We start from the raw sequence: 65,676 nt of genomic DNA on the forward strand, positions 1-65,676 counted from the left end.
TTTTAGAGGGTAGAATTTTTTTTAGAAAGCCACAATATGAGGAAGAAAACTTTATTTAAAGTTTTAGCAGCAATTGGAATTTATAAGAAACTATTTCAGGGATTTCAAATCCGATATACATTTAATTAAATATTTAAAACAGTTGCAATCCCTAATGGAATTTCCCATTTGCTAATTATTCGCTAATCCAAACATATACATGTTTTATCTAATCTTTTCTCAACTATGCTAGCTAATGAAACCAGCATACATTTATAAATCAAGCTTAGATGTTCTGTTACGAAATCCCCATAAGCACTTACGACATTTACTCTAATAAAAGGAAATTTAAATACGTTTTAAATATTTAGTCTTTAATTCCTTTTAAATATTTATAAATTGTCCTGCTGGCCGCGTAAATCTCACTTGTTCATTTGTAATTAATGAAATTGAGCAACTTGATTACATTTTGTAATCTTTTACAAACCAGCTTCTTTTTAGTAGTGCTACGATTAGTGATTTTAATTGATTATAAATATTCTTTCTTCTAGATATTAGTTTCTACCGAAAGAATTATAACTCACTAATAAAACATTTAATTGTTCAATGATCTGTCTATGTCTAATGATTCTCTAATCCAAACATGTGTATTTTTCATCTAATCTCTTCTCGACTATGCTAATTCATGAAGCCAGAATTCATTTATAAACCAAACTTACATCTTCTGTAACGACATCCCCATATGCACTTACAACATTTAGTGTAATAAAAGGAAATTTAAATTAGTTTTAAATATTTAGTCTTTAAAATTTCTTTTAAATATTTATAAAATGTTTTGCTGTCATCCATAAATCTCACTTGTTTAATAGCAATTAACGAAATTGAGCAACTTGATTAAGTTTTGTAGTCTCTTACAAATCAGCTTCGTATTAGTAGTACTACGATTAGTGATTATTCATTAATTATAACTAACTCGTCCTTGTAGATATTAGTTTCTATTGAAAGAATTCTAACTCACCAATTGTATTTTGTAATATTTGTAGTATTGAACCACTCAAATAGTTGTAATATATCATACAATTTAAATTCTTTGAACTATTTTAACAATTGTCTTATATAATACTTTATGTAACATTTTGTTCCTTAAGCATATATCACAAATCTTATTTTTTATAATATTTTGAAACAATTTTAACTGTTCTCCGATTCAATATTTTTCGTAACATTTTGAACCATATTAACTGTCGTTAAAAGTTTTTTTTTTATTAATTTGAACTTTCACTGTTCGAACTATTTCGATCATTTACGTTTTTTAGACTTTACTTCTTACCAAATATAATTTCTAAAATTATTTATTAGCTCAATATTGTTTCAAAGCAGAGTACTAATTACGGTTTTCTTTTTAGTAATCTAATCTTTGAAATTCCAACAACTCAATAAAAAATATTAAAGTAAGATCCAGCAAAATTTAACATTAGCAGTTTCTAAAAAATGAAGTAAAAAGTTTCTTAAGTTTCTTCTTTATGTTTTAAATCAAATGCAATCCAAAATACATTTTCTAGATTACCAAAATTATTTTAATAATAAAAGCTTTCTTGAAAGAAGTTTTAAAACTATCCCAATTTTCATACATACTGCATCGCTATGAAATAAAAAACTTTAGTTGATTGGAGAAAAAAACTCTCCCTTGTCTGTTCACAATTTAATAATAACTAAACAAATCTTACTTAATTTTGTGTTATTTGGTTAGAAACCCTAATACTGGCTACAAAGATTCAAATATATTTTTCCTAATTTTTTATTAACTGAAATTGAATTATTACCAAATAATTTAAATTTCATTTAAATGATTAACTTCTACGACCTAAACCAAATAATTTTTAACAATTTGTTGAAAACAAGTATACATTAATGTATAAAGTAAAAAACATGTTATGTAATTGCTTAAGTCATTTAAAATGAATTACGTGATTTATCTTTAGAATACTGTCGACAAACTGTTCGAGAAAACTAATGTATCCATGACTATTGGAACATCATCTTGGAAAGAACAGTTCTTAGACGTTATTACTGTTAGTGCAGGTAATTCATTATTGTAAAACTATTTTCCTTCATTATTGTAAAGCTCATTTTTGATATACAGGTAAATAAATCTTTTGAAAAATACCCGAGAGCGCAATTAAACATAATTTTGACCTATCTTACACTGGCGTAAGAAATAAAGAGAATTTGCTGACTTGGTCGATTATCTCTAGATTTATCTCTAGATTATCTATTTTAATGAAATTTGATCTGTACATACATTTATACAATACAAAACAAATAACAGATCATTAATTGTAATGCACACTCAATATCATGCGTAACACTTGTTGGAGTCGGATGGTATGAAACAGCAGTTGCAGGATATAAAAAGGGGTCAATAGGGGTTATGGCTCTTTCTTGCAGATATACAGGCCTTGCAGCATGATTTAATACTTGAAATAAGACAGTTTATCATTTCCTGTTGCAATTGGCCTGAATTGTCCTGTGGCAATTTCATATCTTCCGACTCCAACGAGAGTTACGCACGACAGGCGTGGGTATTGCAATTGTTGTATGGTTATTTGGTTTCTATTGCATCACTGTATCTACATATCAAATTTCATTAAAATTGGTCCAGTAGTTAAATAGATAATCTACCAAGTCTGCAAATTCTCTTAAATTCATACATCAGTGTATATTGTATTGAAGATAATCTTGAAATTAACAATTTAAGAAAAACATGGAAAACGAATCTCACCTTTTTTATTCATAAAAAAATATTTAACAAGTTTGTACCATATTGCTTCATGGCACCAGTGGGCCAGAAGGCCATGATCTTTGGCCAAAAATTAAATTTTCAACTAAAATACGTGTAGGCAGTTTTAATATCGCCCAAATTAAGTATTCATAATCATTCCAAACATTATAATTTACTTTTTGTACCGACGAGAGTACAATGTAGTTAAAAATATGTTTTTTTTTTAAATGTAGCTTTTAAATTTATATTTCAGAAATATATATAGGAATTTCACCTTACTGTTGCATTTTTATCAGAGTAATTAGTCTGAAATTATAGTACAATTTTTCAATTTGTTGGATTAATTAATACTCTTGACAAACTTATAGTTTGTATCTTATCATTTGACATTTTACAATGTTTAGCTCACTTTGGAAGCTTATCTCCAAAAAGTTTCACGAAGTAATTAGCTAAACTTTTTTTTTTGTTGTCTTCCTTGATGTTTCTTCTCTCGAAAAAATCTGCCCCATTTTGCCCGTATTGCAAGGTGGACTAAACTAAACTCAGTGGCGCGACAGCCCTTGAGGGCCAAGGCCTACTGTACTCATCTCAGTTTTCTTGATCTTGGGCTCTGGGGTGCAGGAGCAGATGTTCCGGTCAGGTGGTCAGCCGAACGCGGAACCTCCAGTGTTTAGTTCCCAAGCATGCTTGGTACTCATTTATCGACCCACTGAAGGGATGAAAGGCTGAGTCAACCTTGCCCGGTCCGAGGATTGAACCAGGGACCAGTGACACGACAGCGCGAAGTGCTACCGCTCAGCCACCGGGCGTCAAGGTGGACTAAATATACCGAAAAACGAAAATTATGTTGTTTTTTTTTCATGTTTTCGCGTTATTTTGTAAGTAATTCGCGCCATTTTGTAATATTATTTCGGAAATATAATTTGCTTTTTATTTTTAATATAAAATTGTGAAAATTATTATATTTTCAATGCTATATTTAAATATTTAAACGTACTATATATACATATTTTTTTTTTTGCTCGCCATATTTTAGCCGCCATTTTGTTTTGTTTTTCGGAATTTTTAGTTATTTCAAAATTTCAACTATGAATTCAATTTACCTGCACATGAAGAGCCCCCAAATTTTGAAACAAATTTCATCGAAATATTAATTTTGGTCACGAAACCTTGGATGCTGGCCCACTGTGCATGACATGAAACAAAATCACTTATCGTTTCTATCCGAAATCTATTTGCAACTAAATTCAAAAAGAAATAATTTTCATTTAGATATGAGACATTTCACCCTGTAAATTAACATTCTTTGTAACAAATTTTAGTTACATGTTCTTGCAATATCTGTTTTTAACACAGATAAAAAAAAGTTGAATTTTTTGTATACTATGGATACATTGAAAGCCAGCATACTAATTATTCAATCTCAATTTCTTTTTTCGTCAGGTTTTTAAAATTTTTTTTTACAGTATGATTATAAAGAAAAGTTTGTTTGACAGTTTCCCCTACCAAAGGGGAAATCTATAAAAGAGTCAGCTTGAAGACAAAGAAAATTTTAAAAAACCTTAAAACGAAGACTCAGTAACTTGAAAAAAACTAATACACTCTATAACAAAAAACTCGACGCACAAAGAAGGAGTTGTCCGATTGAAACGAAAATTGGTGGATAGGAAGACAATGTACAGAATAGTAAATGATTAAAATTTCAGAACAATTGAATTATATATTGCAGAGTTACAGTAACAAGTTCAATAAGGTGTTGACCCGCCTCTAGCCTGGACACAAGTTGCCACACGGGGTGGCATAGACCGATAAAGCTCCCGGATGGTTTCTTGCCGTATTTCCTGCCAAATTCGATCCAATTGTCGAATGAGGTCATCGACATACCGTGCCAAATGCAATCGCCTTCCCATCATATCCCAGACATGCTCGATGGGAGAGAGATCTGGTGATCTGGCAGGATAAGGAAGAGTTTGACAAGCTTGCAGATAGTTCATTGTAGCACGTGCCGCACGCACGTCTGGCATTGTCCTGCTGAAAAACCAGCCCAGGGCGCTGCAAAAGGAACGGTAACAAAACAGGTCTTAGGATGTCGTCGACGTACCGCTGTGCAGTAAGTGTACTTCTAATGACGACCAAAGGGGTACGGCTGTCAAAGGAAATGGCACCCCAGACCATAATGCCTTGTTGAGGGCCGGTGTGGCGTGCAATAGTGAAGGCAGGATCCCCCCTCTGATCTGAGCGTCTCCAAACACGTCTTCGATGATTGTCAGGACACAGTTGGAAGCGGGATTCGTCGCTAAAGACTATACGTCCCCAGTTGGCATCATTCCCGTCATATCTGTTAAAAACATTCATGCATGCGAAATTTCAAGGTAATCGGATGATTGCTTCTTGGTGCGTCGATTTTTTTGTTATAGAGTGTAGATTATTCAATTTACTATTTCAAATTAAATTCGTTTTGAAACTTGTTATTTTCAAATTTGTTATTTTTCATTCTTAAATAAATATTTTACGTTAGTCGCAATTATTATTTGTTCCATTTCTTTAAACATTTAATTATTGCTGTATTGCTTTTAATATCTCTTTTAATTCCTGTGAATCAAACCTTTATTACAGTAGATATTACCTCTCTGGAGTAGGAGAATCTTTTAAAAGCTTTACCAAGTTTATATACACTTTAAAAAATATTAATAAGAAAAAGCAGTTTATAATTTTAGTAAAAACGTTAATTTTAACAATTGACAAACATTATAATGAATCATAATGTTAACTTAAAAATTTTATTACATTGACAAAATAAAATAAAAAATTAAATATATTTTTTTAAAAAGCAGGTAAAACCTCCCACATAAAACTTAAAAATAGATTGTAAAAATAAGATTTTTAATAATATCCTTCATGTGACATATTATTAAATATATTTTTTATTAATTATGATAATGATATTAAATATCATACAACATATTATTAAACATTTTAATCAAATCTTTTTATAGATATTATGATAATATATCCATAACAAAAAATTGTTTAAGTATCTAATTTTTAATTGGAAATTATTTTCATTCTTTAAAATCATTTTGTCTTTAGGAGACGATGATGAAGATGGAGATGAAGAAAAAATGCCATCTTGTTCAGATTATGTGATGCATTTCTTTACGATATTTTGGAAAGTTCTGTTTGCTTTTATCCCTCCCACCGGTATTATAATTTTTATTTCATTTATTTAATTTCACAAAAATGCTTATAAACCATATTGTTTACGTTAAAGACAAATTAGGAAATTCCAATTTAGAAATGTTGCAGTATAGAAAATAATTCTTACTGCTTACATCATTTCTATTGATCGATGTGAATCTGTCTAATACAAGATCACGCAGGACATCATGACGAAGAAACTAATGATAAAAAAACAAATGTTAGTACACCAAATATAGAAACTGATTAGTTTTTCTTCATTAAATTTTAATTCTGCTTATTTTAAAAGTAGTATATTTAATCTTTTTTAAACGGAAATTCGGTCCCTTTACCTTTTGGATAAAATATTGGACTTTTTTCTTAAAGTTTTCATAATTTAGGATACCATTTCAAAATCAAAGTGCTCTTTTTTATCATTTTACCATCTGTAGCAAAATGGTGTTTTCCTATTTAAATGATGATTCTTTAATTACGCTTTGTGCAATAATTAATGTCAAAAGATTTTTACATCATACTAAGACATACATTAAAGATGGATAATCGTTTCACTAATTAAAATTTCTAATTGTTGAATGAATTAAAAAAAATATAAAATGCCAAGAAACTTGTTTTTATAAGTCATTGACAGAAAAGATTAAGATTTAGGATTATTTAAAGATTATTTAAGATTTCCTTATTCAAGTGTTGCATAACAATTTCTTTGAAGATTTTGCGAGCATTATAAATAAAAATGTGATTTACGATAGCTGAAAAAAATCTTAGTAATTTAATTTAGTATGATAAATTTTGAAACGACAGTTTTTACACTTAGATTCTCGTCTTTGAACGTTTGCACTGCAAATGATCCCTTTCTATTTCAACATTTTGCTACCAATAAATAAATGCAAACATGTCTTCAAAGAACATGTCTTTCTCTGATTGACACAAAGCATTTAAAATATACTTTTAGCGGTATTATTCCTATACAGGGTGTCTCAGTTAAGCGTTTCAGAACTCCTAAGAGTGGTAGGGTGCATCCTGACATCTCGAAATCATATAGCAATGCGGGATCGGAAATGCTTTCCCGAAGCGGTAATGTACACAGAAGCACCATAAAGAAAAGAGACGGTCTGTGAAAAATCGCTTTAATAATGCATTGAAATAAGCATAAGGTACATGGGTCAAAGTAAGTGTTCGAAGTTTCTGCCACCGGCTACAATGCACACCTCACATCTCCGGTGCATGGACATTCTGCAATACTCCAGGCATATCTCGAATTTCTCCGGCAGCTACTGCGATTCTTACAACCAGCTCCTCAGCATTGTCAACAGGGGTGCCATAAGCCAGTGTTTTCATATGACCCCAGAAATAAAAAGCAAGACATGATAGGTCGGGTGACCGAGGAGGCCAACGCACTGGAAAGCTCGGAACTTTCGTACAACGCCATCTACCNCCTAAGGGTGAAGGGGTTCAAAAAAATTTGTCTTAAAATTATGAAGTGTTTTCAATATCGTTTGGTGAAAAATGTTTCATGAATGAAATGAATTTTGAGCTACCTTCACGAGCCCGTCTATTTTTTAAACATTATTAAAGAGATTATGCATTTAAAATTTTTAAATATATTTAAAATAAATGTAGTTTTTAAAAAAATTTCAATGTATTATTCGTAATGAAGGGGTTCAAAAAAATTTGTCTTAAAATTATGAAGTGTTTTCAATATCGTTTGGTGAAAAATGTTTCATGAATGAAATGAATTTTGAGCTACCTTCACGAGCCCGTCTATTTCTTAAACATTATTAAAGAGATTATGCATTTAAAATTTTTAAATATATTTAAAATAAATGTAATTCTAAAAAAAAATTTCAATGTATTATTCGTAATGAAGGGGTTCAAAAAAATTTGTCTTAAAATTATGAAGTGTTTTCAATATCGTTTGGTGAAAAATGTTTCATGAATGAAATGAATTTTGAGCTACCTTCACGAGCCAGTTTATTTTTTAAACATTATGAAAGAGATTATGCATTTAAAATTTTTAAATATATTTAAAATAAATGCAATTTTTAAAAAAATTTCAAGAAGTATTTGTTAAAGTAGCGGGATTCGTAAATTTTATTTTGTACTATTGCAAATCACACAACTTTATAACCGGACATTAAGAACTAAATAAAATTTGTGAAAAAAACTCTGATCATTTTGAGGTTTCTTTTAAAAATTCAAAAACTAAAATTTGCTTGAAGCATTCTACATTTTTAAGATATTCAAACAAGACTTTATGAAAAGAAATTTAATTTTTTTTCGTGCATGTGTGCAGTACAAAACAACTACTTTAAATGCTCATATCTAACGTAATTCTTAGTAAACAGCTTTTTTTTTAAAAAATTTGAATTCAATTTAAAAAAATTTGTACAATTTTACTGAATATTTTTAAAGCAGAAAAACGTAGGATAAAAAAATTAAATTCTTATAAAAATATCCATATTTCCATAAATATTTAAGCTAGGCTTGCTAAATTTTATGCAGTTATTGCAAATAAATACCCAAGTAATCGTTCCAAGCTTATTGCTCTACTTTCTGGCATTGAGTGTTTAAAAAAACTTGTTTTCTTTCACAATTTACTGTCGGTCCATCAAACTTCTGAAAGCATTATTGAAAAATCACATGAACTAAACAACTTTAAATTTACAGAATAAAAGCCTCTGAGTTTGTCTATAAAAAGTTTAAAAAAATGTCAAAACTGAAAATGTCTCTTCCATTATTGTAGGACAAGGTATTACAAATGTTGAAACCCATCATCTACTTTACCATTGCGTGAAATATTATCAATATATAAAGAATTTACAAAATAAACGTACTCAGAATAAACGAAAAGTTATTTACAATGTAAATGAAACAAGAAATTTGAGCCATATAAGACATTTCAACTAAGAACTTAAACTACTTAAAGTTTACCCGCCTTCAAAAAAAGAACATCTAATAACATAATCTAAGAACAATGTACAAGCAACCAAACTACTTTTTTAAAAACCAACTTGCAAACATACCGTTAGGAAAAAATTCAAGGTAATATAAATATAAGAATTATGTGACCAAATAGCTTTAAAAATAGAATATTTTTAAAAAAAGGTCAAACAAAAAATATTGGCTGAAAATTGATAAAATTTATAAATTTAAAATGATAAATGCTAAAAGGATGGCCTTTTAATCTTTCTGCTGAAAATTAAAAAGATTTTGCTCCTAACCAAAAGAGGTTTGCTCTTAATTAAAAGAAGTTTTACTCTTAACAAATTCAACAATTCAACTAATAACTAACACTCATTATTTAAAAGAAGTCCTTTAAACCTGGATTTTTTATCATCTTTCTTTCCGTGAAATATCATCGATATGAAAAGAACTTTTAACACATTAAATAAAAAGCTCTTTATAAAGTAAATCAAAGAAGAAAATTGAGCCGTATTACGAGAAAAATCCCAACCTAAAAACTTGATTCCTAAGGGTACACCATATATTATTATTTTTTTTAAAGGATCACCCCAATCTCAAATAAGCCGATTGCTTTTCTAAAACGAACTTATATATAAAGAGTATATTATTTCAGGAAAAGGGAGGAAAAAAAGAGAATTCCCCTTACTCACGTTATCTAATTCTCAATTTTATAGATTTTATTGATGTAGAAATAAGAACCTAATTTTCAAATACATTCAGTATTTGATATCATATAGAGACGCTATATGTTGTATGGACTAAATTAGGAGTTTCCAACCTAATGGTATCGAACCTAAATTTGGATCGTGAGGTTGTCGGAGATGAATCATTACACCATATTGGAAAACAAAGAGTATTAATTTAAAAAAAATAAATAAAATAAACTAATATTTTTTTGTCCTAAGCTAAAAAACATATAATAACTATATCAATCCTATAATTATTTATTTTATAAAGCCTAATATTATGGATTACTTCTAATATTATTCAGAAATATTTATTTTATAGTCCTTTCTAAATATGTCAGAAGCAAAAGTGATTTGAAAAAAAAAATTCATACCATCTTTGTTTCTTGTCTGACAAGTCTTGATTTTTATTCCAATTTAAGGAAAAACGCAACATTCTTTATTAATCAGTTATATATTAGTGTAAGTTTTATCAACTATTTTTGGTAAGATTTAACTTGTGTAAGAATGCTCGATTCGGTATTAACCTGAAATAAAATAATCATTCACGCAATTTTTACTAGTTTTTCTGCACCAAATTTGGATAGGCCACAGTTCTTACAGTGTACCTTGTTCCTCCAAAAATAAACGACGATGTACAACTTCAATAAAAGAAAAACGGTGTAAATTTTTCCAAAATACATATCTAGCCGCAATTTCTCGATTATTTCTAATTAATTGAATTCGACTTCCAATGAGGTGAACCGGGATCGAATCCCAGCGATGACTCGTTGTTACGAATTCCGCATCCTGCTTGCCCCGACCACAGTACAGACTTGAAATATCCTCAGTGGCAGACGGATCATAGGTTAGAGTCTCCTTGCCGTCAGGCTAACCATAGGAGGCTCTCGTGGTGGTTATCCATGTAACGCAAATACGGGTCAGTTCCATCAAAAAAGTCCTCCGAAGGCAAATTTCTCTCAATACTTGATCCAAGAGTTCCCTTGTCTTCTGGATTGGGTTCAAAATTACATGGGTACGGAGTTGAATATTAATAATTGTAAACCCAAAATTGGGTCGGTTGTTCAACGACGGTTATAAAATAAAAAAAAAAATACATATCTGGAAACAATACAAACAAACAATATGGCATATAAAGTTTATATTTGGGAAAATTGTTGTCTATCTCTAAATTACCCCATTCCTTTCAATCCATGGTGATTTCCCATGTAATACTAAGGATACTTGGAATGTGATTCACTGTTTTAACAATCATAAGCTACAATATATTTTTCTTCATAAATACTGCAAAAAGCTAAGCATTGCTGTGATAATTTCTGTGTATCAATTTTAGCTTTTCAAGTAAGCAAACAAAATTGAATTGATATATTTTGTTTCAGACTGTTTCGGAGGTTGGGCTTGTTTCATCATCAGCATTGCCGTTATTGGTCTTTTAACAGCTCTGGTAGGTGATTTAGCCTCACATTTTGGATGTACAGTAGGCCTCAAGGATTCAGTAACAGCTATTTCCTTTGTAGCACTCGGTACTAGTGTACCAGGTTGGTATATTAATAATGCTCTCAATTTATTTTAATTGAAATAAGAAATAAATAGTTTAGAAATTTAATTTATGTTATAAAATGGAAATAGAAAGTTACTATTTATTTCTAATTAATAGAATAATCTAAACACATTTCATGATTAAATTTAAAAAATTGTTGTTAAAGAATTGTTGTAAATTTAATTTTTTTGTGAAAAACGCTAGTTGCAAGAACCTGTTTTACTTATACGTTGGGAAGAAATTGCATAAGAAAATATAGAATATTCAATTTCGGAAATATTTACTTCTACAAAATTTGTACGAGCTTTCTACAGAACATTCATACATTACTTCGAGAAAACTACAAATCTGAGAGGAAAATATAAAATCCAAATGTCTAAGAAGTAATATAATTTCCAACTTTTTTTCGCACATAATGTTCTCTATAGAAGATTTTAAAAGCTTACCGTTTATAATTCTTAAATCATTAGAGATTGCTTCAGAAATCAGAAAGACTGTACTTATCTATTTCGCGGCACAGGTGGTAATGTTGCCAATGAAAACGCAGTAAATTAGATTTTTTTTCTAGTTCTTTATTTGAATTAATAAAAATAAAGAAATTAAAATAAATAAATAAAAAAAGCTAAATTTAACTTACGCCAACAAAATGGAAAAGTATCAGAAAAACTAATTGCACTAAATTTTATGTAATATACTGTAGAAATATATAGGATATTTCAGTAAAATTAAAGCACATGAGGCTATATAATGATTAGACAGATTCTCAATTTTTTCCCAAAAGCGTTTTTGAGAGAATTTTTGGTAAAAAACTACATTATTTCTTTCAAGCAATGGGATCTTTTTCTGTATTGCTCTGTTACCAAGTAGAAATTTCGGATTCTTATGAAAGACTTATTCGAAAATATTACTAGGAAGCTATTTACAGTCTAATTTTATTGGAAAACATATGGCTTGTCAGTGAATTGCAAAACCCCAACCAAAGTTTTTACTGTATCATTAATCAACATTTATAGAACTTTAGGTAATAGAACTTTCAAGATCTCTGTGGTATTGTATTTTATTAATATTGGTATCAATATGTTTCGTACTTTTTATAGATACCTTCGCCAGTAAAGTTGCAGCTCAAAATGACAAGTATGCTGATTCATCAATTGGAAATGTAACCGGAAGCAATGCCGTCAACGTCTTTCTTGGAATCGGCATTGCCTGGTCAATCGCTGCTATTTACCACGCCTCCAAAGGAGAGCCGTTCAGGGTTCAACCTGGAAACTTGGCATTTTCTGTCACATTATTTTGTGTTTGTGCTTTTATCTCTTGCACGGTTCTCATGTTGCGTAGAAGTGCCGTGGTCGGAGGAGAACTCGGGGGTGCCATGCGATACAAGGCCCCTACTGTTATTCTCTTTGTAGGATTGTGGGTATTTTACATCTTCATGTCCAGCCTTGAGGCATACGAGGTTATAAAAGGCTTCTAGAGAGTGGCCTACAGAAATAAATACGAAGTCGATGATGTGGAAGCTGAAGTTGATTTCCTTCCAGAAGTTGTCGTTCTATGTAATGATTCAAAAGTTAAAAAGCTTTTAAGTATGTGCACAGAAGCACTGGATTTCTGAGACCGATTATAAAGCTGCAATATTATGAAAAGAGGTTGAGGAAATGGTAGAGAAGATTCAGTGTATTCTCTTTTCATTTTGCTAAAGCAATTTCTTGAATGTTTGGAAGCACTACTTTAAAGTTTAATTTAACCTATCATCCATACAAAATGTCTGGATTTCATACATTTGACAGACAGACAATAATTTTCTTGTTTCGATCTCATTTTGTCTGCATTAGTGAGCGCTGGATTAGAGCAATTGTTGTTCTGATTCCAAGTTTTCAAATATTGTTTTCCTTTCCAGAGTATTGTTCAAGAGTAGTGGTCATCGTATGGGATACTATAATATACAGTTAGCACAGAACTTGAATCAAGCATTACTGAAGTGCATTATCAAGAACTTTATTAAAATATGGATATATTTGATATTTCGAACTATAGAAAATAGCTTTAAAAATCGTTTGGCTTTAGTAAATGGTAACGATAGGAGCTTTTGAACTCATAGAGAATTTGAATTTCCGAATCTCAGTTAAATATTTAGTTTAGCCCACAACATAAAAGAGCTATCTCTATTTGGAGTATTAAAGAGAACATATTTTTAATTTATCATGTTATTTATTTAACACATTCTGCAATTGATTCCTTATATTTCGTGGAATTTAAAGAGTAAAAGCTATTAGCCTAATTTTGTCGTGCAATAAATTTTCATAATCAGTGCCAAGGTCAACGGTTGAAGAAACCATTTGTGGACATGTGTGTGCCATGTTTTTCATTCCAATTTCTAATTTAAATCTTCTATTTGCATTGAGATGTTTTGCCACTGCATTTTTTCGTGTAAATTTTATCTGATTTCATGGCAGCCGAATCTAGTCACGTGTTATTTCATGGGCAGCCATGTAAAATCATTATATTTCAAAGATCAGACGTCTTCTCTACTTATGAATCGCGCCATTTTTAGCACTCAAGTCATTATTGTGGATCATAATTATAAGGAGTGATACAAAGAGGACTCATTATTACTGTATGCGTCGTCGAGATTTTATTTACTTTGAATGTTTAAAAACTAAAATGTTATTTAATAACTAATGTTTAACTTATTATTAGATATATAATTTTAAACTATTTCTGATTTCTTTTTTGAATTACTTAATTCTTTCACTTTGACAGTGAAGTGTCAACTCACTCAACTATGAATGTTTTGCGAAAGTGATTATGTGTAAATTATTCTTAAAAATACTCTCTGGCGTAAAAAATTCATGTACATGGGTTCTTTAACGTGCAATCTGATTTATTGATACTATAAAAATGTAAAACACTGTCATGAAATCTCCATTGTTGATGTAAATGAAATTAATCTAAAAGAAGAGTTCTGTAAACATCTCTCAATTCATGTACGCCTTCATAAAACCTAAAATAAATTTGGAAAAAATCGCATTTTGCTGATAAGTCGATCGAGAGTTTTGTACATTTCAAAATTTCGAAGTTAATTTTTATTACTTTTTAGTTGAGTTTCATTATTTTTTTAAAACTCGTCTGTTCTTGAAGTTTTATGTTTTTGAAGATCTTATCTCGTATCGCTCTGAATTGGTTAACACTTTTAACACACTATCATACAATTATTGAATATTTATTTTTAATATTAAATTTATAATTAATTTATTGTAAGAAATAAACCTTCTTTTAGACAAAGCTACTTTAGGTTATTACAGCAAAATAGATCAATAAATTCTACCTATAGAAAAATAGATATNCTATCATACAATTATTGAATATTTATTTTTAATATTAAATTTATAATTAATTTATTGTAAGAAATAAACCTTCTTTTAGACAAAGCTACTTTAGGTTATTACAGCAAAATAAATCAATAAATTCTACCTATAGCAAAATAGATATATAAAAGAATTGAAATGCAATCTTTATTTCAAAAGTAAATTTGATTCTGTTGTATGTTTTAAAAAGATAAAGAAGTTGATCGAAAATTTTGCAAGAGACATTATTAAGTACATAATATTTTTTTACATAATTGACTCAAGTTATTAAAGAAATATCAACAATTATCCCTTCTCGAATAATTAAGTTTTAATTTTGCATCAATGATTTATCCCGATTTTAGCCAAACAAATGTATCCGTATCCAATCATTAGCTAAAAGATTGATTGGAGATGTAAAACTCTTTGGATACGTATACTTAAAGTGGTATAAATTTAAAATTATATATTTGATTTCAAAAATTACTATATATTCTAAGATGATTCTCTTACTATAATATTCCAGTAAAGTTTGTTGTAGTTGTCTCATATCATTTATGAAGTTAATATATCAAAGCAACACACTAAATAAAGAAATGTGATATCAGAATAACGTAAGAAATTATTTATTATTTGCAAGTATTCATAATGAGAGGTTAACTATGAAATTGTTTTTTATTTAAAGTTCATTATTCTGTAACTAATGCCTTTTTAAACAAATACATCAGATTCTCATGCTCATGTTGTCTTTATATAAACTTGTTAATAGCGTGAATAGGCTTAAAAATGCTTCTTTCGAAAACTCAAATGATTGATCTGCTAAGTTACACAGATTTTCGAACATATTAATAGATTTGGCAAACTGACAAAATTATGGTAAAAAGTTGGCTTCTATGAAATTATTAAATAAAATGTAACAAATTCTTGTATAATACAATAAACTAAAAATCCTATATGTTTACTTGATTAAAAACTTCATATGCCTTAAAAATATACAAATTAAAATAACAGTAGACATGCTCCAAGCGCTAAAAAATAGGCTCCCTTTTTCAAGACTTGCAAAACGTGAATGAGAGAAAACTAAAGTAATTTGAAATACAAAACGTAAAGCTGCCAACGGAAACTGGAAGAATAAAAGGTAGAAATAAAACTTTAGAAGTCACCGTTGCAGAGAGAGAGAANAGTTCATTATTCTGTAACTAATGCCTTTTTAAACAAATACATCAGATTCTCATGCTCATGTTGTCTTTATATAAACTTGTTAATAGCATGAATAGGCTTAAAAATGCTTTCTTCGAAAACTCAAATGATTGATCTGCTAAGTTACACAGATTTTCGAACATATTAATAGATTTGGCAAACTGACAAAATTATGGTAAAAAGTTGGCTTCTATGAAATTATTAAATAAAATGTAACAAATTCTTGTATAATACAATAAACTAAAAATCCTATATGTTTACTTGATTAAAAACTTCATCCGCTTTAAAAATATACAAATTAAAATAACAGTAGATATGCTCCAAGCGCTAAAAAATAGGCTCCCTTTTTCTAGACTTGCCAAACGTGAATGAGAGAAAACTAAAGTAATTTGAACTACAAAACGTAAAGCTGCCAACGGAAACTGGAGAAATAAAAGGGAGAAACAAAATTCTAGAAGCCACAGTTGCAGAGAGAGAGAAAGATGAAAAACAGAACAAGAAAACCACAGTGGCTTAGAAATAACAAATAAGAATGTCGCTAATAAGAGAACCAGCATCTATATGAATAAAACAAGATTCCAGGGCATCAAGATAAGCTGATGTGACCCGGATGGATATAATTTTGGCATTTTGAAACATTTCGACTGTTTCCAATTTGTATATTTTTTAAGCAAAAGAAGTTTTTAATTTCATACCGCTTCAGTTGCTGGGGATTATTTATTTAATCCTATACGTTAACTAGAAATACAGAAAAAAATTAAAAAGATGTGTCTTCTTATATTAACATATAAAAATATGCGTCTTGTGTAGAATTATAAAGATATGTCAAACATGTTAATATGTTTACTACATGTTTACTATTTTTACAACAGTAACTTAAATTTTAAAAAAAATGGTCAGATAGCAAATACTGAAATTGTATAGGATTAATATCCTATATGACCACAAAAAATACATACTTTTAAAACATACTAAAATCAGCAGGCGCAATTATGCTTATTTAAACTCTCTTACGTTTATACCAACATTTCTATAATGTTTCTTTACATTATTAGCCTCTTCTGGCCTGCTTAGCGATAATAGAATAATAGGTATCTTCTAGGTAACTTTGAGACTTCGTTTATAATAATAACAAAGCATAACTTTATGTTGTATAGAAATTATGAAACCTTTCATTTGGTTTAATCCATGACAAATCCGTTAATTTATTTAATTTAATACTTGTTGCAATGTAATAATTATCAGTATACTGAATATACAATATACTGATTATAGCAGTACACAAAATTTAATTACTAATATGTTGACGTATGCCTGTTTAGGCTGAGGGGGTGCGATTGTTCTTGCTTTTCAGTGGCGCCATCTATGGCCAAGAGTTCGACTTCTGCCACTCCTTACGTCACACCCGTTTACAGGGCGAAATCATTCATACATCCAGTCATTACTAATATAATTATTATAATTGCTTTAATCGTTGCCGAAAACTATTAATATCTTAAAAAGACTAACTGTGAACTATCTTAAAAAGACTAACTAACTTAAAAAGACTGTACTGTGAGTGGGTTACTTTTCTGATGAAATAAGTATACAATTTGCATAATTCCGTCAATCAATATATAAATCTGTTTTTCGACTCGATGAAAATAAAATTAATATTTTTTTTAATATGAAACCCAGTTTACTAGAACGTACATATCTTACATAAATAAAATTTGAAAAAAAAAACTTGATTTTTATTTCTGCCTTTTGAAAAATATTTTCATGTTGCTTTTAAAAATTGCTATTCTAACACATCATTACCCTTGATAGGATGTTGTTTGACCTGTTATATGAACAGACACGGAGGACGAAATAAATGTCAGACAAAATAAAACACACTAGTACTGAACTTTTTGGGCTTCAATGCCACATAAACCTTTTAGTGAAAGAAAGAAGTAAATAACTTAGTGATTAATTTTTCTTCGTAAACTATTATAAAACACTTTACCCACAAAACACTAATAAATGTAAAACCAGTTACAAACAATTCAATAGATCAAAGATGTGTCATTAAATACCAGTATTTAACAGCTGATAAAAATTCAATTAAGTGCATAAATAAAATTAATACCCTTTTAAATTAATAAAATTAATACCCTAAAATTAACCCTTTACAAACAATTCAATAGACAGATATTAATTATTTAATGAATTAATTATTTAATGAAAACCGATTATTTTACAGCTGAATAATTAAACATGAAATAAATTCAAAACTTGTTATGAACAGCTTAATACATCGTTGTGTAACGGAGATCTGAAAAATAATTAATACCCATATACGAACTTTTTACTTATTTCTTGTTTATCTTTAAGTACTTTTTTACACTATGTATTGGGTAAATGCCATGTTAAAAAAAAAAGGGGAAATTTTTTTTTCCAGCTAATGATTAACATAAAAATAATATTTTTACGCTTCGCTTAATGGATAGAAATTGTATTATGATGATCACAAAGTCTTTTACGAGTTAATAAGCAGAAACAATTTCTGTAAAGCAAGTATTTCATGGTCAAAAACGGATGCAACGCAAACAGAGATCTTGTAGCGTACATATGGTGAACATATGGTGATATATGGTGATATAATGGTGAACAGTCTTGTGAATATGAAGATGGATGTTTTACAGCTTAATAGGTAAAAATCATGTTATTTAAAATCAAACAAGTATCATATGATCAAACCAAACATGCATGAGATTCATTAAAAACCTCTGTTGCAAACAGCCCAATTGATTAACTGTCGTTTTGTTATGAGCTCCGCGTATTTTACAGCTACGCGATGAAAATGGAATACTACGTTCAATAGGACATTATATTCTGGATATTTTACTGCGTTAAAGCCACTTTATTAAAAATACCTAGTCTTTTTTTAAAATTTATTTGGCAACAGGAAAGATTTATTTTCAAATTGATTTTGCCAGGAGGATTATACAACAGTCATGCCCATTCACATTTCACCTCTTCATGGTATTTTCGGCTTCCTCCGACAACATTTTTCATTTTAAGAGTTCTAATTTTAAACTGGATATACAATGTATCAGAAATTTAATGTCTGTTCATGTTTTAAAAGCATTAATTATTTTCTATGTGAAAAACTTAGATAGCTTCCTGTATTATGTCTAGCTTAAAATGAAGACTACTTATGGTGTGGTCTTTGCTTATTTTTGTGCAAAATGAATTATATCTAAGGATATGCTTTATGATTTAGAGTAATATAATAATTTTTATAGACACTTTTTCTATAATATTTTAAATAGTAAGTAAACTTAAAAATAAAAACGTCCTGAATTATTAACATTAACTTCCATGAGCAAAGTATATGGTTTAATTTTGAACAATATATCATGAAAATAGTTTCATTCACTGTTTTTAAGTATATTAAATGTAAATGTTATAAAATATACTTCATTTAATTCAAATTATATGTATGCATTTATAGCTATTGACTGCTACTATGTACTTTTTTGTGAATGTTGGGCTACTGCCATATTGCCATAAACACATTTCTACTTATGATCATCTAGTTAACAAAGCTTTCGACATTTTTATTCATTAAAATCTTCTCCACTACCTACGAAATTTGCAGATAATTAATTAGTATTTATATATTAGAACAGCATCCATATTTTTTAATCGCCTTTGTTCCAGCTCGTAAAGGCGTCAATTTTAACTTAAAATGTGATGTCATCATTTAAATTAATGGCAAATGAAATATTTCGTGTAAAAATAAAAATCCTTTGGCGAGGAAAAAAAATATGTTGGCGCTGTTCTGTTATGAAGTCAGTGTAATACTATTTATTATAATAGACTAAAAATAAATGTAAGTTTTCTTCCAAACTTCTTCTGCAGTGGATACATTAATTAATCAGTAATCATATATATTAATTACTTGTCTTTCAAAGTATAAGCCATAAAAAGAATTTGAATGAATGATGTTTTATCCTTAAAATTATAGACTTCATTCTCACATGTAACGATAGTTATTTCAGCAAAGATTGCATCAGAAAAAATTCAAATAAAGCTCTGCTATGATTTCACTTTTCTTGGAACATTATTTTATTTTTATTTTTCTAATTCTGGATCTATTTTTAAAAGTCATATTTCAATATTATTAGTTCATTTTAATATCATTAATTCACAATATTTTTATTATTATTTTTATATTGGAATAATTTTATAAGCATTTGTAATCTTGTCTTGTACTTAGTTTTATTTCAAAATAAGTTTAAAAACATACCCTTACTTGAAATGAATTGTTCTACGTTACTTAATATTTTAGCTCCAAAAATGAGCCTAAAATTTAAGAAAGAATGAGAAATGTTTTTTATTGAATTCATATTTATTGAATATTGAAAAGAAATCATGAACATAGTTCTTTTAAGAAATACCGAAAGGAGTTCATGAAAAATTGAATAACTTGGAGAAGAAATTAATTTATTAAAAAAAAGTCGATCTTTTTTTTAAAGAAAAACCTTTCATGCTTTTTTAAAAATATTTTGTTAAATAAGAGGTCGCATTCTTATTGAAACAACTCATCGACTAATGTGAGAATTTGTCTTTAAATCTCTATAAGTGTTTTCAAATTAGATCATATTTTATAGTCAGAAACTATTAAGAAAAGTTCGTCTAGAATATCAATCAAAGCATAATATAGAGTAAATTGGAATAGTACTTCGCCATTTAACGATATACAATTTTATGACATTTAAACACAGGAAGCAAGCGATTTAATTTAATAGTGATTAAAAGATTGATATTTCAGACTTAACTTGAAGTTGTTTAAATATCTAGAAATCTCTTAAACAACGAAATAAGGTTTTATTAGTAAATTTCCAGTGGAAGAAATGTTCTAAGTATATTTCAGAAATTTTAATACACGCTTTAATCAACAATTTGAAGATACAGCCTTAAAATCAAAACTCAAATTTTTCATCACTAAATAAGACCAGTTGAGGAAACATCGTCACAGCTTTGCTCCAAATCTTTTTCAGATCAGCAAAGCTAAAACAATTAATTTCAGCTCTGCTGATCTGGAAAAAAAAATCTGAAGGTATTTATTTGATTTGGCCTAGCCACTGTGCCCACATGAATCACTGAAACCCCATTTAAAATAATTTGAAGAAAGATTTTTGGCATTGAAGACATTTGGCTTAAGATTGGATTTGAGGACATTTGGCTTAATTTTTCGAAATATCTGAAAGGAAACCAACATAAAATTGTTCCAATTCCTAACATGAGGTGATGGTCAGTCTTGATGGTGCCATCAAAAATTAAGATGGTTTTTGATGGAATGTGAGTTGGAAACCAGCAAAATATGTCGTTCCTGATAGATGTTTTTTGTGGGACAATCAAAAAATATCATCAAGAAATGTTGATTGCGTTCATATAGACCCAACATAAATTGGTCCAATTCAGTCTTGATGGTCAGTCTTGATGATACCATCAGGAAGTAAGATGCTTTTTGATGGAAGCTCATGATGGTTACCATCTTATTTATGTTTGTCCATCATAGAAGAACTATCAAAAATTTCGTCTTGGGTATTTAGCCTACTTGTTAAACTTTTTAATTGTCAACGGTTATTAGTTATCAAGTGATTTAGTTTTGTATGGAAAATTTGTAAAATTCTTCGCAATGAATTCTGAAAATTTAACTCAAAATAAAAAGCTTCAAAAGTAGGCAAAATATATTCAAATTTTCTTCAGAAATTGTTTTCTTTAAAAACCCTAAAGGTAAAGTATTTTCACAACAGCCAATTATAGAACATGAATGAGATCAGTGTTTGATCAGTGTGCAAGCATTGATTGATGAGATCAGTGTGCAAACTTTTAAAAAGCAGTGTTAAGTCTGAAGATATTTTGCTAAAGAAAAAATGAAATTTTCAAAATATCCTACAATTTTTAGAGAGAAATTTCCGCAGTAATAAAAGGCTGTTTAATTTTACTGGAGCTTTGAATTGTATTTTGATGGAAAATTTGAACTTTGATGCTATTATCTGTACAGTGTACTACTCTATTTATAAATTTTGAAACATAGATCTTAGGAGAAACGTCGAAAGAGGTAAGAGTTGTAAACTCTCATATATTTCAAATGTGAATTTTTCAAGGTAAATATGCTTTTAAATGAATTTAAATAAAATAAATTGAAAGTAGCAGATTGAATTGATTATTAAAATTTATTGCTAGCGTACATTTATATGAAACATTCAATTTTTTAAAATTATTTAAGGTTTAGTACTGAATAAGCACAGCGGAACAATTAAATTCTGAGTTTAATTGTTTCATAAATTTAATAAACTTTAAGTAACAAATTAGGAAGTAAAAAAAGTTACGTTTTGAATTTAGGCATAAATTTTCAATTAATTGACTTTTCATATAAAAGTGGATCGTTCTTAGTTAATGTTTTAATTCTTTTTGCATAAAATTGGTCTAATCTAAAATTGCAAAATTACTAAGATATTTAGATTTCGATGACAGGAACATCTGTCAAGGGTAACAAAAAAATATGTTTTTATATTCTACTGAAAAAATAATTTTAATAAGTCTCAAAACTATTTAGAAAATATTTTAAATTTGCAGATATTTTCTTTAATATAGTTATTTTCTAATATTAGGATTTTCAAAATCTGCTCAATAAATTATTTTGATTCGTAAATTCTGCAATTTCTTTTAGTTTCCCATATTTAATCTTTAACCTCCTTGTGAGACTAAGCTTAAAATATCTTCTTGACAGTTTGACTTTTTTTTAAAATTTTTTAAAATAAATTTGAAAAAAAAAAACAATTTGCTAAAGGAATTTTTCTTCTAATTTTAAAAACAAAAAAAAATTAAATAAATAAAAATTTTTAATTACACACAGTTTAAGAATCTTTTAAAAGTAAATTTATATAATAATTTTTTTTAAATTGAAATTTTATAAACATTTATTTTTATTTTACGAAAAATTAGAGCAATCACAGATCAATCAAAAAACAAAGCATTATCATTTGGAATCATTTGTTAACGAATTTTAAAAAATACGAAACATTGCATCTTAACCATAGTTATATTTTATAATTTTCCGTGATTTATCATTTTAAAATTTGAAACAAAAATTAAAGACTAGTTCAACACTGTGAAAAAGAATAAAGCCACACATTTGGTATGAATATTTGTTTAAAGTATTGGAAAGATAAAACGCAAATTTAAATAGTAAAAAAAATAGTACCCTCATCTCTTAAATTTTGAAAATGGTCAAGATGTCTACGTAAAATTATTTATTATTTTCTTTAATAATAGTGTTCCTGAAATTCGTAATTTGGTTACAATAATTGCCGTACTGAAAGAGTTTAAAAAGTTGAAGCAGTTTTAATTTTAAGAGAATGGAGTTATTCTGTCCTTATCTCTATTTGTAAACAAACTACTTTGCACTAAATAAAGTGCAATAATAGCATTTATTTGCAATTGAAATTATTTTCCTACGCTTCACTTGTTCTTTTTGTTGTACCATTTTCATTGAAATGAAAATGTATGTAAAATATGCATTGCAAAATTAAGAATCTTTTTCTGGCAATGGTTAAAACTAATCTAGTAAGAATGTTTCCTTAATTCTCTATTACAAAATTATTGCTTTTATAATTTAATAGTTTAATTTTTTCTGTTGTAATCTGTTTTTCTCCTAGAATTACCTGAAATATTGATAAAAAGTATTATTGTTAAGAAAAAATTGTCTTGTCAAGATTATGAGCTGAGTCGTTCGGAAAGTCTGCAGTCAAATATTAATATATTATTATTGAATTATTTTTATTTTAAAAGTTGAAACAGTTTGGAACGTTTTCCACTGGCTCCTGTCCCTGGACATGGCCAATGTTTTTACCAGTACTCATATTGACAAAACATATCGTTCAAGAAATACAATTCGTCGTTTACAATTATCGTTTTCAATGAAATTATCGTTTGAAAAATGCAAATACAATTCTAAAAACTGGAGTATTTTAGTTTTCAATTCATTTTTTCTTACACGTTTAAAAAAACTGAACATTTGAAATATCTGAGAGGTTGATAAAAAGAATTTGTTTAATTTCTAATCAATGTTTCTAATATTCTATTTTAATAGTTTTTTGTCCATTTTTTCACTGTATATACAAATGTTTTCAGAGATTTTTCTTGATAAATATAATGTTTAAAAATTCTAATATTAAAAAAATATATCTATATATACAATTATATTAAAAAATATGAAGAATATATAAGAAATAAATTTTATGGTGTATCATCTGTTTGTATAGAAAATTTGTTTAATACAATATATGACATGTTAACTATGAAAATATATTTTCTTTCATTATGTGTTTGTGGACATACAATTTACTGTGTTATGGTGCTTTGTAAAATTTAAAATGATGCATGAATTAACTTTAATTGTGGAAGCTGCTTTAATCGGTTTTATCTTTGAACTGTTTAAAAATATGTTCTTACTTATTGTATTACCAGTACAGTTTTCTGAAATTGAAATTGGTAATGCTAAGTAACATTTTTCCTAAAAGTATTTCTTAATATTGTTTCCACTTAGGTATTTTCCAAGTTTCGAGAATTAACACTACAACGCAGCATAATACATAAACATCTTATTACTTACATGAAACAGTGATAATTTCACGAGAAATTATCCCTTGAACAAATTTTGAATGTGATTTATAATTATACTGCTTTGGAGCCTTCAACTAATTCTCAAGATTAATAATATTTATAAGCACTTCATGTTTCTTGATAGAAATTTTTATCGGCTTTCACTATGTATTGATGAGGTTTTTTAATGTTTAAATTTTCCTTCAATCTATATTAAAATTATTATTTTAACCTTTAAATTAACTTAACTACTATTTCCCTGCCTTTTGAAATATTAAATGTCCACATTCAAGAAAAATAATTATTCAGTAGCTCTCAATTAAGCTTAAAAAGATTTTACAACATATACGTGAATCACCTAATATTATCAAAGACTTAAAACAATTTCAAGAATAAAAATATATCTATATAAGTTTTATTAAATAGTTTATTTTGAAATGTTCTAAGAAATGTAAGATTAATAAAGCAAAATGTTTCAATTTTCATATTTAAGCTTTAAATATTGCAAATTTAAAAAAATTCTCTCCTGTGTTATTACTATTTTGACACAAAAAAAAGTTCGAAATTTATATCTTTGATAGCAAATACTTGTAACATACAGAAATTTTAAGAAAAACCTATTTTAAAGAGGAAAATTTCTCTACCAAAAAAGATAAAATTTTAAATAATACTCTCTTTCTCTCAGAAATATGCAGTTTCCACCAATACTGAAAATAGAATGTTTGTGTAAAGAACTGCTTTTAAACATTCATAATCCCTATCAATTTTAAAGTATCATACTTTAATTATTTCTCTTTAAAGTAAAACTCGCCTGTTTCTTAAAAGCTGAATGTTCTTTCTTTTTTTTTCTTCTCACTTTTAACTATTTTTGCTTTTCAAAGAAGAGGGAAACAGACTAAATGCTGTACTGTAAAAGAGTTATTTATTATTTAAGATCATTAGCATAAGCATGCAATTTCTCGCCCTAAAAACGAAAATTTTCTTTTCTTACTTGACAATTAAAGCAGCTTTCAAAAATTTAAATCCTTCTTTTTACAATATAATGTATTAAAGTATATTACACTATTTAAGAGTTATTTATATTCGCTTATGACGCGAAATTTATTGATTATGGCGATATATATTCTATTTAGCGTTATGTATAATTTCAGAATACTATTTTTTTTATTTTTACTGATAAGAAATTTTAGTGGAAAGTGAGGTAAAGCGTGTGTGATTATAAAATATATTCTAATTAGACATTTTAAAATCTTAAATAAGTTTTAATAGACATCATAAGGGAGATATAAACTGTTTCTGAATGGGAAAATATAGATAGAAATATTTACAGCACAGAACTGCAAAATTATCATTACAGAACAGAAATGTTTCAAAAAAAAATTTTTTCTCGTTATTTTTTTCCTAAAACTCACGTAATTCATACTATATATCGTATTTAAAAACATTAATGCTCTCGGTTTAAGACACATAAATCGAAATTTGAAGAAACTGTTATCTGGGAAAGAAACTGTTATCTGTTATCTGGGTTCCGATGAAGCATTTCGTCATATGATTTTCGTTAAAATGTTTAAACTTAATACAACATAGAGATTGACACAAATTATAAAAAAATGCAACTTAAAATTAGTTTTAGTATTCAGTCATCGCTATGAATCGTGCGAGGGAAAAAATGTCTGATAAAAGATGTGCATTTTCGCCTGTACCATTTCTTCATACAGCTCAAAGGATAATAAAATCAGATAAAGCAAAGTTGAAGTACCAATCGTGACTTCATAATGTACAAATAAAAGCTACCCAGCCCTTTAATTTACGTTAATATAAGCTACTATTCTCCTCCTACTGTGCTATGAAAATTGAATGTTATTCTTTAAACTACATTTCGCATCAATATTTACAAAACAAACGAGGAGCAACATAATGCTAAATAGCGTAACATAACATAATGTAATAATATAAGAAGATTAATAAGTGAGGACAAGTAGTTTCATTAAAGATTTGGAAATGTGCACATTGTCAAAATAATCACGATTTCAAATGACAAAATTAAGTTGACTAAATTGCCAACCGGCCTGTGTAGGAGTCAGAGAACTGACCTTACATCAGAAAGGTTCTGGGTTAGAATCCCGGGCAAGGCGTAGATGTTCTTTCAATCTGTCCTTACTGTGGGAGCAACGTTGGCCCACCTAATATGGTGCCCCTGAAAGAGTGGCCAACAAATCTGCCCTTCAGATGCCTGTATGACGAAAGGTCAATCTCCAGGTGGGCATTGGAAGAAAAAAAGTTGACAAAATTAACGAAATACAACGCAAGAATTGCTGAATCGTCAATCTGACGAGTTTTATTGAGAGTGTAAAAAGTTTTGAGAGAGTTATTAAGACAATAAATTGAAAATGTTACATTTACCTCATCCACTCTAACTAATTGTTGCTAGTAAGAATAGACGTAGACTGATTACTTAATATCATTATACTATTTAACTGAATATCTGCAAGTTACGTCTTCGAAGGTAAATCGTGACTGTTGATTCAGAAGCCGATCAGGTTCGAGACACACGAGTGACGTCGCTTACAGGTATCCAATTAAATCTGATTTAAATCACATGGTTAGGCATAATCACGTCACTTCTCGAGTTGCAAGTGTACGTACTAATAAATACTTATAAAGTGTTTTAAATACCGCTCAACTACTCATATCATACGACACAATAAAAAGCAATAAGGAAGTATTAACATATCGCATTTCTCCCAAACAATTAGTAAGTAATTTTCAAGATCAAATTGGATGCATCCAATTTCTCACTTCAGATGTTTTGAACTTTACCTCACTTTTTGAATGGAGACTCTTAGGAACTGTTCTTAATTAAATTTGATTACAATAATTAAACTAAAACTATTAACATAGAATCCCCATTTAAAAATTAGGTTATAAGTTTAAAGGGTATATTAAGAAAACATTTTTGTTATCAGTGCTTTGTTTGCTCTCTGTTTATATAAACTTTCGTTAATATAATTGATTTCGCAACTTAAATTCAATATATGTTGTGAAATTTGCTAAAGATAATTTTGTTGCTTAAAGTTAATATAATTATATTCGCAGCTTAAAGAGTAAGTCTAATTAAATACTACGTGGCTTAATGTTACAGTAATTAAATTCACTGTTTAATTTTAATATAATTAATTTTATTGCTTAAAGCTAATAACGTTAACTTCAAACAGACAAAACACTATTACACTGACAGCGATATAATGTTTTTTAATTTTTTTTTTATTAATTCAAAATATTTCGTTTGAAATTTCAAAAATATGCATTAAACATTACGTTTTTTTAAAAATTATAAATAATGCAGAATTGTTTTGATAGAAGCTACCTTATTTAGATATAAGTCTAGTCTTATTCGCTCGAATTGTTGACGATGAACATTGATACAAACAGTGGGGAAAAAATCTTCTATACGCAATAATAATTCCATTTTTGACAACCGGGTAAAAGTAGTCAAAGTTATAGTTCTTTATTTGCATTAGAGCTGCACAATGGGCTGTTAGCAACGATCTGAGAAAAATCTCTAAAAATGATCCGAAGACAAGCCACCACAATTTTGAACCTCAGTAGAGGGAATGGCTCACCCACATTGGTAGCTAGACGACCTTTGCAGAGGAAGTTAAGCAGTTTATGATAAAAAAAATTTAGCAAGGACCAATACCGCGTACCCTAGGTCCCTATGCAGGCTGATCAAGGAGGTCACCCTCCAGCTCACTGACCGCTGACAGTAATGCTGGACTTCTGTGTTTTACTGGGAGCCGTGTCTCTACACTGCGGACCCCACCGGATAAGAAGGGCAAAAGTTATGAGCAAAAACAAACCTTTTTCCATCCACAGCTTATGTTCAATAAGTAAGGCAACTGCACCAACCACATTTTCAAAGTGCGTTCAACTATAAAAAGAAATTTATGACGGGTTAATGTATAAAAGTGCAGAAACGTGTCATGTTTAATAGTGTTTTTGTTTCTCACTTGATAGAATATTCTTTTACGACTGGCAATGGGTATACTGTTTTATTTCTTTTTCAGCAAGAATTCAATAAAATATATGTTAAAGGCGTCGATTAAGTATTATACCAAGTGTTTTTAACAAACGTCAACCATAACGAACTCTAGATTGGTCTAAATAAAGCAGTCAACAGCTTGCAACTTTAGCTTTTAAGCTTTTCTCTGTTAAAAAATTGCATAGAGTTGAAAAATTTCATTACCTTTTTGAATTTTTTGTTTTTAACAAAAATGGAAAAATTAAAAAGTGCTTGATGTAAATCAGTAATACATTAATTGCATTCCTTATATTTTATAATTTATGCCATGGCTTATACTTTTATGCTCTCTCTTACATTATTAATCTACTCAGAGTTTCCATTCACTACACTTCAATTTCTTTCATTCAATTAATATTTTTAAAGCTGTGATAATTTCATTGTGAATCATTCGAATTCTGCTTTACTGAAATAAATATAAAATGTTACTTAAGGTACCTATGTAGCTTTTATTCCTTAATATTATTTATCTGAATAAACTTTATTGTTAGTTGATACCATATCAAATATATATTTACTTTTATAATGAACCAACGTGTTGAACTTGTTTTCGTTTAATGTGTTGTTGTGTCCAATATTGCTGTGATTTAAGTTGTTTTGTTAATATTTCCTTTTCACTGCATGGCATCATTGAATTCTGTAAAGTTTGTCAATCTCCCGAAATTTTTGTTTTGTGAACAAATTTCGTGAGAGAGATGTTAATTGATATTTCTTCCATGCTGTACAATTAGTTTAAGTAAATAAAAACACTCTCATGATATCTGTATTTATTTTATCTATTTTTTTTAGCACAATGAGTTTAAATATGTATTTCTGTTTGAATATATGTTATTCGTACGAGGTAATATTGGTGAGTTATCAATATTAACTGGATACCTGCATAGGTAAATCATGACATTTGTTGATTCAGAAACCAATCAGGTTCGACGTACACGGGTGACGTCGCTTACAAGTTTCCAATTAAATTTGATTTAAATTACATGAGGCACTATCACTTCGCTTCTATTAGAGTTGCAAATACCCAATTACCACTAAGAAATACTGCTCAAAACTGAATGACATATCGCTACAATTAAAACAGCTAAAATAATTATTGAATTTTATTATTATTTGTCCCCCTTTCCAATGACTTGAGGTTATTGGATAAGTAAAATATGTTTTTAGAAGTACATCGTACCAAAATAAAAATCAACCTTATTTTTCCGCATCTAACATAACGCTAATGTTTCTGACCAGCTCCTGATAGTCAACTTTCCTGATGAATTTGCCCTTTTGTAAATACTTTTTTTCATTCCAATTACCATTGATTTTTTTATTATTTAGGATAATTAGGCTACACGTTTAAGGAGATCAATTATTTAAAAAAAATCAGTATTTTTTTTAAAAAATGTTTTCAAACTACTAAAGCTGTAGTGGATCAGTAACTTACGAGTTGCATGCAAGACTATCTCAATTTTCGAGAATAGATTCTCACAAATACAAAGTTGCTTCGTTAAGTTTAGTATAGCCTTTAATGTTAACAATGGTTGGTTTGTCATTAATTCTGATTATATTTTAACTAAATTAATTTATGAAATGAGATATTTGCTTTAAAATATATCAGTATTTAAAATATATCAGTTTAAGGAGATCAATTATTTAAAAAAATCAGTATTTTTTTTTAAAAATGTTTTCAAACTACTAAAGCTGAAGTGGATCAGTATCTTAAGAGTTGCATGCAAGACTATCACAATTTTCGAGAATAGATTCTCACAAATACAAAGTTGCTGCGTTAAGTTTAGTATAGCCTTTAATATTAACAATGCTTGGTTTGTCATTAATTCTGATTATATTTGAACTAAGTTAATTTATGAAATGAGATAATTGCTTTAAAATATGATATATTGCGTTTAAAACTTTTTAGTGTCTTTTAATAGCTTCGAAACATCTCCAAACGAACCTAAATTAATGATATTCTTATAAGTTAAATACGTTATAATCTCTTATGAATCTTCCCTTCTCTTTTATAATTATAAAAATCAATGAAAACAATGAAGATAATAAAAAGATCTTGTAACAAATATTGTTTTAGTTAAAAATGATTATTGTATTGAATAATTTCAAAGGCAAAACCGTAACTACAAGGCACATATATAATATATAAAGCACAACCTTTACATAATTAATATACAGCTTACCATTCCATGGCTGCTAGTGATGCTTAACAGATAATCTTAATATCAGCTTAGCATACCGTTCCTACGAAACAAACGACAGATTAATTTTTCTACAAGAAGACATCCCAAACATACAATTAAAACAACGTTCTTTACAAAATTGAAATATTAATGAAGTTAAATTCCTTAAATATTTTCTCTTTTATTACCAAAACAATTTAATGTCGAAATTTGATATTTAATGCGCAGAGAAATATTTAAAGAGTTTTCCCTCTAATGTTAGATAATATAAAAAGACGCATTTTTTTTTCAATGAGTGATAAAAAGGCAACACCCACCCTTGTTAACGCCACGCTAAGACAAAAAGCTTATTAATATTATTATTATCGAATAAGTGTATCGATAAGTCAAATTTTGTTTAGTCTAAAATAAATGGTTTAGCTTTACCATTGAGGCACAGCGTTTTTTTATAACAAGTTTTTACCCATGAGACTGGTCCATCGAGCTGAGATGCTCTTTAATTCGAACCTTTTATTTCGAAGGTGATAATTTTGCTACAGACTTCAATAAACAAAGCATGGGTGATTTATTTAAGTTGAAGCGAGCCGTCAAAAGTAAGGCAACAAGAGTAACCAATTCTAATGAAGCTTTATTAGAAGATCCAAGTTTTTATGTTGCACATTGTGATATCTGCTTGCGTGAATTTAAGTGAACTTAATTTAGAAGTCTCGAATCGATTTAAGGATATCTTAGTAAGTTGCGATGAAGAAAAACTTTTCGGGATAATAAATAAATTGGATAATTTTAAATTATCTTTGAAAGTTCGAAACAATGAGTTCACAAGTCAACAGTTCACTTAAGATTCGACTTCACTTTTTCCAGATACTTGGAAGGCTAATACTAATCTTTTGAAGTTAAAATTGCCAACTTTTCCAGGTGATCTTTTCACTTGGATATCATTGCGGGATTTATTTTCTACCACTGTTCGTAAAAATAAGTTACTGTCAATTTTTCAAAAGTTACAATGTCTGAAATTATCGGTAAAAGGGGAAGCACTATCGGTAAGGAATTTGATTAACATTTTGGATGTTAACTTTGGCGAGACTTGGATCACACATAGAAAGATATATCATAATGAAGTAGACCTTGTTTATTATCATTTAGAAAAATTATTTATGCAGCCTAGTTAGCAATTTGAGCTAACTATAGATTTGAGGATGTTTTCTAACATATCAGATGATTGTTTAAACAATTTGCAAATTTTAAAACTACAAATTAATAGATGGGATTCTGTTTTAGTTTATTGTTTTCGAAGGGAACTAAACAAAAATTCATTGAGAGAATGGGAATTATCTCAAACGAAGAAAAAATTACCAAATTTTGAAGCGTTGAAGTTATTTTTAGACAAAAGGGCACGTTTAATTAAAACAACAACTATGCTTTTATAGAAACCGAAGTTTAACCCTTTAACTGCCATTTATTTCTAGTACTAGAGGGCTCCGCCCCCTGCTCGCTGACGCTCGCCAACCCCCGGAGAATTGCTTCGCAATTCTTGCTTGGTTTGCTTCGCAAAACCAAGAATGNTAATTGTTTATTTACTAAGTTCATTTACCACGACCTATTAGGAACTTATTAATTTTTATTTTTCGTTATTTATAGAATATATTTTAGAAATCCTACAAACTTCAAAAGGAATTATGTATTTTATAACTTTTATACGTTTTCTTAAACTAACTAATGGCTACCAATTTTATTCAAACGCACTTCAAGAAAGCTGAAGTTATTAACAAATGGAAGCCTATATTAAATGCTGTAAAGAAGTTCACCATGGACTTTAAAAATTGGTGGTAAGTATACTTCCCACGGCCTTAGAAAGGGTTAAGTTTTCTGAGGCAAAAAACTTCAAAACGCAAATCCTACAAAGCAAACCGGAATGTTGTATTCTTTGTTAAGGTTCAGAGCTTTTATTTATTTTGAAGTTTGTTTAAGAAAGAAAAACTTTAGTTTTAAAAAAGCTTCGCCTTAATTGCTTAAGGATGGGATATTCAGCTGTTAATTGTAAAAGTAAACTGTGCAACTTTTGCTCAAATATCCCAGTTTGTTACATCTTAATAAAGAGCCTAATTTGACGGCAGTTGGTGATTTAGATGACAAATCATCAGATAGTTATTCTATCGGCACAAAGCTAGTATTCTTCGGACTGTAATAGTTCAGTCACATAAATGATTCATCTGGACACAGTGTTTGTTTTCGAGCACTTATTGACTCTGTATCAGAGCCTCGCTTCATTAGGAAGATTTCGCACAACGTTTACTTTTAAGAATGAGAAATACGAATATTACTTTATTTGGCCTATCGTCGTAACCCTTGACTTAAAATGGAAGTTTTCTAAATGCTATTCTTAGTTAAGAGCGTGATTCAGGATTCAGTTTATATATCTCAGTCTTGGTGTTTCTTAAGTAACTTCCAACTTCCTTAAAATAAAGTGAATTTGAAGAACTTAGACTATTTCCGAGGACGCAGATTTGTAAATCTACATTTTAATCGTAAAATAAAATAAATGTGTACTTGGAAGCAAACGCAAGTATTTATGGAAAATTAAATTTTTTAAAAAAATGATCTAAGAGATTGTATACCTTGCCATTCAAAATATTTTTAACTGTTATAAAGTAAAATAATAAATATTTATTAACAGTTACTTTTGCATGGAATTATCTTTAAATAAATGAATTTTACAATTGTGTGCAAAAGTTTTTAATTATATATCTATCTTAGTGGTCACTCAAACTTTGCTTTAACCAGATAAAAGCTAGTCATAAAATAACTGTGCACTAGTTAGCTAACTAGTTTGATCCATTCACCCACCTACAAAATAAGTATATTCTGTTACTTTTACAGTAACTGTTATCCTTATTTTATGAAATTTCTATAAAGCATTGCTAAAATGCTCTACAGAATGTAAATCAGACCAACAGCTCCAAAATTATAAGAGTGGCCCGTTTCTTTTTCGTTTATTATTATTATTTTTTGCTGGCTGTACATCCGCGCCTATTTTATATATATTGTATGCATATACATGCGTACATACCTTTTATGTAGGTAAAATGGTACATGAATTTTCATACACGTATAGAATATGCGGGTGGTGGACAAAATAATGGAAACACTTCTATAATAATACATTTTTCCTTATTTCTCAAGAAATAATTAAAGAATCATTTTATAACTTCAGAAGTGTTTAGATCATGTAATTTCATCATTCATTCAATCTCATGCTTCTCAATGAAGTTTAAAGCTTTGTGGTTTAAGGGACCGACAGTAAATTGCAAGCGGAAGATATTGTTTCTGAACACTCTATGTTAAAAATGCAGGAGTGAATTTTTGACTTGTAACAATTATTTTGGTTATTATATGCAATAATTTAGCAAACTTTCGTAAACCTACCTTAGATATTTACGGAGATATGAATATTTTGATAAAAACTAATTTTTTTTATCTTATCTTTTTTTTATAACTTTAAAAATTGTCACTAAAATTAATCAAAATTTTTGGAGCAATTTAAAATTAATTACAAAATTATTGTCTTAAAATTTTAGAAAAATTTACTTAAAATTGTGAGCGATATGAGTAATTAAAGTAGCGCATGAGCTGAAAAAATTTAACATTTTTTTTCTCATGATTTTATTATGAATCGTGCTTGGCAACTAATGAAAAAAGTTCGATTTAAATATCTTAAACATTTTAAAAGTTTGAAGCAATTTTCAAAGTAGTTTTTGTACGTTTTGAAAAGATCTAAAAATGATAAGGGGATTTCTACAAATATTATTTTTTATCATAAGACAAAATTAAATAACAAGAGATAATTTCTTAAAAAAAACGCTTATACACCGAAATATGATTGTAAAGAAAAGAAAACGAGCAAAAGAAAAGATGTTCTTATGAAGGATGATCCCCAACAATGACATTTTTTTAAAATATATTTTGCATATTAGTACGAAATAAAGTTTGTGGAAATCCCCATATCATTTTGAGCTTTTTTTTTAAAAACAAAATACAAAAACTACTTAGAAAATTGCTTGAAGCATCTTAAATTTTTAAGACATTCAAATTGGGCTTTTTTTAATATATGCCAAATACGATTTTCTACAAAATTATGAGACAAAAATTTTAAGTTTTTCTCAAGCAATCGCAGTATAAAAGAACTACTTTATTTACTAATATCTTGCGTAGTTTTAAACAAATTTTTTCTCAAATTTCAAAGCAATAATTTTGTAATTAATTCATTAAATATTTTTAAAGTTGTAGCAAAAACGTAAGGCAAAGAAATTAATTCCTTATAAAAGTATATATCTCCATAAATATCTAAGCTAGGTTTACGAATTGCATATAATAACCAAAACAATGGCTAAAAGTTAGAAATTTATTATTACAATTTTTTGGTATAGGGTGTTCAAAAATACTTTTCCATTTGTAATTTATTGTCGGTCCCTCAAACCTTTGAAAGCTTTGAAGCATCAAAAAGTATAAGAAATCGCATGATATAAACAATTCTAAAGTTATAAAATGATTCTCTAATTATTTCTTGATCAATATTGAAAAATTTATTAGTACAGAAGCGTTTCCGTTATTTTGTCTAACTACTGTATGTGATACATTTTAGTTATATGTGTAAATACATTGTACTATACAATGTCTGTATGTTCGTAAAAACAAACGTAAATTCTTTGTATGTACTTACGTACAAAACCACGGACGTATATTGCACGCAACTATGTGCATAAAATACATGCATTATTGGTATGTAAATACGCACGCACATGTCTACATTCTTTGTACAGGTATATACATTCAAACATTTAATTTAGATAAATACATATGTTAATACATTTTAGTTTGATACATGCTTAATACATACAAAATATGTATATCATTATACTACACAATATTCAATTTATTAAATGAAACGGTGTCAAAATTCTGGGTTAATTGCTCAACATTCGAAAACCACATTTTGAGCTGTGCCCAGTTTCGAAAACACGCATTATCAGCTATGTCCATTTTCGTAAACACGCATTTTGAGCTATGTCTATTTTCGTAAACATGCATTTTGAGCTATTTCCATTTTCATAAACACGCCTTTCGAAATGTGTTCATTTTTGCTAACTTGCATTTTGAGCTGTGTCTAGTTTCGTAAACACGCATTTTGAGCTATGTCCATTTTTGCAAACATGCATTTTGAGCTGTGTCTAGATATAAAAACTCGCTGATGCTCTGTTGATGATCTATTATTTTCAAGTTATTTTCGTTTGGTATTTCAATTTGTATAATAAGTACTAACCAAATCTTAGATTAAGTCAGTTGAAAATTAACGTAAACATTGATAGATTTATGGTAACCCATACTTCTTTCTTTGCGCTTCAAGAAGAAACATCGAGCTTAAATAATAAAAATCTACAGATATAAATAAGTAGGTTTTCTTACTTTTCCTTTGTGTAAAGGCTATAAGATAAAAAGAAAAGCAAAATACGTTATAAAAACGAATTCAAAAAGCACTTAAAACTACGATATTTTTTAACGAAATAGAATTAAGAAAAAAATCTCAGTGTTAAGTTCACAAATAAAATTGGCTATTGGACCAGCTAAGTTTCAAATCTGTAGTTGCACTTCTTTGGAATATAGAGAAGCCCCGCATAATATTTCTTTCAAGTTTTACAGCTAATAATTCTTAAATGTATTATCAAATGTTAAAAACTACTTTGTGTCATCGTACGCAATACATATTTTATGTACACTTATATTTTCAAATTTCTTAGTTTCACAGAAAAACAAAAAGTAATCTAAAAATGCATAACACCAGCTAAAGCTCTTATGTTTTTTTTTTTTTTTTTTAATTTAGAAATATACCTACACAATTTTTATTGCTAATAATATGATCTGAAAACTATATTCCAAATCGTATAAAATGCAATATTGTTTTTTAAATTTTAAGTAAAACATTAAAATCGGTGTTTTAAAGTAGAAATCTGTTATTAAATATAAAATAATTTTTAATTTATTAAAAGTAGACTATTATGAAGTAAATCAGCTTACAATTCTAAATAATAGTTTAAAATAATTATCTTCATAAAATTAATAAATAAGTAATGAAAAAAAAAACGCGCGTGTAGTTAAATATTCTCGATGAAAAAAAAAAGACATCTTGTCTTATTAATCTTGAATAATGCATTACCATTTGACGCCATTTAATTTATGTAAATTACCACTATATTCAGATAAGTGAATTAACAAATTATGTTTACCCGAAATAAGATTAATGAAGGAAAAAAATACGGACTTTTTGATGTTATACTTTTTTTTTCCCCTAAAATATTTTTTTTAACGATCTTAATTATTTTTTGCGATATTCGGATCATAAAAATAAAGATTCAAACTGAATCTTTATTTTTAGCAAGAATTATTCAATTTAATTATGTTCAGTTTACAATTATTGAAAAATTTTTTAAATATTTGTTTAGAATCTTTTTACGACACTTGAAAAAATTATAACTTAATGTTAAAACCTAATAGAAATTTTTCATCTTAAAATAACTAAAATTAAATTTTAATATATATTTTATACATGGCAGATTGTTTCCTTTTTTTCTTCTTTTTGTTTTATACCTCGCAAAATAAATTAAATTTATAAATTAGATAGCTAGTTAAATAAGGTAACATTTTCTACAGCGAGTAATATTCAGAAAACTGCAAATATTAATTTAAAAAAAGGACATTTCGGATTATTTTAGAAATAGTTTTTATTTATTAATGTAAATTACCACTAGTATGTAAATTACCACTCAAGTGCCGCATGGATTTCATCAGAAATTCGAAATAAATTTAACGCGCAACCGAAATAAATTCCCCTTGCATTTTTGCTTCATCACAGTAACTTTTTATAGTTATTTTAAAAATTTCATTTCACAAAATTTATGCAAAATTTGAATTTGCAAACTTTTGTTGTTGCTGTTGCTTCTATTACCTACATGCCATGCCAGCAAGCCTGCTTGGGAAACCAAGCGAATTTAAGTCAGAGGGTGTATTTCATGTTTTTATGTGTCGTCATCTAAGGGAAGAAGTTCGGTCACACACACGTCACAGCCCGTTTTACATAGTAGACTCATTCCTATATCCATCAATTTATCCACAGATCATAATTTTGAGCTGAACCAGAAAAAGATCAATCTCTAATTCAGCACCCCAGAGTTATTGCATTGTTCTGTGAGCTTAGAGGACTTTTTGACCCCAGCAGATTTAACGTGCAACAGTCACCATTTTGCACATGGGGTTTCCTCTGCCACCGGGATTCGAAATCCCGTTATCACGAACATAAGTCCAACGTCCAACCAACCAGGCAATCCCGAGCTGCTAACTTTTCAAGAACGCTTACTCATAATAATCATAAAAACGTAAAATCTATAAATATATAATAATATCTCATAAACTGTTTAAAAAATATTAAGTGACTTCCAGTGCTATGATGTACCTTGAATAGCTTGTTAGAATAGCTTGTTGAGCATTAGGCGAGTGCTCAAAGTGTTAATTAAAATTCACATTCTTATGTTAATAAAAGGAAGGATTAGTTATGTGTGTTTGTTCAATAAATCGAACACCGTTTAAAATTTGGATAGCGTGTGGAAGGGGCAATTTTAGCCCCAGATGCTAAAATTCGGTCAAATATTTCAATGAGTCCATATGGGAGAGGCGTTCAAAAAATAAATTGTTCGCATCATTTTAGTATTAGGCACTGCTGTAATTTAAACTTGAAATTATTCTGGGTTTTTTTACAAATATTTTAAATATAACATCAATAATGTTTGCTGTCATATCGAATTAGAGTCTTGTTCTTTAAGAATCAATTATTTTTTTATTCGTTAGGTCAGGTAAAATCAATCATCAACATGGGAGTCGTGGGGATCAGGGAATAGTGCGCTCGCCTCCCAATGGATTGTCTCAGGTTCGAATCCCAATGAGCACTGGTTAATAGGAATTCTATTTCCAGCTCGCTACGACCGCTGCTAAGTAAAATATCCTGAGTGGTGAATGAATCATGAGTTGGAATCCCCTTGCCGTTGGGCTCACCACACGAGGTTTTCGTAGTTTCATGCCCATATAGCACAAATGGGGGTTGGTTCTATAAAAAAAATCCTCCTCGAAGGCTAGTTTGTCCCACTGCTTGAATGAAGAGTACTTTTGTCTTCAGTGTTGGATTCCACGTTAAAATAATACGGAGTTTAAGATTGATAATCGAAAGCTCAGTACTTCGTCGGCTGTTCAACGCAAGTTATAAAATAAAATAATCAGCACACATAGCATGTAAAGACTAGATCACTAAATTAGTATTTCTAAAATTATCTGATATCACGCGTATTTCGTTTATTTCGTATACGTACGCATTTGAAACGTGTTGCTAAAAAAATAAATAATTTCAAATCAACGGTAATATAAACAAAATATGTTATGTACTAAAGAGCAAAATTATCGGAGAAAATTGCTTGATTTTGGTCGTGAGTTGGTCTCAACTAATAGCATTATTTTTGGTGCCGAATGATGCTGAAAATGGTTAAGCTCTATTTTGATGAGCTAAACTGCTAAAACTGTGTTTTGCTTAATCTCATAACGTTCAAGTTACCAGGAAGCGTGACAACTAATAAATTATAATTGAAACTATTTAAGCTTTGCTAATTGTGTCTACATCTTCGTGCAGGTTTTCATAGTGTTGATTAACAGTGATAAATCTTTCATAAGTATGTCATAGGCAAACAAATGATATAGATCCAAGATTACAAAGCAAAAACTTTTTTTGGCAGTGTATTTAAAACATAACTATATTTTATATTTTCAAAATCATTTCTGTGACATAAAAAAGAAATTTTGTAATGAATGGATTTCAGTATTGTAATGCCACAATAGGCATTACACATTTCCTAGATTTTAAAATTTCTTTAATTACTAAAACTTATTTTTTAATCCTTCTTAATCGAAATTTTTAATTAAATTAAACTAATTTGGTTTTTATTACATTTTATAAAAAGCGAATGTAAAATACTTTATTCTTTTAGCTCTTATTTTACTAACTTTTTATTTCAACACTAATGTAAGACTCATTAATTCACTATCGCGACAAAATCGAAAACAAAAATCTATTCATAACTCTTCATTTCTTACCACAGGATAATCTATAAAAATCTATTCATAACTCTTTGTTTTTTACCACAGATATGGTTCAGTTACATGGTTATACGAATTCCAACAATCTTTTTGGTAATTCGCTTTCACCAAATAGTTTTCAAATTTAATATTAATTATGGGGGGTTGGCTTTATTTTTGGCTATGTTATCCTTCGATGATTCGCCAACCATGAATCTCTTCCCATGCTCCTAACTGACCGTTGGGAACAATTCATTCAATTTAAAATTATCTTCAATTAAAAATTATAGGGAATAGGACTGAGGACCTCTCAGTCCCAACCGTAGTATAGCTATCCTAATTCAAATTCTCGATGTAAGAGAATGTTTATCTTGATCCCTTTAAGGGACTTACTTATTTTTATATTTTTGAACATGGCCATTTTTAATTTAATATTTACTTAATAAATCACTTTTTTCCTATACGACTTTCTTCTTTTCTCAGAGACAAATATCCCAAAATGATATCCAAATTGAAGTGTACCTCACACGCCAAAATTATGCTTAATACTACAAAGATGCTACCTGAACTACAACTAAAATTGGACTGATGATCACCGTCTCCAAAAGTATTTTGACAAAATAAATCAAAACCATAACATCGCAGACAAAAAATATTCCAACACTTGATAAAAACATCTCAACTCCAAAACCGGGCAGGAGATGGTAATAATAGAAAGCGACACTTCCTGCGTTAAATTGATTGTTACATTCCGGATAAGGCAACGAATACTTGTAAGGAATCTCTCTAGTTTGAATATCATAAAACTAAAAGCTATTTTCTTTGGGCTTCACTATTTCAACAAAACATATAATGACTAGCTATTTTTTTTATAAAGCGAAGGATTTCTTTTTATGCCTAAATTGAACCCTATTTGGGCTAAATTTTATTAGGTTGAATTGCATAACAGAAATTAGTTACGTCCCATACGCAAACCTATAATTTTTAGTTAACCTTTTGGGAATTTTTATCTTTCTAAGGGCATAGATGCTAAATTTTAACAACTTTATTTTTTTGCTAAGTAATTGTTTTAGAATCCTGGGTCTCCAGAGATTACCAACTGTTAGAAGAATACATTTAAAGAAACAGAAAACGATTTTTTTTAAAAAAATGTTCAGATTACTGCGTCCTAATCAGGAAACTTTTTTACTATAGTTCGAAATCATGGTTTGTCAACAGATGGCGATGCTGGCTAAAAAATGAAACCATATTTTATGCTGCATGCTAGATCATTCCGACTAAAATATTCGTACAGGTGTCGATTAATTTTTTTCCTTAAACATGGCCTTCTTGTTGCTACAAATAATAGCTATTTTGAAGACAATGTTTTAAAGTTTTCTCAGTTGTAATTTTTCATTTATTGACGAATTTTAATTCTAAAGGTCTGACAATCGGCGAAAACAATTTTATTTTTAATATCGCTATCTGCTGACGAATTTTATTATTATTTTTAAAACTTGCGGAAAATTGTTTTTTAGTTTCCTAAAAAAATTGCAGCAAACACTGTCTTTGTATTCACTTCTGTTTTTTTTTTGTTTTTTTTTTTTTTTTTTTTTTTTTTTTTTTTTTTTTGATTGGGAATTGATGTTTTGAAACATTAGCCATTTTTAGGATATCTCGTATTTTTATAAACGCACTGAAATACTCAAAAGTAAGCATTGCATTTGTCAAAACAGGTATAACCTGAAATTTAAATATTAAGGTAAAAATGCATTTTTAAAAACTTTATCGTGTAAAATCATTGTTCATTTTTTATATATTTATTGATAATTAAAATTTAGAAGCAATATTAATAAATTAGTAACATAATAATTCAGTTTACTTTTTCTTTATATTTGTATTTTAAATTTAATCATACTAAACACTTTAATTACATTAAGTATAATTGTGTTTTAAATTTAATCATATTAATTTCCAAATCAAGCAATTATTACGAAGAGAGTTTATTTTTAATTCAACATAACTTATAAGCTATTATATATTGCATTATCAAAATGTGGGGGGAAAATCAGAAAAAAAAGACGAAATTACTTTCGTAACATTTCAATGGAACGGATGTTTCTCTCAGCAAGATTAAGTATGTAACTTAAAACAAATGTAAGGTTTTTAATGTTTGAATTATTATTAAATGTACCTTAAAAATACGCTCCATTAACTAAGAGTAAATATCTGTTAAGGATATCTGTTCTTTCTTTAATACATCAAGCCAGGCATGAGTGCATCTTGCTTGGTCGATATAGACGTTCCTTTCGAAAATCGATCTATAGAACAGTAATTCCTTGTATGCTCTCCCTTCGTAATTAACGTGTAATACAATTAAATATAACATGGAATAAAATGTATATTATGTTATAATCAATATATGAAATTCAGAATTCCATAAAATGCCTAAAATGGTCTGAAAAAGCATGAAATACTGCTTATGTATTTATATACTGCTACTGTATATATTGTTTACGTAATTATATACAGTATATGTTATTTATATAATGATTAATATATGATGGTTTATATATCCTACATTGTCTAAACATTGTAAGGGATGACTTATAAAAAAATGTAGGCAATTTGTAGAGTGATTGACCAAATACATAATAATGTTCATATTTCATACTTTGCTTAGTGATCAAAAATTTTCAGTAAATAATGTGCAATATTTAATTATAAAAAAATATATTTTTTAATGGTAAAAGCTGAACGTATAATTTTCGTTATGAGTAATAATAGTTTTAAATATGCAATTGCATTTATTTAGTTATATTTTCAATTAGTATTAATTTACACATTATTAATAACTTTATTTTGTGATAAGAACTATGCGCATAATTGGTTCGGTACGGACATACTTTACTTTGATACTTTAAGTACTTTACGCTGTTCTTTTTGTGTGTGCATTGATAAGGATAATAGTTTTTTTTCCAGCATTTTTGAAAAATAGTTAGCAGGGCTGTAGGTGCTTTCGCATGCTGATGTCCAATTAGTATTTCAAAAATTACTTCTTCCAATTAAAATTCATTTCGGATAAGATGCGTGATTTGCATGGCTACTTCCATAAAAGATTCTAAATTTAAAGTGCAAAATTTCTCTATTTGAATGAATTTTTTTAAAGTTATTTTTCAAAATATCCTAATTTCACATGTTGAGGAACAAATAATGAGTGGAATATTAGACTGCATAAGTGCAGTATCACTCAGAAGTGAAACAACAATACAAAAGGTCTCTTCTAGAGTCCCTTTATCTAACGTAGTTAGAGAATTACGACACACGGGTAACAATCTAATTAGCTGAGAATCAAAATTTATCGAAAAGTAACGAAATAAATATTTTCTTGCAGACAAAACATGGAGTCATTCATTCTGCTTTCATTCAAGATGTCTTTATTCAGAGGAATTTCAAAATTATTGGAATTAATTCTTTTTTCTTATGCTCAATATTAATCTTTCCTATGCAATATATATCTATTTCCCGCAAAAAGAATGTTTAATGATCAGATACTTTGTGAAGTAATTGACTTTTAAAAACTATGATAGCTACACTTATCAAGTTATTTTATCAAGGAAATTTTATCAAGTTACATATGCCATCACATGATAAATAAATAAGTTAAAATGAAACGTCGTGTTTAATGTGTTAAAATGTGTTTAAATGAAATGTTGGTTTTTTACTAAGATGCAAAAATTTGAAAATTTCCTTACAAACCAAATATAAATCAGATTTTTGTATTTAAAAAGCTGAATCATTAATGATTTACCCAGTGTTTGTGAAGTTCGATTTGAGAAAACTCCTTGGAACCCCCATTACCTTTCCAGGGAACCCTAACGCAATTTAGGAACCACTGATGCAGACTTAAGCAAAATACAACGTGAATAAAGTACAAATGAAAGTACATAAATTGACGAAATGTACTTCCATTTGTTTTTGGAGAATTACGTACGTTCATTTGTTCTTTATATACTTTGTTTTTCGCTATTCAAAGTACCACTTTAAAAAAACACTCTCCCGAATAACTTGAAAATGTGGCTTATCATTATGTTGCCCTAAATTCTCGTTTCATAATTCATAATTCAAAAACATAATTCAAATTTTCTAGTTTCATAATTCAAAAACACTATATGTATCATTTTTTAAATGAGTCGATTTTATTTAAAAACAAAACATACACCTTTAAATTTATTTCATAAAGTTTCATATAATTACGCATTCAAATCCTAAAGTAGTTTTTAAGTGACGAGACGGAGTGTTTACAGAAAAGAATTACGGCATTCATTGCAATCTTAGTCTAGACAGAATTCATTAAGTGAAAATATTTTATGCAACTAGTTAGACCTTTTATTTAAAAAATAGTTGTTTAGAGGTTTGTTATTGCTATTCATATTGATATTTAATGATAAGCTTTTCGTCTAGATTTACTTTTCGTCATGATTTTTCTTTTTAATTCTGAGAAAATAGTAATCTAGGAAAAATTTTTTTGCCATGTTTAAAATCTGATTCATAAAATTTATTTGTTGTACTTCAAAATAATTCTGTTATACTTTCCTATGATTATAAGACATTAGCTATTTTAAATTATTTTCACCTTTCTTATAAATTTACGTTACTAAACAGTTACATTATTAAGAAAATGCACTAGTAAATATTTGCACCTGATTAAAAAAACAACTTTTTAGTAAAATATGTTTTTTATTAATTAATTTTAATTTTATTAATTAGTATGTAATTAATAAATTCTATCAATAAATTATTAATAGTTAATTATCATAAAATTAATTTATTTATTAACTATTAATTATTTATCATTAATTATGGCGAATCGAAACAAGATTCAATTTAGATTCAATTAGACAAGAACAAGATTCAATTTCCCGAAAATAACTTGCTGTCGAAAAATGTCCTGTTACATTAAATGTAACATGAATAAATATTCAAGACAAGTAATTATATTGAGACTTAAATTACTTCTCTATGACGTGTAAGTGACTATTCTAGGTCTATGTTTGAATTAAGTAAAGCAATTCCAGTCAATGATTTTCATTATCCAGACACAAGGCAGACTAACCGAAAGCTCTCATTATGTAATGGATTGCACACAGTAGTTAGATTTTATATTAGACGGTTTCTCTAATTTCCCACTGTTGATTTCAAATTTCAATTGCAATTAGCCTACAGATTTGCAAAAACCAGAACAGAAGCTTTTAAACTTTTCCATTCAGCGTCCTTCTTATCATAAATATTGAGTTTTCGCGCCATCATATTTGAGTAAGCAAGAATTTGTAAAATATAGTTTTCCTCTAGAGAGAAGGAGGTGAAATGGTGAAATATTTCACTGGATTGCAGAAAAATTTTATTTAGGCTAAAATCCGGCTTATAAAAGAAAACATTAAGTTAATTCATAAATTTACTTTAATTTTATTATTCTTTTTCGAAATAGTTTTTTTTTAAAATTCTATTATGGTTATATAAGTTGATCAGTAAATATTTTCAGAGATCGGTGATCATTTGCATCAATCCATCATGACTCACAGAATGATCTATCACTCAGTGCACACATTTTTTTTATAAATAACGCAAGGGAAGGAATTGTTTATTGCATTTATGCAAGAATTTGATCTTGGCTAGTTTATATAATAGTAATTTTTATTAATGCTTAATTCTAATAAACGGCCACAGGGTCATTGTCATTTGTGTCCATGGATTGCCAGGAATCGCTACAAAAGTTTTCTTGTTTTACACCACCCACTACACTACTGCTACGAATTGTTACTACACTACTGTTTATTTCTGCCTGCAACAGAGGGCGTTGCCATCCCTCACAGTAATTCTATAATCACTTGCGTGGCTGGCAATGGATTGGAATGGATGGCTCATTGGAAGGCCGTAAAAATATCGTACCATCATATTGTTGTTCTATTGCTTACTATTACTAAATTTGTTTGTTACCAAAAATTGCCTCATTATTCAATGCACCCATTCGCCACTGAATCAATATGCAGCAACTACTCTTTTTAAAAAACTGCTCCCTACACTACAAAATATGAAACAAATAGCTACTACGGTAGTTTCGCTATAAGCAGCTCACTACTTCCAACTACTAATATCTAATTCGGAAATGGGCAGTTCAAATCCGAAATTTTATTCAGAAGGCTGCAATTTGTTTTTCAAAATTATGTTTTAAATTTTTTTTTTTTTTTTTTGGTCTGAACTCACTAGTTTATAAAGAACATATTGGTTTATATATATATATCGTATATACTGCTTTTTTTAATTCTAATTTTGAATTTAATTTCTTCAACATTTAAATATTAATTTGACACCCTCAAGATGTTTATGCGTTATTGACTACAATTTTGCTGAGGATTCTAAAAATATGCTAAAAGCCGGTTATTAAGGAACACCTTGTATTTTACTTTATTCTCATTTATTCACGCAATTATCCAATAAGAACTTTTGAAAGTAATAAATGAATCAATTTTTAATTACTCACACAGGAAATGTAAAACTTTTCCCAAGTGATCCTTTGAAGTTAATTGCGTCTAATCGGCTTAGCTAATTGAGAAAGAACTTAAGAGTTTAGTGGAAAAGATATCTAAGCAAGCATTAGGGTTGGCGATAATGCGATTTTTCTACGATTTTCATACGAGCTATTTTCTCAGTTTTAGGGGGTATTCTTTTAGCGAAACGTGACTGGAATAAAAAATTATCTTTATCCAACCATTGTTTCATTTTAAATTTTATTTTTTAAGATCTCTACATTACATATTAATTTTTTCCCCTTAATTTTTCATCAAATCCTTTAAAAAAATAAGAAAATCAGTCGTTTTGATAAAGTAAAGTTAACGCATGCATGATATTATAAATTACTTAGATTACAGTTTGCGATAGATACTTTTTGAATTTAGTAAGTAAGATTGGTTCATAATTTTTTGGCGCTGTACAGTGTCAAAATTAAAAACAAAAAGGCTTGAATAACTTTTGATCTACTGATCGGATATTTACGTACTAATTTGCAAACTCAGAAACAAAAATGTACTTTCTCTCTATAAAAATCCTTTTTCTCCTACGGAATCTGATATCGCAACCTCAAAACATGAACGGCAGACATATATATGAGCCAATACTTTAATCAGATGCCCCCTTAATGTTAATTTTATCTTCGCTTATTTTGTTACACCTCAAGAAATTTTTAATCAAACTCTGTAAAAAATTTTAAAAAAATCAGTAATTTTAAAACTAATTTACTGAAAGATAAAAATAGTAAATAGTAAAAAGAAGATTTAAAAAAAAGATTTTTGCATGAAAACATTTTACATTTTTTTAAAAATTTAACTTAAAATCGATTAAAAAATTTAATCATACGACTTTCATATTTTTACACTGTTTTAAAATATGTAATTTAAAAAATACGTAAAATTTTAAATTATGTAAAAAATAAATTATAAAATTTTTAAAATATGTAAATGTACATTATAAACTATGTAAAAAACTAAAAAGTTAGTAAAATAGTTTGAGTGAAGAAAGAAAATCACATTTTTAAACATTCATTTATCGAATCTGACTAATTCCATTCACGCTTTAAGTTATTTAATATTATATAATTTTAAGTGGTAGAAATCAGATTTTTTTCAAAGAATTAAAAATAAAAAATTATACAAAAAAGCATTTCGCTTGGAGTTATCCTCGGATAAACAATTTTTATAATTTAATTGATATTTCTTAATTGGGTATTTGCACTTCAAGACGATCACAGATACCCACACATGTGACCTATGACGTCAGCGCTAGAAAATCGTTAAAAGCAAAATAGCGGGTTAAAGTTGAATAAGTTTTCCCTCTCAAGTTAGAATGTTAATTAACGTGAAGTTAATTAAATACAGGGCAATTATATTAAATTCGTCTTTCACTTAACTTAGATTTATTATTTATTTATTTATATTATTGTAGCCGTGATATATATTTGTTTTGTGTGCCTAGCAACTTCGATGCATAATTAGTGTGTTTATGTTCTTCATGGCTTCATGCCTGTCTTTGTGTCAAATATGAAATATGTAGTGAAATAATTGAAATCTTCGTGAAAGAATTTTTGTGTGAAAATATAGACTGTGTCGCTTAAAAGAATTGAGACTTCATGGGCTTGGCTTACTCAAAATAAAATAGAAAAAACAGTTGCTAACGTAAACAAATGACACGTTTCAACAATCACTCTGGATTGAGATACCCACACTACACTTCTTGTAGTTATCCCATTGGTTCGAATAGTTCCAAAGATATGGTTAAATATGAAGAAAAAACAAAATAATCAACTACTAATTGTAAAAATGAGAAGAATTCAACTTCACTCCCGGTTTAAATTTTAAGACAATACTTTTCAAATTGATGTTATGCAATTTTGAAATTGAGAATCGATTTCGAAGATCTAAAATCTGAATCTAACGAAAGACAAAAAAACATGTGAAAAAATAAGTAAATATATAAAATAAAAATTTAAAAAAAAATAGAAAAATAAAATGAAATAAAAGAATAAATGAATAGAAAGAAAAATAATCTAAAATGCATATTCTTACATCTGATTTGGCAACTTAGAGCATATGGATTTCAAAGATGACATGATAAAATGCAGAATTGTAATTTAAACATCAGTAAATATTATTTTGCAAAGAATAAAAAAAATGCATCGTTTCAAGTATTTCGATTACTTTCCTTCTTTTTCTTCCAAAAACATATATATTTCCTTATTTCGAGATGTTTTCCTCACTCATGCTCTACGTTAGCAGTTTCCAAATGGTGTTCCGCAAACTTGAGGGTTCCGGGATAGGATAAAAAGGGTTCCCAGAATTGGGGCATGCTCTTATTTCACAGTAATTATTTTTGAAATCTTTATTTTTAAGTGTATATGATTAATATTCAATCATTTATTTAATATTTTTGTTCTCTTCAAAAAATTAAAGTAAAATACCAATAGATTTTTTTCAAATTATTATTTTTTTAATAATATTTTGAATAAATTATGAAAAAGAACCTGCATTTGTGAAAAACTGTATTAGTATTTCCTATAACGCTCCAAACCAAAATAAAAAATAGATTGGTGGTTAAATAGAAATAAGTTTTTCAGTTCCTTTAGCTTCCATTTCAGCGAATCTCAAAACTCAGATTGCTTATTTATTTAAATTTCAGCTTATGTATTTACACCGAAAACAAGTTATAACTAAATGCGATAGAGCTTCAAGAGTTCAAGTTCAACTGTCAGATATAAAATCTAATTTCTACTAATGAACAAAACTATGAAAAAATTTCATTCTTTTAAATATTTTCAAAATAAAGTAGTCTTTTAGTGGTTATAACGCTAGCAATTATTTTTATATACTTTATTTTACATTGTTTTTATATACTTTATTTAACATTGTTTTTATATACTTTATTTTACATTGCTTTTATATACTTTATTTTTTTCAAAGTCGGGGTTCTGCCGAAAAAAGTTTGATCATTTAGAGTTCCATAGACGAAACAATTTGGGATGTATTTTAAATAAATTATTAATTATATACTTCCTTAATTCAGCACCTTTTACAAATATTCGCTTGAAATTTGAGTACGAAATCATTTAACGTCTCATTCAGTTTTTTAGTTAGAGCAATTTAGTTCACTTATAAATTTTTATCGTTTAACTATTTTCATAACAAATCAATCATTTTAAACCGAATTATTGACTACAATTGCAAGATACAATAGAAGCATTTTTAAATTTTTTATAATAATCTATTTCATTTAATAGCGATCGAAATATTTTTGAATAGAAAGGTATACAATTTTATGAAGCAATTTGTGTTTTTAATTTAAAATGACAAAATATAAAACTTTAGTGAAAACAGTTTGCGAATCAGAAAATTTCAAGAAAGTCATATTTTTTTTAAAATTTTCTTTTATCAAGAACTATTCGCCCGCTTTTGGTCAAGTTCTGGATTTTGTTATTGAAAACTACGTACATAGTTTAAAATTATTCTCAAATTTGTGTACATTAAAATTCAAGCATTTTATGACCTTTAACAAATTTGTACATTAATAAAAATAAATTTAATAGTAAATAATTATTGAATTTATAATAGAAAACAATAGATGTTTTTAAAAAAATTTTTCTTACGAAAATCATTATTTTAATTATATATTTGAGCAAACAAGATTCTTTATTGAGTGTATAATTTTTTTTATTCAGTTTAATAGGTTCAAAGATAAGAAATAGATAGAAGATAGAATATATTTAGAAAAGATAAAGAATTAGTGAAATTAACATTAGGGGGCCAAAACTTTGACTCACTCTGTTGTTTTTTTAATGCCATTTTTATATTATTTTTATAACCGCTGTTAAACAGCCGACTCAAGTTTGGGTTTACGACTACTAATGTACAACTCCGTAGCCTTGTAATTTTGAACCAATTCAGGAAACAAGGAAACTCTTGATCAGTACCCCCAGAGGTATGATTTGTTATGGGAACATGGAGGACTTTGAAACTCGACAGATTTAACGTGCATCAGTCACCATTTACTACACGGGAAGTCTTCGGTCGACGGAGATCGAACCCACGACCTCTTGGACATTGGCCCTGTGCCCTACCAACCAGACTATCCCGGCCTTGCCAATATCAGCAAGTCTGCTTGCGGAAACCAAGCGAATTTATGTCAAAAGGTGCGTTTTCTGCTTTCAGTGGCGCCATCTATGGCCAAAAATACTTCAGCCACACACACCTCACAGCTCGTTTATAGGGTGTACCCATTAATTCATCCTCAGATCTAATTTTGACCTGAACCAGAGAGCGATGAATCTCCAATTCAGTACCAACTGAGGTATAATTTGTTGTAGGAACATGGAGGACTTTATGATCAGAAAGATTCAATGTGTACCAGTCATTTGACCGGTGGGGATCGAACTAACAACTTCCTGAACATGGGTCCAACGTCTTACCAACCAGGCCATCCCCGATCATTCCTGATTAATCTATTGCTCTGCAACTACTTCTCAATTTTGAGGATCAAATATCGGAATTCTTGAGAGAAAATGTGTAATTATTCTTCCCAGAAAGTACGCTTTCATGCCTAATTTCTTAGCTTCAAATATTGCCTGCTCAAATTATTTAACAAATTTAATGATAAACTCTCGAACCATTGAGATTGCATCTTTCAGTCACTAGATCAGAGCTGATTTGGTCGTTCCCTTTTTATTTTGCACACTATACACCTATTTATTGTAACATAACCTATTCTGACTTAGTGTCTAATGTGGATAACATTGGATAACCTAAAAATATATTAAAAAAATTTCTGTTTGTTTTCCTTTACAAAGCGATTGTCTATTTATAAATATCTAGAATATCTATCTATAGAACATCTGTAATTCCATGTATCTATTTTATATACTTCTATACTACAGATATTTTATATGATTCTATACAATTATCTATAGAATATAATATTTATTCTCGTTGGCCGAAGAGTTTTATTCGAATGAAAACTTCTTAGAAGGTTATGAAATTCAATTCATGTAGCCTTCTGAACAGCTTTATGACATACAAATATGTTTTTGAGTAGAGTGGAATTTGTTTGAGAATGTCTTACAAAAAGCAGAAAATTAAAATTTATCATTTTTGTGTAATATTTAAAAATAATTAAAAAAATTAAACTGATGAAGTTGAATTAAGTGTTTTATTTTATTATTTATTTTACTATTTTATTCCATTTATTAGTTTATGATATTCTTCTAAGTTACATATTTCTACGTAAAAAGTCTAATATTCTGTTTTTATTATGTTATTTAACCCCTCGCATTTTTTTCACGAGTCTGACTCGTGATGAAAAGTTTAGGCCAAACTTGAATATCACGAGTCCGGGTCGTTGTAATGAGAGAGAACCGTATTAAGATCGCGCCATGTTATCTTGGGCCTCTAGAATCAGAAAGGCTCGTGTCATATATGATAAATAAATGATCATATATAAATGATCATATTTAAATGATCATGACCCTGAAAGGGTTAAAACTTAGGGCAGAGGACGTTACTCATAAAGCAGAAGTTTTTTTATAATAGAACAATTAGTCTATGAAAAAAAGAGGTAAAAATTAAAACATAATATAAACTTGTTAAATAATGGTTCAAAATTTCTAATAATCAATTTATAATATCTAAATAAATCAAAAACAGCTTTTTATCGTTTCTATAAAATCGAAATTAACTTTTTTTTTTGCGATTCCCTTATTCAAGTGCCAATTTAGGCATCACATTCCTAAGCTTGACCCAGGGTATAATAAAATCAGTTTTAGTGAGATAAGTCTGGTGGCATTCGTTTATCTATGCAAAAAACAATTATAAATTCACAATACCAACAAAAAAAAATGGAAATACATCTAAAAATTAATGTTGCAAACGAAAATATATAATCAATGGAAATAGGATCAATCGTATTTAAAAAAAACAACTTAAAACTGATGACTTTCGATTTGTTAAAATTTGGTTACTATAAATTCAACTTAAAAATAAGAGTTTGGTGATGAATGTTATAAGACTAATAAATTTGTGATGAAATTACCTTACATATAAGTAAAAGCTTATAAACTTACATTCAAAACACTCCGAATTTTAAAACATGAAATACAAAATTTCTCGAAAGCGATCGTCAGAAACAAAACAGAAAGAAAACTAAAAGCAAACTCAAGAATTGTTGCTGAAATCAGTGTCCAAAATTTACACAACAAAAGTGCTCCAATATAAGCCCGGATGACGGTTCTTATAAATTTAAGTACATTTTGGTTAATCCAAAAACGTTTAATATGAACTGAAATCGTGAATAAATTTATAATTAATTAATCAAATCATTAAGAATATCACTAAGGAACATTCAGAAATACATCTGGGGCTACAGTGGTACTCTAACTCTTTACCCTTGCGCTTCAAATAATTTGGTGGAGGGACAATACAGTAAGCCTATTTTGTTTATTTAGATCCGATGAGACAGGTTTTACTTGGGGCCTCCCTGTCAGAGCGGTATCGCCAGCTCTGATAAGCGTGGCTCTGATAAGCTCTGATAAGCGTGGCTCTGATAAGCTCTGATAAGCGTGGAGGTGGCTGGTTCGAATCACACCGTAACAGTGGATGCATCTTGGTGACGTCCTCTCTGACTTGTGCTATCTTCAACTTAACAAAGACAGTATGCTGCATCTGTAATGCGCATGCAAGCCTGCAAATGTTTATATATCCAGTAATAAATAAACTAATCTCTCTCGGTACTTTGAATGTTTGAGATTGTTTTGGTTCAGTTCAAAACTTATTATGGAATACAAGGAACACATCCAAAGAAATCTGGACAGTATCTGGACTTTCCAGACTCTGGCGAGGGAGAAGTCTTCATGATCGTGTTCGTGTTGTCCTTCTCTGTGTTGTACTACCTATCCTTCTACTTGATGAAAGTTTAAAAGTTTCAATTGAGCACACAAGTCGGCAAATGTATGGTGCACAATAAATAAAAATAAATAGGTTTTACTTCAATTATGCACTTGTATGCTGTTCTTTTATAACGAGGGATAACCTATGTGACTTCGGACACTAACCTGTGACATTCTCTGTCGCAATCTTCACCATCTTTTAATCGCACTTGTTCTGCTTCGGTTAAGCATTCATAGGTCATTCGCTTGTAGTCATTTAACAAAGATTTTTTAATAACTTCGAGATGCCGATAATTGATGCATGTTGTTCTCTTCTAAACACAGGTTATCCTTTGTAACCTTCGAACACTAACCTGCGACATTCTTGACCAACCGAGCTTTTTTCTTAATTGCTCTTGTTCCACTATAATAAAGCAGTTCAATGCTATTCCTTTGCTGTTGTTTGACTAAGTTTTTTGTTATTGTTGGCTTGCGTCGCCCTAAAGCTGCACAATGGGCTATTGGCGACGGTCTGAGCAACATCCCTGAGGATGATCCGAAGACATGCCATCACAATTTTGATCCTCCGCAGAGAAGATGACTTCCCTGCTTCAGGAGCCAGATGACCTGCCCGTGAAGTCTAGCACTTTGCGGTAGAACAGTTTAATTGTTGTTTTAGTTCATTTATGTCGCACTAGAGCTGCATAATGGGCTATTAGCGATGGTCTGCGTCACAATTTCGATCCTCTGCAGAGGGGACGTTTCGGTAGCCCGATGACCTGCATGTGAAGTCGAGCACTTTACTGTAGAACAGTTTAATGAGGACCATTACCGCAAACCCTCGATCCCTACACAGACTGATCCAAGTGGTAACCAACCCACACACTGACTGCAGCCAGTGATGTTTAACTTCGGTGATCTGCTGGGAACCGTGTCTTAACGATCAGTGGGACAAAACAGTTTAACGAGAACCGATACCGCAAACCCTAGATCCCTTTGTTCTCAGATCAAAGTGGTCACCCATCCGCACACAGACTGCAGCCAGTGATGCTTGACTACTAAGTTTTTTTTAAAAAACAAACTTTGGGGTACCGATTAATGAATTTTCTCCATAACGCTGGAGATCAATGTCTCTCATTCACCCCTGATATTATTTGTATATAGTTTACTCAATTTATTATAAGCGTTTCTATGCAATTCGCTTTTAAGCAAAATGGTTTTTAAAAATATTATCGGGGTGTGAACTCACTACTTTTCTTGATCCAGTCTGAGACTTTAGTCTTTCGACCACCCGTACTAGTTCACTAGGTGTCATGTAAGATGCATGTTGACAGTCAATAACATCAACATAGTGTATTTACTGATGTGACTGAAAGAGTGAAGTCTAGCACAAGACTTCGAAGTAAAAGGTCGCTGGTTCATGCCCCGAAATTATTGAAGAAGCTTACAAAAAAAANAAAAAAAAAAAAAAAAAAAAAAAAAAAAAAAGAACACAAGTGCTTTTATAAATGAAGGCCGATATTGAAGTAGATGGTCAGTTTTAATGTTGCGTGTCTAAAATTTTCAATTTTTTGTTATGTACCGGTCTTATTTCTTCATAATAAAGCTTAGCTAACCACTCTTCAGACCTCACAGGCCAAGTTGTTTCACAGTTCTGCCAAGCAGTCTGTGGCATGGAAGTAGCGGTCTGAAATTCCACCTCAACCCTAGTTACATCATGGGGACGTCCTCCTCTAACTTGTGCTATCTGTTCTTCAACTTGACAAAGACTGTATGCTGTATCTGTAATGCGCACACAAGCTTGCATATTAATGCACAACAATAAATAAATAAACTAATCACACTCTCTGTTGCTTTGAATGATAGAGATTTCTCTTGCTTCAGTTAAAAACTTATTATGGAATACAAGCGACACATCCAAAGAAATCATCAGTATCTAGACTTTCCAGACTCTGGCGAGGAAGAAGCCTTTATGATCGTGTTCGATGTTTCTTCCCTAAAAGAAGAAGAGTTAACCATTGAATTCCCGGAAGAAAATAAAATGAAAGTAAGTTTAAAACATGAATTCCGTGAAACCGGTGATATCACCTTCAATCGAGATTGTACGTACATTTACATGCTACCTGAATATGTTCAGAAAGCCAATTTAGTTGCTTATTGGTCTGCGGATGATTTCCTTGTTATCAAACACCAAAAGACAAAGGAAACTGAAATACCATCTGAATCTAGTGAAAAGCCTGATGGATACGAGTTTAAGTCTGATGGAATCCTAAATTTTTCTCAAAATGGGGAAAAGGTAAAGCAAGAGACACCGTCATGCGAAAAGAACATAATACCAGAAAAGCAGTCTACGAGTTCATCAAGTGAAAGCGAGGAAATGCTGATGGAAGAAATGAAATCACTAAATGTATCAAGCAAAGGCTGGGAAAAGGCAATGCAAGATCGAAAGTTTACGAGCACATCAAGCGAAATCGACGAAAAAATGCAAGAATCTAAATTGATAGATCACACAAACTCAGTTCAAGTGATACCCCGTTTGGTTCCTGAAAGAGTTCACAATCAATTCAATCTAATGCTTACTGAAAGTGACTTACAAGCTGCAATGAATGACATCGAAAAACGAATGAATTTTGTCAATGAGTTTATTGATAAGCATAGTTTTGATTCTCATCATTAATCGTTTGTTTTAATCAGAAAAGTTGAAAAATGAAATTTCTTAAGTTAGCAGTACGCAAGTGTTTCATGTTATTAAACTAATAACCTCATATATAGCTTAAATAGTTACTGATGGAAATTGAAAATTTGTTATGGGTATTTCTTTACTTAAAATCTCACAACTTTACTTTTAGTTAGCCTTATTCCAGAATTTCTCGAAACTTTAGAGTTTATCTTTTTGGATGCTTTCTCAATATACAAATTTTAGCTTACTTCTGCAATGGAATAACTAAATTATCTTTTCTAATATTAGTATAGGTGAAATTTTCTAATAAGGGTGCATTGTTTGTTTTAGCAAATTTAAATATTTCATGTTATTAAGCTAGAACTTTTCTATTGCTGACAGTGGCTGATAGAAATTGAAAAATTGTTGTGCATGTTCCTAAATAAAAACTCACAACTAGACATATAAATAACCTTATTCAAGCGAGTTATCAGAGTTTGCTATCTTTTTGTATGCTTTTTCATTATGCAACTTTTATCTTACTCGCATAATTGAATGACTAAATTATCTTTATCGAATGAATGTAAAAGATTTATAAAATCAAAAGAAAGTAATCTTTAAGAATAGGTAAGCTTAGAGTTTGCTGTATAAAAAAAATTTGTCTTTGTGCTTTGAGAAAAGATGGCTTTATTAAGCTATCAAAGTTCAACTGAAGTGTTTTATGTATTTATTTAAAATTAATTTCATTCTTACTTAACTGCGTGCGACTTATTGCAATTGTTGAAGCTATGCTGGCTGTTTTGAAGTGCTTTTTATATAAATGAATGTAATGTTTATTTTAAAATTAGAAATAAAAATTCTAAATCACTTAATCTAATTATTTCTTGTAATCTTTGCGTTTTAATTTTTTTTTTAGATGTTTTCTCTTTATATGACTGCAATTCTTTTAGAAAATTGTTTCATGCAATTGTTGAATGAAAATTATGTAATTTATTAAAACCTAACTTATGATAATTATTTATTTAAAAGGATGTCATTTTAGTGCAGTTAATATACTCGTGTATATCTAAACTATCTTTATGAATAATAAAACTGTTTTCTTCAATTTTAGACGCTTCTCGAAATTTAATCAGCATGCATGAGAAAAAATTCATGCCTTAAGCCATAAATTCTAAGCAAAATTTTGTAGAGAATGTTTTTTATTCTTTTGAAAAAGAAATAACTACAATGAATTTCGTAATTATGATCAATATTAAATAAAATATTTCCAGCAAAAACAATTTGTTAACGAAGTTCAAAATTAGACATAAAAAATTCAAATACGAAGTTTTTATATATTTGAAACTGAAAATATGTTGTATTTTAAAAAACGTATTATTTAAACTATAAATTCAACAGCTTTCTTCTTATTATTATTGTTTGTTTTATAATACAGTTGAAAAGATTCAGAATGTTCCATTGTACGTATTTTGTGTATTTACTTTTAAAAAGTGCATTTCAGTTCCATGCTTAGTCATTAGAGTGCAACACAAAATATCTTTCAAAATATAGAATTTTACGTCGATGGAAAGTTGTCACTGTGCTTATATATTTTGTAAGCAAGAAAGTCAAATTGAAAAATGGAATGGAAAAATTATTCTACAATCGAACAAAACTTTCATTCCACCTGGCGGGGGGAGGATGATTAAAACGCTTATTTTTAAGTATAAATATAAAATAAATTTTAGTTTTCGAGTTTAAAAATGTGAAGTAACAGAAGAAAAAATTATAACTGAATTATGACTTCTTAGAGTACTGTGGGCAAAAGGGAAAAAAACGGATTACCCTGAATAACTTCTGATCCTAATGATCTGATTTTCACGTTCTAGGACTCAATCTTAATGGTTCGACCACGAATACGCTAATTAACACTAGATTGCCCAAAGAAGTCGTGCTGACTGCTTTTTAATTTCAATGAGAAAACAATGACGTATATTACGACGCAATTTCTTAGAATTTTGTGACTTTTTGTACAACAAAACTTTTTTTTATTGTTAATATTAACTAATAACTTGTTATATAACTGTAAATAACGTAAACAATATTAAAAATTTTAAACAAGTTTTTTTTACACATTATTCTTTCACAATCCAGTAATTTTGACTGCTTTTGGACAATATATGTATAGACTGAGTTTCAGTCTTTCTAGTGTTAATAAGTGCAAACGATAGTTTAACTTACAGAAACGTGCTTTCTCTGAATAAGCATTGTTTTTATAACGGATTCAGATTTTTGACCCCCAAAATATAGGGAGTAGCAGCAATCTAGGAAATATGAACCCAATAGTTTGTGCAGAAGAATGCTCCTAAATTTGAACCCCTTAGTTTTAATTTTACTTTTTGCGTATTTTTTCATGCTCAAGAACTTTTTAAGCGAATTGAAAAAATTTCACACGCAATTTTAAAATTCGGTTATCCAAAAATAAATTTCATGCAAAACATAAATTTTAGTGAGTATTAAATTTATTTAAGAATGGTTGAAGGAATTTTGAATTTTAAGGTATACAATTTTTTTACATCATTTTGAGGATTGTAATTTTTCATGGCAAAATACAAAGTTTGGCGAAATACAAAGTTTGAGCAAGTTATTCTACCGATTTCGCTCAAATTTTACATTTTGCCATGTAAAATTACTTTCTTTAAAATGATGCAAAAAATTTTGCACCTTACTAATCAAAATTTTATTGACCAATTAATATTTGGGTATTTTTAGCGAAATACCCAAAAAGTAAAATTAACAATAAGGGGTCCAAAGTTTGGAGCGCTCTCAAGAACAAACTAATGGGACCATATTTCCCAGGTTGCGACTACCCCCTATATTTTGAGGATATAAAACCCGGATCTGTCGAAAAAAACATATGCTTATCTAGAGAGAGTGTATTTTCGCAAAATATCGTCTGCATCAATTAATCAGTATATTTGAAGTCAAAGCAATTAAGTCTAAAGTTATTCAGAGTGGACTTTTTTTCCCCGTTTTTGGGGCGATCTGTACATTTTATTAACTTCAATGTATATGATTTAATTAAATGTAAATATATATGAATTACAATACGCATGGTTTCAATTTTTCTACTATTTCTTCTTTCCTTCTTTTTTACTGTTTCTTTCCTTTTTGACTATTTCTAAGTTACAATATTGACTCCGGGTGACCAAAATGTTGCCTTTCATTTATACTTTTATTGTTACTTTACATTAATCATTAAAATTTTCCTAAAAACTGTCTCTTTAAACTTGAATACCAAGTTTGTATTATATTCATTCTGTTGAAAATTAAAATTTGCCTCTATTATCTCAGTTTATAGAAAGCCCAACTATTTTATAAAACTTTTTTTATAAACCCTATTGACAACTTTTTATTATCAGCTTGAAACTGTGAATTTTGGAAAACGTCTCGAGTTCCCTAGTTTTCATATTAATTAGTATCTTAATAAATAGTCACAGTAATGAAATTATTTACCGTAATTTCCTTTTCAATTTTAAGATTTATCAGAGTTTGATTACCTTCTGAAACTTATTAGAACTGAACAAGCCGACAAATTTTGCCTTTAATATAAAAGCACAGCACAGCTTTTTTGTAAAAGGTTGAAACGAGAAAAAATCACAAATAAACAAGTTGTAAAAACAGACTATCGTTTCGATACTGCTAACAAGCACCGATATCTGTGCGGAGACCCAGACTAAGGAGCCTCTTTATTCTCAAAATCGTTAATGTTATTAATATTTGATAAAGGAAAAAAAATATTTAAATCGATAATGAACAAAAACTTCTCTCGAAATTAAGTAAAAAATTTGAGAATTATGAAACCAGTATTCAAATTTTTTTTTAAAAAAATAAGTGCTGCAAATAGTTTTTCCTCAAAAACATTTTTGTGGCTTTTATTTTTCAAAATTATTACCATTATATTAATGAGCCATATAGTTTTCAAATGTTTTTTTATATAAATCAATAGTTAAAATTGATGAAAAAAACTGTTTCGAAAGTGTGATATGTACAAATAACTTTTTCAAAATCAGAATTAATGGGCATTATAAATTAACTAAGCATTAATAATTTGAGGCAGTAGAGATTCAAAAGCTGACTTTATACTTATTATCGAAACTTTTAGACGAGTTTTTACCAAGAATTAGTACAAACTATTAGACGAGTTTTTACTAATTCTTAGAATACTAAAGTACGGGAATCAATTTGACCAGAGCAAAATATTTAGTAGCTTTTTTTTTCTGTTTAAAAAATGTATGTTGAAATTTTCTAAGGTTTTCCTTTAATGCGTTTTTTTATATCTAAAATTGTAGAGTTCAATTTGTTGTTTAAATCATCTTTAAAAACTTAACATTTCTAGCAATACAAAGTAAACGTGATTTGTGCCGAAGATTAAAAAACGACACCCAGCATTTTCAGCAGTGCAACAAATACTACAAAACCTAAACGTCACTTTATCGCGTGTCTTTTTATGTCATGATCACTAGAGGGAACTAATTAGCAGAACTGAAGACAGCAAAAATGCACGAATAAATTTATTGAGCTGTTTTCTAGTCTTAAGATTAGCATGACCCCTGCGCAAGGATGACACGCAAAATCGTGAAGCGTTCCACATTTTTTAGTCCCGCAAAGGACTGATCGTTAAGACACGGTTCCCAGCAGATCACCGAAGTCAATCATCACTACCTGCGGTCAGTGTGCGGGTGGGTGACCACTAGGATCAGTCTGCGTAGGGACCGAGGGTGTGTGGTATTGGTCCTCGTTAAACTGTGTTACCGTAAAGTGCAGCTCTAGTGTGACGTAAATTAACAACAACAACAATCTAGTCTTAACATTGTACATACGCTTAGAATAAGCATGATTCCATCTTAGAAATAGTTCGTTCACCAGGAGTTGGCACTTTTCTCCACTTCCTCTGACGCAGAGTTCATTTCATCGCGGGAGTAAGAAGAGAAACATCTTCACGCTTGAAATTAAGACAACCCTTAATGCGCCCCAAACTCAAATAGTGACTTCTTTTTCAGCCACTTACTTCGCTTTATCTTCTGCTATTACACCTTTCGTTTCGCTAGCTAATTAAATATATTTTAAATTTAAAAACTGCTGTTTTTCCAACAAAATGTCGCAAAAAGGACAAACTATTCACTCAAAGGAGAGAAATACCATTAAAAATGGCGTGAAATATCCTCAAATTTATGAAATATCCAATGTTAAAAAAATGCAGATAAAGTTTTCGAAATAAATATTTCTGCCATAGATCGCCAAATAACAACCTTCTCCCAAAAATAGCGAAATAGTATCATCGCATGCCACATGAAGAAGGCGGAGTCAAGTTCCAACTCCTGCAGAATGTTGTTGTTGTTGCTAATTTACGTCACACTAGAGCTGCACAATGGGCTATTGGCGACGGTCTGGGAACATCCCGGAGGATGATCCGAAGACATGCCATCACAATTTTGATCCTCTGCGGAGGGGATGGCACCCCCCCTNAACTATGTTTATGAACGGAAATAATGTGTTAATTACGTAAAGTTTGAAGGCTAATAACCAGAAAAAGTCTAACTTATTTTTACAAAGAGAAAGATGCAAAGTTATCATATCTTTGCTTGCGATCTCCGAGATCTGTGGACACAGTGACGTCATGAGGAGGGAAATCGTAGCTTCAGCTCTAAGAGCGGAGTGAACTAGCCCTTGTATTCTCTTTAGCCCTGGTATGAGTCATCGTTTTGCGTCCTTCGGCTTTCTTCCCATCTAGGAGGTATTGGATGAAGGCGGATTCAAGTGCCAACTCCTGCTGAATGAGCTAGATTTAGGTAATATTTTTAGCTAAAAGTATGCTAAAAATATAAGCGATGTAATCAATCTTACTTTAGGATGTTAATAAAACATGAAAACGTATATTTTTATGTGTTTTCATGTTGTTTTTTTAACTAGTTCATCCATATTCATAACTATAAATAAAAATTTGGTTTCCAAAATTATTCATATCCACGTGATCAGAAGACATTCTAATGATACATTTTCATTTATCAAAATGAAAAATTTTTTGTCTCATGTTGTTTAATGTTTTTTTTTAAACCGGTTTATCCATATTCATAACTTTAAATAAAAATTTGCTTTCCAAAATTTAATTATTCATATTCACGTGATCAGAAGACATTATTCGGTGAAACTTTATTCTAATAAGATATTTTCATCTATCAAAATATACTCTAGATTTCTGCTACTGGAAGAAAACATTTTAGGCTGCTTAAAACGACTTCCTTTTTCTTTCGGAAACCTCAATAAATGGAACTTTAATAATGGCGGGTGTGTCCTTTTAATGGTAACACACAAACGGAACTACTAAGATCTATGAGATTGTCATGAAATCATCCAGAAACTTCCTTATTCTGAGTCTGATATCCAATTTTGATGATTTATCGAGTATATTTGGTGGAAAGTATGAAGCAAACTGTCTGCTATTGAACCCGTATTATTAAATTGTTGTTGTAAATCAGAATTAAAAAGAAACTGATATATATATCCTAGGAGGAATTGGAAATATATTTTGATAGCTGAATTCGGATGTTTTTATATTTCGAACTCTTTTTCACGAATAGGCAGAACTATATTTCTTGTTGTCCCAAAATAAGAATTTTATTTCAGTTTGGCTGTTTCGTATAGAAGGTTAATATACAAAAACCTTTTATTATAATTGGTGTTAGATAGAAGGTTAATACGCAAAAACCACTTCTTATAATCGGTGTTGCAATGTAAATTAATATGCAAAAACCATTTATTGTAATTATTTATGGAGAATTTTTTCCACTTATTTTGAGTAGTATATTCTAAGGCTAAATAGGAAAAATTTTGATTACGTTATTTTAAGGTGGAAAAAAAGAACTTTTTCTGGAAAGGTGGTAGAACAATTCTGTAATAAAGAGCAAGAATATGTTTATGTAATAAAACGTTACATGATGAGAAGTGAGACACATTGTGACAAAGGGACGTGTATTAAAAGCTTGGAAATTAAAAAAAAAAACTGTTTTTCCCCTTGTTTGCTTACTAATTAAAAACTCTGAAAATGTTCTAGAAAATCTACTTAGTTTTATACAGTTTCTAAGTTCTATTACTTTCATAAAAGATAGAATATGATTGATTTATAATTTGTGACGTACAGGTGTGTCGTAAATATTATTTTATTTATCTTTAATTCAAAATTCTAAAAAAAGAAGTGAAGGACGCTATTTTTGTATTGTATATTTAGTTGTATTGGTTAGCTTAGTGGTAGCCAACGTGGGACTATCAAATCAAAGATAATTTCTAAAATTTGAAATCTAATTTCAACAATCTGAAATATTGCTTCTTTGAAAAGAATTATAAAAATTTTTAATATTATGTAAGTCCGGACAAAAGTATTAAATATGTTGAGTATATTTTGAAACCAAATTTACAACATTCGTCGCTTTTTATTCTGGACGGTGTTTGAAATACGAGTTAGAGAAAATGGATAAAACTCAAAATGAGTTTAAAAAATTGACATAGCGCAAAATGCGTGGATTAGTTTAACCCAAATTTAACAACATACCGTGAAATTTCGAGCTTGCTTTTTTTAGAATCATTACGAGGCACAATTACGGAATTTAGGGTGTTGAATATTACAGATGTAACTTTTCAGTCAGTGTCTTCGTATTCAGAAGGAACTCTTAAAACGGACATTGAATTTGTTAAAAACTTAATTAATTAATTACGTAATTGAAAATAGATTAATGAAAACCGAAGCGGAATCAAATTCCAATTCAGAGGTTATACTGAATTGGAAAATTTGAAGGGGGGTTAAAAATATCAGGAATGTAAATGACTCCAGAGAAACAAAAACTTGGATTAGAAAAAATTTAGCTCAAATTGAGAAAGAAATAGAACTACGGGCAGCTAAAAAACAACAATCAGCGTAGAGTTTAAACACAGATAACGATAAAAACGAAACTAGCGTTGGTAATTTAATAAGGAGTATTAAAACCCTTACTTTACCGTGAAACCCGAAAACTTTACACTATTTTTCAAATCAATAAAATATGCATTTAAGAACAAAAATGTGCCAGATGAACAAAGAGTGAGATTTTAATATCGTTGTTAGTTGAAATAGAAAACTGTGTACTTTTATACATGAGTGACGAAGAACTAAAATACTATGAAAATTTTAAATTATTAATATTAAAAGAATATCAACTCACCCCTCAAGAATGTTTACAAAATTTCCGCCACGCCAAAATTCATCGTGAGAAAGTTCGCGTACATTTTATTTCCAAATTACTATTTCTGATTATTACTTTAGGCTTAGAAACGTAAAGGATTTTAAATCATTAAGCGATTTGATAGTTTCAGATAAATTGTACGAAACATTAGATAAAGAAACTTCAACACATGTTGAAATAGCCGCTGGGGAAAAATGATTTAAACTCATTGATCTTGCCAAAACTTTCTATATTAACTTTGTATCTAAAGGTAAATCCTCGCAGAAAACACAGACATCAACAAAATATTACGAAAACACATACAAAAAAGACACAAGAAGTTACGCGCACAGAATATTTCCTCCAAACTTTCGATAAAAGCGCAAAACAGGAAAAAAAATCACACTTCTAACTATAGAAATGTTAAATTAACAGAAAATCGTTATTGCTATAGACGTGTGGATCAAATTCTCATTTTGAGCGTAACTGTAATTTGCATTTTAAAATAGAAAATCAAAACTTAAGTGTTGATCCCTGTGAAACTCAAAAAGAAGAAATAAACACGATACCTAATACGAAGTTACAAACTTTTCACATTAATGTTTGCAGAAAAAAATACCACCGAGTCAAGAATTAAAATTTGTGAATATATTCGTGAATAATCAAAAGGTCAAGGCTTTTAGCGACTCAACTGCAGAAATAATGGTTGTAAAATCGAAACCCGAATGTAAAAGTACAGGAAAAATAAAATTAAAAAGGCGAACATATGGAGAATGTTAACTAAATGGATTGTTTCGGTTTTAAGAGAGAGGAGAAAATGCTAGACGTTCCATTATCAATAAATCAGAGTAGATAATCATCAATAAATCAGTAAAGGTCCTTAGTTAGAAGTCTAATTTATGATTGTGTAATACTATAACAAATTTATGAGCAAATCGAGAAACTGGGTTAATTAAAAGAGTGTTGTATTACTCTACCCGCAAATGACTCTCGAAAGTGTAAATATTTCTCGAATACATAATTTAATGATAAAAATGTGTATAATAATTTGAAGAAAAATTTACAGCAAAATAATAATTCTTACATTAAAAGTAATGATTTCTTATTGAGTAAAAGGTACTTAGTTAGAAGTCTAATTTATGATTGTGTAATACTACAACAAATTTATAAGCAAATCGAGAAACTGGGTCAATTAAAACAGTGCTGTATTACTCTAACCGCTAATGACTCCCGAAAGTGTAAATATTTCTCGAATACATAATTTAATGATAAAAATGTGTATAATTTGAAGAAAAATTTACTGCAAAATAATAATTCTTGCATTAAAAGTGATAATTTCTTGTTGAGTAATCAGTAAAAGTCCTTAGTTAGAAGTCTAATTTATGATTGTGCAATACTACAACAAATTTATGAGCAAATCGAGAAACTGGGTTAATTAAAAGAGTGTTGTATTGCTCTAACTGCAAATGACTCTCGAAAGTGTAAATATTTCTCGAATACATAATTTAATGATAAAAATGTGTATAATAATTTGAAGAAAAATTTACAGCAAAATAATAATTCTTGCATTAAAAGTAATGATTTCTTGT

General features: G+C 29.1%; 1 protein-coding gene, 1 long non-coding RNA gene and 1 pseudogene across 3 annotated transcripts in view; 2 read left to right on the plus strand and 1 right to left on the minus strand.

Annotated features, from left to right (window-relative positions):
• LOC107447225 (sodium/calcium exchanger 3) overlaps positions 1-14,146 on the plus strand; it is a 252,259-nt gene extending 238,113 nt beyond the window's left edge. For both annotated transcript variants that reach the window (XM_071178742.1, XM_043039409.2), the window contains 4 exons: positions 1,962-2,061; positions 5,852-5,962; positions 10,986-11,144; positions 12,244-14,146. In XM_071178742.1, the coding sequence (XP_071034843.1) occupies positions 1,962-2,061; positions 5,852-5,962; positions 10,986-11,144; positions 12,244-12,620 (747 nt within the window). In that variant the 3' untranslated portion in view covers positions 12,621-14,146. The remainder of the gene's footprint in view (positions 1-1,961; positions 2,062-5,851; positions 5,963-10,985; positions 11,145-12,243) is intronic.
• Positions 14,147-28,032: 13,886 nt separating this feature from the next.
• On the minus strand, positions 28,033-52,701 carry LOC122268840 (uncharacterized). The gene is made up of 3 exons (XR_006224706.2): positions 52,394-52,701; positions 30,592-30,652; positions 28,033-28,264 (listed from the first exon to the last, which is right to left on the minus strand). It is a non-coding gene; the product is annotated as an uncharacterized lncRNA (long non-coding RNA).
• Positions 52,702-60,428: 7,727 nt separating this feature from the next.
• Positions 60,429-60,490, plus strand: LOC122268850 (U6 spliceosomal RNA; annotated as a pseudogene).
• Positions 60,491-65,676: the final 5,186 nt, after the last annotated feature.

The sequence above is a fragment of the Parasteatoda tepidariorum genome, chromosome 3, assembly GCF_043381705.1.
Source record: "Parasteatoda tepidariorum isolate YZ-2023 chromosome 3, CAS_Ptep_4.0, whole genome shotgun sequence".
Taxonomy (NCBI): Eukaryota; Metazoa; Arthropoda; class Arachnida; order Araneae; family Theridiidae; genus Parasteatoda; species Parasteatoda tepidariorum.